This window comes from Pinus tabuliformis, chromosome 5_1 (genome assembly GCF_031772625.1).
Source record: "Pinus tabuliformis cultivar Carrire ecotype Pingquan chromosome 5_1, CPIR1, whole genome shotgun sequence".
In the NCBI taxonomy this organism is placed as follows: domain Eukaryota; kingdom Viridiplantae; phylum Streptophyta; class Pinopsida; order Pinales; family Pinaceae; genus Pinus; species Pinus tabuliformis.
In genome coordinates, this window is record NC_142305.1 from 665,888,488 (window position 1) to 665,960,576 (window position 72,089).

Consider the following 72,089-nt stretch of genomic DNA (forward strand, 5'->3'; position numbering starts at 1 on the left):
TGGGAATTGCCTGAGGACAACAAATTCCCCATGATTGCGAAGGATCTTTCAGAGGAAGCAAAGTACGCTTCACTGTCAGCAACTAAATATGCGCAAAGGATTCGAGACAGCAAAATATTCTGGGTGTTCATGGAGATGAGTATCAGAATGGGGATTAACTGCAAGTAGCTATTATTGCCCATTGTCTATAACAGTCTAAAGAGCTTCACGGAGTTCAAGGCGGACTTCCATTACGTATAGATCTGGGCGTGCAAGGACCCCATGAAGAAATGGAATGAACTCCCCTACCTAGCCACGGATGATGTCATCTTCGTTGTGCTAGAGTCACTCCAACTAGTTTTGCATTGGAATTAGATAAGTCTATTGCATAGAGGAAGAAAGCAGAGGCAAAACTGTAGATGGCGTAGTTGGCAGAAAAGAGAAGGAATGATGCAGCAGTGGCAAAGGCATAGAAGGTACGAGATGCTGCGAAGGCAGTAGTAGAACAAAAATAGGCTACAGAGAAGGAGCACGAGGGCCAGAAGTTGCCTTCGCCTAAATAGGAGCCCTAAATAGAGGAAGGTGGCGTGGACCCACAGACTGCATCCACACAGCTGAAGTGGCAATGCCGGAGAGAGCAGGTGGGGCAGCAAAATAAGTCAAAAGTCTCCAAGACTTATTTCAACCTGATCACCCTCACTTAGGGGGATTTGCATGATATAGGAGAGACAGTGCACGACATCACCGCAGAGGCCCTCCAGCAGTTCGTGGAGGAAAATCAGATGGCGTTGGGGACCCTCTGGACATAGATACAAGAGTTGCAAGTGCGCACTCCTTAGGCTGGTACTCTATCGACCAACCTCGCAGTAGGCACTACCGCGACTGAGGAAATGCTATACGCCCGCACAACCAACACTATAGCGCTGCCAGAGGGGGCACTGGTTACAGAAAATGAGGCCAATAGGCCTATGGTCAGTGTGCTGAGGGGAGTTGGGATCAACATGGCCGTGTTCCCTTGGGAGATGCTCTATTTTCTACAAGACAAAGTGATTGCAGAGCTGTGGGCCAAGGAGAATTGCCTGCTCCAGGTAATGAGCACACAATGAATTAACATAGAACAAATGATTCTGTAGTGCGATGAGGTAGTGGCACAGAACCAGCAAATTGTGTAGGTGGTTGAAGAAGCCTGCTTCATGGTCCCTGAGTTGACCATCCTAGCATAGGCACCAGCAGAGGCACACATTTAGACGCTAGTAGCAGGGCAGCGCGAGGTGAAGGGAGAGATGGCTAAGGTTCAACTAGAGCTAAACCTTCAGATAACTGAGCTACAATTGAAGGTGCAACCTTCAACTCCACTAGAGGTGAGGGAACAACACACCATCTCCATTACAATGGGATTAGAGGAGATCAACAGTACAGTGAAGGACTGCACCAAATTATTTGAAGAGTCTTTCGAAGTTCTCACTACTCTGTAGGAGGACCCAAACATACAGTGCTTAGAAACAGAGGTGCATGAGCTACAACAAAAGTACGATGGCATAAAAGGGACCACGTAGATTGTGGCCCTTACATAGAAGCTCGCGCAGATGAAACAGGCAAAAGTGCTCAAGGAGCAGGTAGATGTGGTGTGACATAAAGAAGCGGTTTTGAAGGTGTGCGTACAACCTTGTATCGATGAGGTATTCATCATTACAGCCTCAATCGACGCCAAGCTCGCACAGATGCAAGGAATGCAGGAAAAAATGCAGGGAAGCAGTGCAGGTACAATGGCCTCTGAACAGTGCATCTAGGAGGTACAGTAGGCAACCGCTCAGTGTGCTGCCAACCTTGCAGCTGTCCGAGCAAAGTTGGGAGGTCTCCGTGTGAAGATCTCCACACCAACAGAGAGACTCGAGGGCGAGTCATGATGTTTGTGTTGGGGGCCTGTTGGGTACGGGATCCCTAAAGGAAATTTTTGGGGCGTAAAGCCCAGATTTTGACTAAATCCAAGGTAAAGACTTCACGTTTTGTGGGCGCAGAGTGCGAGCTTGTAAATGAGTCATAAGGTTGTCCGCCCTCATTTTTGTAATGTAATATCGGCTTTAGACATCTACCCATGGTCCGCGAACCATGGGATTGTATAAATAGAGTGAGGCTCTAAGTTGTAAAGAAGACAAAAGTAAGGAAGAGAATGATGACAGAATAGAAGAATTGAGTCTTATCTAATTGTAGAGCTAGTCTTGGGTCGTAGAGCAGGAGAAGGCTATATAGCTGAGTGAACAGAGGCCTAGTAGTCTGTAGCTGAGTGTGGGGACCCTTGTAGCTAAGTGCGTAGGGAAGGTTGAGTCTGTAACTGATTGAAGCATTAATAAAGAGAAGTTTTATACCATTCCTATGTATTTATTTATTGTTTTGTGCATTGAATGTATTGGGTATAAATTGTAATTTCACTGTTTATATGGTGCGCAAACTTATATAATTGTGTTGATTAAGTGAATATAAGATAAAGTATCTATTTACGCAAAGTTAACTAACAGTTATAAAAGGATAAGTAAGATCTGTGGGGTAACATGGGGAAATAGCGCAAATCGCTACCTTAGCAGTGCGAAAGCACCTCAGCCCCTAGTCAGGGCTACGTGAAGGCGATTATAACAGATCGCAAAGGCCTCACAGGTCAAGGCAGTGCGTGAAGTGACTTGCGTGAAGGTATTCATAGTTAGACTAAATTGACCCCTCAGACATCTCCAGGGTGCGGAAACTCGGTTCCAACATCCCCCCATACTGCTTCAGGTGAGACTTCAGTCCACGCTCTGTGGGCTGATGCTAAAACGGCCAGTAGTGTAGGGATTTGTTTGGCTAATTAACTCCAAACTTGGGTCAGGACCCCTCAAGCCAACATAGGCCCATGTTGACTACTTCTATGAGTATTTAACATCATCTCATTTAATCACAATTGTTACATTATACTAGATACCTTGGGAACCATTTTCATCATTGGTGTTCTCCCTCACATCCATTAACAAGATCCTAAATTCTTGGTAATTAGGTGCCCCCACATGCTCAATAGTAGCTCATTCATTTGCATGTAGTAGTATCATACTATCATGATATGTTGAATACCATATGACTTAAGTCTACCTCGCTCATACATGTTCCCTCACTATTTTTTCAATGGAGAATGTATTATATACTTTGAGGATGAATTCTAGGAACTCCAATTCATGTCCAAAGACTTCCTGCTATATATTATGACATAGATCCACATTATATAATTACAGTGAGTCCTTGATGACATGAGTTCACCTTGTACTATGTTGGAAACCATGCTCTATTCCTCTATACTAATTACGGGTATTCCTAGCTTGGGGATGTATATCATATATATAAGATTATGACTTTTGTAGTTCCTTACATGTTTTGTGTCCTTAAATACCTTCCTTTACCAATCTCACTATATTATATTGTAAGGTATTTAAACCACCAATTTCTCTCTTAACCTCATATATTAGGTGGCATTTGTTATAGCTCAAAATGGCACTTCCCTGAGTCTTATAAAGAAGCATCAAATGAAGAAGGTTGGAGTGTAGAAAAAGCTTCATGGAAGCCCTAGAAAACACCAATTTCTGCTTCTTCAATGCCCCTTGAACACTGGAAAGGAGAGTTCTAGAAATCTAGATGGCTTAGCAAGGAGAGTTGAATGCTCTTATATGTTATAAAACCAGCTCACAAAAAGATAGAAAAGATAGATGAACACCTTTGAAATAAGCCTCTTCGAAGGGAAACCTCCTTTACATTACACAAATGAACAATTCTTGGATGATACAAATGACAAGACCTCCTTTATATATATAGGAGTCTAAGGGGTCAATATAATCAGAGCCGACATAACAATAATAATGTAAGGGAACAATGATAACAATAGTGGGCTTCTATGCGGCACAATAATAACAATATGGGGACTACATGGGCACAACAATATAATAAGGGGTTTGTACTAATAACAATAAGGGGTTAGACTAGTATTATAGGGACCTATCATGCCCCTCTTCTTCAAAAGTGTTGTCCTCAATGCTTGAGTAGTTCTTGCTGCTTCTATATAAAATTCTTGTCCTCCCATGTGGAATCTTCAATGGGTAAGTTCTTCCACTTGATGAGATACTCTGAAATTGATCGATTTCATAGCTGTCGGGTTCTTGTTTCTGTGACTGCTCCATGCTCTAATATGATTTTTCCTTCCTCATCAAGTTCTGGCAATATTGTTTGAACTGGGATCTTCTGCAAATTTTGAATGAGTGGCCACACTTCTTCGTCCTTCTTCCATTCATACCTTGCTTCGTTTATCCAATCTAGTTGTATAATAGAAATGGTGCACAACAATGCATCCACATCCTCATCCTTTCTTGAGAGTGCATCTGCCACAACATTTTGCTTCCCTTTTTTGTAGATGATTCCAAAGTCATAACCCGACATCTTTGTGACCCACTTGTGTTTCTCTTTAAAGGATAATCTTTGTTCTAAAAAGTATTTAATACTATCATGATCCGTTTTTACCTTGAAGTGTCTTCCCATTAGGTAAGGTCACCATTTCTTAAGTGTTTGTAGTATTTCCTACATTTCCTTCTCATAAATAGCTCTCTTGAGGGAAATTTGTTTGTATGTATGTAACCATAAAAATACCCAATCACCTAGATCAAAAATTCTTTCATTGTGATGTTGATATGCATGTTGTTCCATTTGATTTTTCACCAAAGTGGCATTATCCTTTAAAAGTTGGAGAACTTGTTGTTGATGCTCGATGTGATATTTCACTACTTGAATCTTTTTCTTCTTGAGATGTACTTCTACATTGAGAGTTTGAGGAGTGGTAATTTCTTCCAATGCATTACAAGATATGGTCGGATTCATTTCTTGATGCTCTATGTGATCTTTCACTTCTTGAACATTTTTCTTCTTGATATGTCCTTCTATATTGATAGTTTTAGGAGTCGTAATTCCGTTCATTGCATTACAAGATATGGTCAAATTCATTTATTCTTTCTTGATGTGGTATTTCACTTCTTGAACATTTTTCTTCTTGATATGTGCTTCTATCTTAAGAGTTTGAGGAGTAGTAATTATTTCCAATGATTTACAAAATATGGTCAGATTCATTTCTTCTTTCTCTGGGGTTGGTTCCTGGTGTATATAATCTTCTTTTGACATTTCTTGATCCTTTTCTTCCTCCTCTCCACAATCAATGTAAAATAATTTCTTCCTAGAACACTTATGACCTTTAATGTATTTGTTATCACAATTGTAACAAAGCCCTTTTTCTCTTTTTTCTTCCAATTGTTGTGGTGTAACCCTTGTAAGTTGTGGAAGGCTAGGAGAAACAACACTTCCATCTTTATAGTTGTGAGGGGTAGACTTCTTTGTTGCCATAATTTTTCTTTCCACTTTGTAACAAAACCCTTTTCTCTTTTTTCTTCCAATTGTTGTGGTGTTTCTCTAAAGAAGGTGTTTCTCTATATATCCTCATAATGTGCTATCATTTCCTCTATGAAAATTGACCACGTAACAAGTCATTTATGAGAACAAAGCCCTTTATACCATAAAAATTGATCTGGCTCTAAATATGAAGATTCAATACATGCCTTTTGTAATAGTGGTACAACATGTAGATCAAAATATTGCTCAATCTGTAGTATCCAATTTACTGGATCCTTGCAATCAAACTTCCTCAAATCGGCTTTTCTTGATTTTTGGATCTCGATCTTGAAACAACTGTAACTCTGTAATTTCAGATCTCCAAGTTTTGAAATTTCTTCCTACGGTAGTTCTCTACGTTTTCTTTCTAATCCCACAAGCCTAATCAAGATTGGATTTTGCAAGGAAGCGTTATGTCAAATCTCCCATGATGACCTGATTACAGACTAGTTTAGTAGAGAAAAATTGTATAACATTCCACATGTGACTGTTTCAACCTTAGTACCTAAAACTGATGTACAAAAAACTACAGGAAGTCCTCTTTCTAAAACTTCTTACCAAATTTCAATCTGATGCTCAGAGAGAAAGTTATGACAATTTTCCCAAGGTGACCTATTTTGAATGTAATTCGAGGGTCTGCCAAAAATCTAACTTCCTCATATTATATCTCCGAAAATATAGCCATATAGGATCTATAATTTGGAGCCAAGGTTCAGACCGATCGCTTCTCAAATGGGTTTTTTTAGCTTCTGAAAATTTGTAGTGAAAGAGTTATAACAAAAATTCCACGATGAATTTTTTTAGATGAAATTCTAGAGCTTTCCAAAACCCTAACTTCCTCAGACCATATCTCCAAAAATAGCATGAGACAAGATCTGAAATTCGTACCCAAGGTTCAGAGATATTTCGTCTCAAATGGGTTTTTTTTTTAGCTTCTGAAACATCGCAAAAAAAAAGTTATAGAGAAAATGCCACGATGACATGTTTACAGCAGCGAAACCCTAGAATCCAAAGCTCTGATACCAAATGTTATGAAACCAGCTCACAAAAAGATAGAAAAGATAGATGAACGCCTTAGAAATAAGCCTCTTCGAGGGGGAAACCTCCTTTACATTACACAAATGAACAATTCTTGGATGATATAAATGACAAGGCCTCCTTTATATATATAGGAGTCTAAGGGGTCATAATATAATCAGAGCTAACATAACTATAATAATGTAAGGGCATAATAATAACAAGAGTGGGGTTCTATGGGGCACAATAATAACAATATGGGGACTACATGGGCACAACAATATAATATGTAGGTTTTATTAATAACAGTAAGGGGTTAGACTAGTAGTATACGGACCTAACATTATACCTTAATCACAAAGCATTTAAGTGGCCAATATTCCTAAAATCCATGGATAAAGGTTGACAATGTCAGAAATTGATCAAAAAATTCAAGATACATATGAAAGGAAAAAATCACACTTAGTGAAAAAGATATCGATGTTCATCTAATCACTTCATTAAATCATTTATAAAATAAAATCTATCCATGAGGAAAAATAGAGAAGTGAACATAGGTAAATGTTGTTAGATTGAGAAGTCAATTCCACCTTCAGATAAGCCATCACTAGCAATGGGATTGATTGTAAGTTTTGGTGAAAGGAGGAGATGAGGAAAAGGACCTCAAGGAAATCCACTTATGTAACCATCTTTGTATAATACAAAACTCTATCTTCCCCACCATTTATTTGTTATTCATATGGTTTGCGTGCATACATGTTTAGTTTTGATTTTGCTAACACTAACATTATTGTTGGTTGTAGAGTTTTCATAGACTTTGGTTGTCTATTTTGCAACTTATAGGTTCAAGGAGAAAACAATTGGATCTCAAGTAATCCAACCACTAGGAACAATCAATCATATACCTTCCAAGATATGCTATGTCATACATCCATCTACTTGTCTATTTCAACTTTTTTTTGCATGAATGTCAGTAGGGTTAACTAGGTCAAATAACTGTCTGGCATATGTCTTGAGTAGGCCTGTGGAAATTACAACTTTGGAAATAGATGAAATTCTAGCTAAATAGGATTGGCACCAACTTGCCTAGGCATAGGAAAATGTGCATGAAGGTGCACAAGCAATGTTAATTCCTACTTGTGAAGAGTTGTGAGAAGAATTTGGGAAAGGCTATAAGGTACTTGTGACCCCATAAGGTTGACCATATCCACTTGGTCATGGTGGAGATGGATGTGTTTAGTTATAATTGACTAATCCAATCACATTATTCAATGCATAGATTATCCAAGTGTAGACAAGTCACTTGAGCAAGAGTAAGGAGCATTAGGAAGAATCGTATAAATATAACCCAAATGGGCATAGATCAAATCATACTATTGGTATTTTTGAATAACATATTCCTTACTTCTAGGGAGGGTCATAACTATGTTATTGGTGTTGGCATTATTAAAAATGTGTTGTCCTTGATGGAAATCCACTTAATAAAGATGTCAACATGATAATAGAAGGATAAGTATTCAGCTCAATACAAATGTGACAAAAAGATTGGGCAAAGGAATGTTTGTTCAGAGACAGAGGAATGATAAAGATGATGTTTTAATAAGTATACATGGGTCCTGTGAACATAGTCACGTACATACACGAGTATCGTGAAGCAAAGTCGCGTACAGTTTATGCACCATAGTATTCTCAATACTGAGGGTCTTTACCATGGTATTGGCCCATAGTAATGAGCGTGATAATGGATATTTGATCCCGCCAAATAATACCATCAGCATAACTATGTAATTGGCCTAAGGTATTGGCTAAGGCCTAATCTATATAAGGATATGGAGATCAAAATGCCAAGTGTGCATGTATTGCGTTTCTTATGATTGATTTGATCTCAAATAAGTGTTCACCAAGGAGTATGATGATGATCAGATCTATTAGATCTGAAATGATTGTATGATGAATAATGCTTACTATTTGATAGATATGTGATGACGATTTTATGATTTATATCTATTATGGTGTGTGCTAAGATTTGGGTTTGATGGGTGTTTTGATGTGCAGAAAAGGTTTAACTCAGTTATTAAAGATTTGTACACAGGTGTGATTCAGAAACATTGCATACATATGTGGATCTAATTCTAGATAGTCGTGTATACATTCTGTAGAATAGAGATATCTGTATGCAGATGTCAATTATAAAAGGAGTGTACATACACGGAAGTTCTTTATAAGAGTCGCTTATATCGAATAGGGTTTTGTAGTATGAGCTGATGATAATGACTTATCTATTATGTTGTGTTCTTTGTTTTCTATCGATGAAGTCTCTTATAATTATCTGTATTTGGCAACACTGTTTGGCTTGAATTGATTATGAAGTAAAGTATTGACTTGTGATGAAGCTAGATGATAATCCATGTTTGGTTCAGTGATTTATGTTGGCTTCAATATCTACTTGGGTGATTGATTCAATGGTACAATGATGTAGATTCATCTATCAATATTGTTGGAAATAATACTGAGAGGGGGTGGGTGAATCAGTATTAGTTAAATCAATAATATTTTTCTTTTCATACTCGAATTCATATACGCTACTTCAGTGAAGGTAACTAGCGTGTACAAGCAATTGTGTTTAAGGCAACCAGCGTATATCCAGCAAACTTATGATTCAGTTAATTCATCATATGTTGATCTTTAATCAATGCAACAATACTTCATTAACCATATAAATAGTAACCATGTGCTGTAATATCAAAACAAACCATGACACGTAAGAAACACACATAAACACCAAGATTTAAGGTGGAAACCCAGTGCGGGACAAAAACCACCTATTGATATCTTCTTTTTAATATAATAAAAACCTATTTACAATCTTGTACTAGTGCAGACTCATACCAGTACGTAGGTACCCACCTGTAGAAGGCTACAACCTTCTCTCATTCTCCAGCTTCTACTGGAAGGGAGCTACAACCCCCTAGCTCTTACACTAGCTGATCTGTTCACTAGTACGTAGGCGCCGGCCTACTGAAGGCTGCAACCTTCACTCGTTTTCAAAATACTTATGGAAGGGAGCTCCAAACCCTTGGCTCTTGTAATGGCCAATATGTTTACTAGTACGTAGGCACTGGCCTACAAAAGGCTACGACCTTCTCTCTTCCTCCAGGGACCACGTTTCATAAATTTTTAGACTGGATACTCCTGGATCACAACACCACAATCTGAAGGCCATGTTTCATCAAATTTTCATACTCGACTCATCAACAACACTGAAGCTCAAAATCAATCATCACTGCAATACAACCATTGCATTAACTAATCATTGAATACTCAATCGTCAATCTCTGAATCACCCACAACTGAATCAATGAAGGCTTGTCATCGAAACACAATCACCAAAACATAGACTAGAACCCAAAACTCTACAACAACCACTAGAACCAACTACAAATTCAGATATCATATTTCATAATGTATACGCTACTCTGATCAGCTGAACCAACGTGTATATGTGCTTTTACCAAAGCGAACCCGTGTACAGATCAAGCCTCAAGATCCCGATCCATCATCCATCATCATTCACATAGGTGCATCCTTAGTTCAGATCAAGCAAAGCATCACAAACCCATAACCTGCATACTAGATCTCACACTTCATCAGATATTCAATAATTGCCCTCTAGGCCTAATGATATTCTCCTCCTTTTATAGTTTTAGGCCTTTCTCAATACCATGGACCAAAACCACTTGGGACCAATACCTTGGATCAAATACCTAGGGTCAATACCTCGGACCAAATACCTTGGACCAATACCATGGATCAAAATACCATGGACCAAATACCACGAACCAAAAGCTTAGTTTTCCAACATATACCCACTTTTCCTTTTTTGATGTGCGTGTGTACGTATATGCTACTTGTGTTGAGTGAAACTGCGTGTATACACAACTTGGTCAAGATGAACCTGCCTATACCTCTCTTTCTTCATTCTTTCTAGTCTAATCATGTTGCACCATGATCTTCCATCTGAGTGAGTTTCCATCAAGGACAACACTTGTATCATAATGCCAACAATCTCCCCCTTTGGACTTGATGGCAACAACAATACCAAGTCACTCTCCCCTTTTGACATCAAGGGCAATGGGTGGACCAAGATATTCTCCCATTTTGATATACATTATGATGTCCATGCTCCCCTTGAGTACATGCTGAATTATCTTATTGCGCTCCCCCTTTGTACATGCTGAGATACATTATATTTTCAATGCTCCCCCTGAGCATATGCAGAGTCTGCACTTTTTTTTTCTAAAAGAATAACATGACTCTATAACTCAAGTAAGTGAGTATGACCTTCCTATCACAAATGACTCATACATACATCCATCTCCCAACCAAGTGGGGATATACCAAATTTGACTCATTCTACCAACCAAGTGGGGATATACATGATAGAAATTACATCGTCCATCCCATGCAAAGTGGGGATACAAATTACATCATATGACCAAAAAGGACTCATCAAAAGACTACGAGAGACAAATTATTACATCATGGGTCTCATCGCATGATATACATTACATTTATAACAGAGACCAAATATCTAAACAAGGCCATGATAGTCAACATCAATTATCATACACCATGTATGATCTACTCCATAAGTATCTGTCAATAGCATCCAAACCAGCAACCTGTATATGTCCATCATTAGTTCCCAAGATATGACAATGTAAATATCATCAACCCGTGACAAAGTATGTCTGCATATATCAACTCATCCTCTTGATCTCATCAAGATCAACTTGCTTCATTTCCTTAGTAGAAAGAGCCTTATCATAACCTTTCATGAATCAACTAAGCATATGTCTTGTCTCCAAGTGGTGGCATAAAATCATTCGCATCATATCATATGTATGTGAAAACACCATAGACATCATTATCAAGAACCGCATGATCTCTCCACAAGAACCTTCATTATATCATCACTAGGGAACATCCCACATCATCAACCATGATAATCAACATATGTGAGTATCAACCTATCATCATAAAGTAAGAACTCATCATCATTGATTAGGTACCAAAGACTTCTAAACATAATGCCAACAATGCTTTATTAGAAGCATAGCATGTTCTCCCCCTGAACTTGTTCCACCTGTTGATTGTCAGATCTAATCATTGCATATGTCAGGAAGAAGTATCAAGGCATCATCATCAATAAGGTAAACATCAAGTTATGAGATTCAAAATCACTTCTAAATAACATCCACAGACTATAGTCATCTATCATTACGATAGAAAATATAACTGATAATTGTCTGAAACATATCAAATCAGTTTTTCTGGGTCTGTCCCATTGCATTTTTCTTCAAACCACATATATGTGATTGTGTAGCTTCTAACTTGTGTATATACATGACTTGTCTTTATGGAACTTGCGTATGAGAGTTAGAACATTGAGGTTCCACACTTTCAACTCCCTCTGAGCCTGTTATGTCTGTATACTCTACTATGCCACATCTTTCTAACTGTACTTCCTTTTTCTTCCATATTTTCGAGTGTGATGATGTTTTCTCCCTTTCTTATGGTGGCTAAAATTTGCTTATGCATTTCTTTGCTATATGTCCAAACTTGTTACAAGCATAACATCTTACATGTTTCATATTCCTTCTATAACAGTCAATGACTTTGTGACCAAATATTTTGCAAGCAAAACAACATCCTTTAAAGAACTTGGAACGAGATGATCTTTCTGTGTGATGGTCTTGAACCATTCTACTTCTGCATCTCATTGCAACATGCCCAAAATTATGACATATGAAACATTCAACATTATTCATTGGAGAAAATAACCGACTATCACTTTCACAGTTAAGAGTAAGAGATTTTCTTTGAAGATTTTCTTTCCTTGGTTGTTGATGGGGTTGTCCTCTCATCTCCTTGTTGAGCATTTCAGATTTTACATTAGAGTTCCTTGCCTCACCTTGTGAGCTAGATTCACCTTCAACATATTCATGAAAACCAAGACCAATTTTGATGATAGGAGACCTTTGACTACTAAGAATATTATCCAAAATCTTAGTACTGTTTTGAAATCGTAACAATTTATCCTTTTCTTCTAATTTACCCTTTAAGATATTTGCCTCAACCTGATATTGCTCTTCCTTTTCCAGATATTTCTTCTTCAAGATTTCTTCAAACTTTCTTCCTTCTTCCACTTGTTGTCTTAATTTGAGAAGCTCATTTTCTTGTTCTTCATCTTCTTGAGGTAGTTCTTCATTCTGCTTATTTTCAAGATCTTCTTTTAGAGATAGGATCTTAGCTTCAAGACTTACATAGTAACTGGATCTATCTTTAAGTCTCTAGATTGTTATACTTTGATCATTTATTTAATTTCTTAATGATATCACTTCATCCTGCAACTGCTTCCTTACTTTGTTTCTTTCCTCCATCTGAGCTTTTAATCTGGTAACTTCTTCTTTGAAGGCACACTCCCTTTTGTTAAATAGATCTTGTTGATCTTTGATTTTATCTGATGCTTCATTTGCTTGTTCATCTTCAATCTGAGGTGATTCAGAATCTGAATCCTTGCTTCTCCTGCTGTCACTGTTCCTTTGAGCTGTGTTCTTCTTCTAAGGCGCTTTCTTCTTTAGCTTCTTTCCCATTGTTCTACGGATCTCCTTCAAGTGATAAAGCTTCTATCGAAGCACCTACTCTGACACAAATTGTTGGAAATAATACTGGGGGGGGTGAATTAGTATAGTCAAATCAGTAATCTTTTTCTTTTCATACTCAAATTCATATACGCTACTTCACTGAAGGTAACTAACATGTACACGCAATTGTGTTTAAGGAAACCAACGTATATCCAACAAACATATGATTCAGTTAATTCATCATATGTTGATCTTTAATCAGTGCATCAGTAATTCATTAACCATATAAATAGTAATCATGTGCAGTAATATCATAACAAACCATCACACGTAAGAAACAGACATGAACACCAAGATTTAAGGTGGAAACCCAATGCGGGACAAAAACAACCTGCTGCTATCTTCTTTTAATATAAGAAAAACCTGTTTACATTCTTGTACTAGTGCAGACTCATACTAGTACGCAGGAACCCACTTGCAGAAGGCTACAACCTTCTCTCATTCTCCAACTTCTACTGGAAGGGAGCTACAACCCCCTAGCTCTTGTACTAGCCGATCTGTTTGCTAGTATGTAGGCACTGGCCTACTGAGGGCTACAACCTTCACTCATTTTCCAAATACTTCTGGAAGGAAGCTCCAAACCCCTAGCTCTTGTACTAGCCAATACGTTTACCAGTATGTAGGCGCTGGCCTACAGAAGGCTACAACCTTCTCTCTTCTTCCAGGGACCACGTTCCATAAATTTTCATACTGGATACTCCTGGATCACAACACCACAATCTAATGGCCACGTTTCATCAAATTTTCATACTGGACCCTGTTGTGGTAAAACACAACCCCCCCATTTTTGACCTGTTCAACTCAGATAATGGGGACCCTTTCTGTAAAATTTTTTTGGCCAAACACCTTTTTAGGATTTTTTACTCGATTATCTTACGCTTTTGTTAATTTTTCATTTGCTTTGGATTCTTATTTTGATTGCTTTGTTAGAATCGATTTTTTATAAGCTTCCCATTGACGTTTGTTTCGCCTCATTTGGTCAACTGGTTTGAAAATGGTACTCCTTTGAAGTCACATCATTTATCTAGCTTGGGTTAAAAATGCATAAAATGTACAATATTGCATTTTGTAAATAAATTAGCTCAATAATGCATTTATTTTAAAAATTAACACCTAGTTAGTTCTTACTAACATTTTTTTTTTATTTTTTTTACTTATAGAGCCAAATTATTAAGCATCGGGATTTAAGAAATTTACTCCAATTTCCAAATCAATTACTAATCTTAAAAAACTCATAATATCCAAGTGGTTGTAGTTTATTTTTATTCTTTTTATTTATTTTCCAAGTGGCTGTAGTTTAGAAACTAAAATTCATAAAATAAAACCAAAATAAAATTGATATTTCATGTTAAATTTTAAATTAATTAAATTAATTAATAATTAATTTAATTAAAATAAAATTTAATACATTAAATATGAATATAATAAACAATATATAATAAAAATTTTCTGATTACATCATAGATTTTAATCGCATCGGAGGCTTTGATCGCATCAGGACTTTTCAAGTGACACATTTCTAAAAACCCCGAGGGACTCAATCCTCCTGATCTCCCGATTTAAAAAAAATTAAAAAGAAAAAACATATCACATTAACCAACCCTCATTATAAGCTTTAATTACACGAGGAATATCGCATCAGAGCTTTCCAACATAACAAGTTTAACAATCCTCCCGACACCTCCCGATTTGCCGATGCGAAGGGGCATAAGGCACTAACCATAGCTTTCATAACTTTAACTTTGGTTTTGGTTTTGAGTTTAAAAAACTCACTCATACGTATGAGTGAAGATTAGAAGGTAGGTTAGTTTATTTTATTTTTATATTAGATTTAAATATTTATTAATTTAAATAAATTAAAATTAAGATATTATTTAGATTAATATTAATTGGTTATAAATAGTTAATTATATTAATTAGTTTAGTTCATAATTAACAATTAAATTAGAATTAATTATTAGATAATTAGAATTCTAATTTAGGATTTAATTTTTAATTAGAATTTTGATTTTTTAGCCTAGCAACAGAAATTCCAGAATTGTGCTAGAATTGACTCACCAACTTTGGAGGCCCATAGATTGAGTTTTACTTGGCCAAATGAGGCCCAGGACAGCTCATTGGAAAGATAAAATCAAGGAGTATATTTCTGAGGAGGTTTCACTAACAGATTTGGTCATTTATTGGGTCAAAAATCAGGCAGAAGATCAAGCTCCGAATTTTGAAAACAAAATCAATTTTCTGAGTTTTATTTTCATTTTCCCAAGCCTCTTCTAATTGCAGATTCGCTCGTCAATGATATTATTGGCCAATTAAAACATCCCAAGCATCAATAGAAAGCTTACATTTTATTTTCAATTATTTATTTAATTGTATTTGATTGGATTTGTTTTAAACGCCAGCAATGACATTTTGATTTTATTGTTCCATTTTAATTTATTTTGATTTCTTTTTTGCAGGAAAACAGTGGAAGAAATATGGATAAAATTATCTCAGTCAATAAGAATGCTCCATCAATTGAATATTAGAATTTTCGAGCAAATAAAATTGGATTTGGCAGATTTCTTTTCAACAAACTTTCATTTCAAGAATTCCTTTGTAAATATTATAAATAACAGATTGCAGAATATAATAGGAGCCGGCTCTCCTCTGCAATTTTAGACTTCTAAAAACACTACTGTAATAGGAAGTTAGAATTGTAGGAGGGAGGAGAGAAAATCTCAGATCTGGGGATTATTGAGGATTTTTCCTTTGTATCTTGAATTATGTATGAGAGGCAGAGTTTTCACTATTGTGGCTCTTATTTTGAAAGCAGAAGTTCAAGCAATGTAAAGGACTGTTGGAGACAGAGGTCAGAGAAATGGATGCTATAAATTGGTATTTCTAATACTATTGTTTCAACTATCAGTTTCATTTTTATGATAACATGAATGTCTCATTTATTCATGTTTGTGCACTCTTGTCAATATGGGTAATTTGTCTCAATGTTGTTATTATGTATCTCTGTTCTTATGGATTAGATTTTGATTTTTGAGTAACTATTTACTCAGAAATCTGTCTAATAAAACTGATTTATTGAATGGTAATGTGTTGTGAACTATTTCCACATATTATTGTTTAATTATTGGATTTACTGATTTGATAATCAATATCATTTTTGTGAACTACTTCCTGAGTGTTGTTTATTTATTATTTCAGTTAATAGGTCTCAATAGGATGTGTTTTGGTATCCATAATATCAGTTAATTGAACTACTTCATTAACTTGATATTCATTATAAGAAAGACATGTTTAAATCCCAATATTTTAATTATCTTGCTCTTAGTTTGGTTATATCTATATCGGCCTAATTAAGATAGGATTTAGATTAGTTTCTTTTGCTTGCATCATAGAATAAGCTTGCATTTAGAGTAAATTCTACATTCTTTTAAGTCCTCTCCTCAAAGAGGCAAAATTTTAGTTGTGGCTTGGCTGAACCCAAATCAGCTTAAGGGTCATTCTCTTGCCTGATCAACAAGATGAAGTGATCAGATATCCCTGTCTATTGGTAGTTAAAAATACATTATAAACCAATAGCGATAGGGAGAAGGTAACTGGACCTAGTTAAACCAATCGGAGCCACCACACCAAAAGGAAATGGAGCTGCTTTAAGGTCCGGACCAGGTGGTTATCCCCCATTGTTGTTGCATTCATTTTCGAGGCATCAACACTTTTGGCACTGAAAGGAGGGCCTAAGACTTTTTATCTGTTGGAGTCTTTTCAATTTTAACATTTTGTTTAAATCACGATGGCTCCTCTTAAACTTCTAATTTGGAGTTGTATCCATGGACGTGCATCTTCCAATACTCCACCCGAAGTGGTAAGACTCTTGTCTCATGTAAAGTTCAATGATAAGAGGAATTCTTCTGCTTTTAATCATGTCCTTCAATTTATTCAAAATGTTTCAAATTATGATTTTCAAGGAATTGATGAAGGAATTTTATGTAGAATTTTTACTCTCACATTTGCAGCAAAAGCTAGAAACTGGTGTAAAAATATTCAAGTTGTCTCAATTCACAGCTGGGATCAATTTGTTACAATTTTCATTTCTAAATTTGACGGCTATGATTATGAATAGGTATGTGAGCAAATTGAATATCTATGAAGGTTTGAAAATGAATCCGTTAAAGATTTTAATATTCGATTTCACTTGAATTATTTAAGATTTAAAGTTGAACATAAACCTACGGAAGAAGAATCATTAGATTGGTTTGAATATATTTGTTCTCTTCCACCCATTCCCAATCTATATGAAATTAATTCAAGCTTTGTTCCATCCCCTTCTAATATAAATGATAATCCTAATTTGGATGTGCAAATAAATTGTGATGAATTGGTTTCACAAAGCTTGGAAAGTATTTCTAATCAAATGCAAGAAGACAACAACAACAGTTTTGGAGAAAGAGCTGCCTTGAAATTTGAAAGATATTATAGTGAACAGAACGCACAAGAATTCTCAAACAAAGACAGTTTTAAATGCATTGTTTCAGGTTCACATTTTTCCCTTTATCCTGATATTTTTAATAATGGTAATTTTTCCCTTCTTGGTATTAATGATTTTGCAGAAAATACAGAGATTGATCTAAATGAAATACCAATTAATTTTTATCAAGATAGAGAAACAATAATTGATCATTCTTTTTCCATTAATGAACATGAAATTCTTGTTCCTCCTTGTTTGGATATATTGGGTGAGATTGAAGAGAATTCTAGGGAATTTTGTGAAGTCATTTATGATAATTACTTTGACATTGATGATGTTGATTTCTATTCCTCTCAAGAGAATCCTCATGAGAAAATTCAAAGAACATCTGTGAATGAGGAACGTTTCAATTTAGAAATTATTCCAACCTATCATCATTTTAGAGTAGAAAATTATCTTCATGATTTTACCATTCAAGAAAACATTCCAATTTATGATTCATATCATGATCAAGCTCTCATTCCTACTCATAATTATAATTCGTTTTCTAATTCACAAGTTGGAATTCAAAATTACTCAAATTCCATAATTTTGGCCAATCCTTGTGAAAAAGAAATCATTTCAAAACGATCCCAATTGTGCTGTAACATTAGTTGTAAAAATAGTGATTTCATTTTATTTTGGTTTCCTTACTTCTTTTGTTTGAAATCAGATTTTATTTCTAATGTTATTTTTAAGATTTTTGATACTTTACGCTGGCATATTGAACACTTTACTATCAAACATTCAATTGATGCATTGTCCTATTGGAAAATTGAAATTTCATATTATAATCATGAGCATCAAAAGCTATTTCAACTTCAATTTCAATCAATGCTAATGTTTTATCGAAAGCTTTTATCTTCTCAAAGGCAATATCAACAAGAGAATGTATTTTTACAATCTGGCCAGCAATCTAATTTAATTAATAATTTTCCATTTCATTTGAAAGATTTCCATCCATCTTTCATTAATTCATTTGAAAAATATTTGGAAAGTTTTCCTTCACAGAAGATTGTCAATAATTTAATATTTGTACATAACACTAAAAAAAATTTCCAGACCTTTGAATTTAAAAGCTCATCTTCACAATCTGGCTTGTCATCTCTTCTTTTGAATATTTCCCAATCCTTAATAGAAATCCATCCAGATTTCTATGATCCAATTGGTATTCAATTGGAAATGAAATTTCAAGAGAAAGAAATTTTAATTAAGTTCCTAACAATAACTGTACATCTAATTTCAGATTTATTTTCCTCAGTTTAGTTAAATTTATATGTTTATTACTAACACATGAATTGTACATACATACAGGAATTAAAATCAGAAAATGGTTACATTGGAAATATGACTATACCTAGTCATCTTCATGTATATTATTAGAATAGGAGTAGAATTAATTTAGTTAGTTTGTTTTATGTAATTTATTTATTTTTAATAGTTCTGCAGATCAAAAATAAAAGAAGCAATCAGCCCTTCTCATATCATATACATGTTCAGGGAAATATTTACCTCTCATCAGAAAATTTCTAATTCTTTCTTCCCATTTTTTTAAAATCAAAATCTATTGCAACGATATCTCTACTCTGCCTATTTTGAATAATGTCTTGATTAAATTCAATTGAGGTTGCACTTGGAATCAATCACCTCAAAGCCACTTTTCTTCGTTTCGAGATTTCCTTCTAAGATTTTCTTTTGAAATTTATATGATAAAGGTTTTAACGATATAAAAGCTTCATGATCTCATTATTCCATGAAATGTATGATTGTCTATGATAAGCTTAATTCTGACTCAATCGTTATTAGTCAGTTTAACCTTTTGTGGTAATCATATGAAGTTCATATTATCTCCCTCGAAATTTGCTAAGCTGACCTTAAGGATGTCCATTTTGCTGTGTGCACACATTCAAATCTGTTTTAACATTTTTCCACAATTAGTGGCTTTATCCCATTCTGATCTTTAGTTTATTATTTGATGCTGCAATACGCATCATATTTATTTACTAAAGGCATTATTAAACAGTCACTATAACAATACAAATTTCTCTCAAGTTAATTCGAAATGAGCAGAGGTAATAAATTGTTGTTTCAATTCAAAAAGGGAAGACTATTTTCATATTTATTTCTGGTAAATTTTATATTTCCTGAACATGAATAAGTGGATTTTATTTAGGCTGATTACTCACTCCGATTTAGAATAAATGATGAGATAATTTTGAAAAAAGTCAGAATTTTGATAAATCCTAGGAAGGATTTAAAGATTCATGAGGTAAAATCTGCAGACAATTTCTTTCCAGGTACGCATTTACAAGTTTATTCTCATCTATTATTAGTTTATCTTTTTCTTAGTTTATTTTTTATTTTTGTTCTGTTTTATTTGCAGGTTTTCATTTTGTTTTCAAAACTTGAAGTAAGCAGCAAACCCATTTCAAATTTGCAACAGGTTCAGGGAAATTTTATTTTGTGATTCATTAGAATTTGAACATTTTTAACTTTTCTTTCAACCATCAGAAAACCCAATTAAAATTTCAAGTAATATTATATGATTTGACTTAATTTTCATATTGTTGATATTTCAATAAAAATATTTGTAATATTCTCATCCCGCTCATCTTCGTCAATAATTTCATTCCGATATCACATCATCCATATCACAACCATTTGTAGCAAAATATTTCATCGGAAGTAGCTTTTAGCATTTTTGATAACAAATTGTTTAATAAAAGATCTCCGATGTATTACCTCGCTCATATGTCATATCGCATTTTGCATATCGGAGGTTTGCAGTTGAATATACTTCCATCATCATGAATTGCTGATCTCCGATAAACGACTTTACCGATATTGCGATGACCACATAATTCTGGATCCGATATGAAATTCAAATCAAGTTTATAAAATATCGCGTCCATTCAATCGCAATAAAAGTAAGGGCATAATTTTAAAGGGCCGATGTCTTGGATCCGATATGTTATTAAATTTTCATCATAAAATTATCGGGTCCACTCTTCATCGCATATCAGCGTATCGAGAATTGTTACATCATGTGCCTAAGATTGCCGATCGTCGATTAGTTATGTCATTCATCGCATCGCCAATATCGCAATCGCCTCCTCGCATTTTTATTTATGGCCATACCACTATTTCAAATTTGCAATACGCAATGTGCAATGTGCAAAATACAAATCGCGAAATGCGGTGTGCGATCTGCGAATTGCAGCATGACTGTCCCCGATTCGCGGTATAACAGTTCTTCAATAGTGTGATCACTACATCTCATCGCGCATATTTTCTTCGCATAATCTCATATCGGGAATTTGTGATTTCAACCACCGATGCAATAACTTCCAATTCATGCCTTTGAGCCATAAACATTTAATCGATATATGGCATAGCAACAAAGGTGAAGTCTTGTTGATTAAACTTGAAGCATGGTAAAGAAACATATGATGTGAATCATCCGATACGGCAATATGTTATTTTAAAAGTGATCTTCGATGGTAATAAAGCAATTAATGACTAATTTGCAGTATATTTAAATCATTTTTTATTTCTCATATATTTCAGTTTTAAATATATAATTCCATAATTAAAAATGGAATTCAAGAGCTAACTATCTTCATATTTAAATTTTATTATCTTGGATTTGGTCTTGATTCTGGACAATTTATAAAATCATGAAGTTTATATGAAACTTATAATATTTTGAGAAACATTCATCATTGCAAATTCTCATTCTCATTTCTGATGCATTTCTTTTAATTTCAATTCCCTTGAGCACTAAGCATTCCATTTTTACATTTTACTGCTTGCTTTAGTGTAAATAAAATAAATAATGATTTTGGGTTATAAGATTTTGGTTAGTTTGCCTTTTTCATGTTTTAATGTTAACTAAAAAAAGAAGAAGTCAGCTAGTATTGGATAAACTGATACCTTTCAGATAAGATCAAAAGAAATCATCCAATGCTCTTCATAAAAGCTTCCAACCCTCCCCCAGATCATATTTTCGAAAGTCTATACTCTTCTCCTGGCTTTATTTCAATAAGTAGCGATAATCTTCATTGAAACAGCTACACCAGAAAGTTTTTGAACCTTTAAGCTTGTTTCTTTAAGCATTCCTTTTATTAGAAAATGATCAAGATGATGCTTTGAAATAAGAAGATTGATATCAGACAGAAAATTTTCATTGTGGCTGAATTTTATCGTCATTGCTATCCAAAAAGCACTTACAACCCTGCAAGGTATGATTTTTCTAAATCTTGACATAAGAAGGAATGATTACATGATTATTTTCTTTTTCTTCATATTGCTGAAGACATTGGTATAACCATTCTTGTTAGAGTTGGTATTTCAAAACTTGGATTTTCCTTTCTCTTTTCAAGTTCTTCATTTTTGTTTGCTGATTTCTTTTCTCATTTTAGCATAAGAATTCTTTTCTTTTGGTTTTCAGTTTTGATTTTGGTGACTTTGCCATGATTTATATGGAAGGCCTACTTGTTACCTAACAATGGTCGGCATGCATGGGGAAAAATTGTTAATAGTAACCTATTAGTCTTTTTAAAAAAAAATCTCTTAGTAAAGTTTGATTTTCTTATTATAAAGGTAGATATACTTAAGGAATAGATTACCAATCAAGAGAAGTTGGCAAAGTATCATAAAATCTGGAAAAAATTCTTTTTCATCGAAATTATAATTATTTTGAGATTTCAAAATTTTATTAGGATCTTTCAAAGTTCTATTATCAGTCAAGAAAAGTTATTTTTAACCAAGTAAAGACACTTTACAGCAAAGCACCTTTAACTCCGAAATTGTCATTCTTAACTCTTCAGGAGTCAATGATTCTCCCTATCCCAGAAAGTCTTATTTTTCTAGAGTGTGATCCAGAAATATATTTAAACTTAAAAGATAAGAGGTCTCATCATGAGCCTGCTTACCATGTTCATAGGGGAAAAATAGGCTGACATTACCAACACTGCTAAACAAACCAGGGTAATGACTTATATTGCCAACAATTATAAGACAAGGGTCTCATCACGAGCCAGCTTATTCAGTCCAATAATAAACAGTGAATGGCATTGTCAACTATCTAGCCACCAAACCAGGACAATGGATTTTAAGATTTATAACAAAAAAAATATAATAATAATAATAAACATATATATATATATATGGATTTATCTCTAGGTAAATAATTTTTAATGGGATGAGATTCTGAATCATTGATGATTAAAAGGTAACCCTGTCGAAACTATAGATGTTTGCTGGTAGCAATGGCTCTACCTGTGACAAATGAGTATATTTTAAAAGCTAAGCTGTAAAGTCACCCCTGCTTTATCTGTTTAACTAATTAATGACTGATATAGAATATTGAAATATTTTAATTTATGAGAAATTTTGAGAAAAATTACAGTTAGATGATCCTTGCTTTTATTCAGACTAATGAACCTAGTCAAGCATTTCAAGTATAATTCTCTCTTCTTTAATTATTTTTACTTTGATTTTAGGAAAATCTTATTCATATCAAACAAAGATAACTGGTTCTTCTCCCGTGTGTCGCCATTGTTGTGGTAAAAACACAACCCCTCCCCCATTTTTGACTTGTTCAACTTAGATAATGGGGACCCTTTCTATAAAAAAAAATTCGTTAAACACCTTTTTTGGATTTTTTACTCGATTATCTTACGCTTTTGTTAATTTTTCATTTGCTTTGGATTCTTGTTTTGATTGCTTTGTTAGAATCGATTTTTTATAAGCTTCCCATTGACGCTTGTTTCACCTCATTTGGTCAACTGGTTTGAAAATGGTACTCCTTTGAAGTCTCATCATTTATCTACCCTGGGTTAAAAATGCATAAAATGTACAATATTGCATTTTGTAAATAAATTAGCTCAATCATGCATTTATTTTAAAAATTAACACCTAGTTATTTCTTACTAACATTTTTTTCATTTTTTTTTATTTATACAACCAAATTATTAAGCATTGGGATTTAAGAAACTTACTCCAATTTCCAAATCAATTACTAATCTTAAAAAACCCATAATATCCAAGTGGCTGTAGTTTATTTTTATTCTTTTTATTTATTTTCCAAGTGGCTGTAGTTTAGAAACTAAAATTCATAAAATAAAACCAAAATAAAATTGATATTTAATGTTAAATTTTAAATTAATTAAATTAATTAATAATTAATTTAATTAAAATAAAATTTAATACATAAAATATGAATATAATAAAAAATATATAATAAAAATTTTCCGATCGCATTGGAGATTTTAATCGCATCAGAGGCTTTGATCGCATCGGGAGTTTTCAAGTGACACATTTCTAAAAACCCCGATGGACTCAATCCTCCCGATCTCTCGATTTCAAAAAAAAAACAAAACAAAACAAAAACATATCGCATTAACCAACCCTCATTATAAGCTTTAATTACACGAGGAATATCGCATCGAAGCTTTTCAACATAACAAGTTTAACAATCCTCCCGACACCTCCTGATCTGCCGATGCGAAGGGGCATAAGGCACTAACCATAGTTTTCATAACTTTAACTTTGGTTTTGGTTTTGAGTTTAAAAAACTCACTCATACGTATGAGTGAAGATTAGAAGGTAGGTTAGTTTATTTTATTTTTATATTAGTTTTAAATATTTGTTAATTTAAATAATAATTTTTAAATTAATTAATATATGTAATATAATTAATTTAAATAAATTAAAATTAAGATATTATTTAAATTAATATTAATTGGTTATAAATAGTTAATTATATTAATTAGTTAAATTAATTAATAATAATTTATTTATTAATTAGTTTCGTTCATAATTAACAATTAAATTAGAATTAATTATTAGATAATTAAAATTCTAATTTAGGATTTAATTTTTAAATTAAATTTTGAATTTTTAGCCTAGCAACAGAAATTCCAGAATTGTGCCAAAATTGACTCGCCAACTTTAGAGGCCCATAGATTGTGTTTTACTTTGCCAAATGAGGCCCATGACAGCTCATTGGAAAGATAAAATCAAGGAGTATAGTTCTGAGGAGGTTTCACTAACAGATTTGGTCATTTATTGGGTCGAAAATCAGGCAGAAGATCAAGCTTCGAATTTTGAAAACAAAATCAATTTTCTGAGTTTTATTTTCATTTGCCCAAGCCTCTTCTAATTGCAGATTCGCTCGTCAATGATATTCTTGGCCAATTAAAACATCCCAAGCACCAATAGAAAAATTACATTTTATTTTCAATTATTTATTTAATTGTGTTTGATTGGATTTGTTTTAAATGCCAGTAATGACATTTTGATTTTATTGTTGCAGTTTAATTTATTTTGATTTTTTTTTTGTAGGAAAACAGTGGAAGAAATATGGAGAAAAGGATCTCAGTCAATAAGAATGCTTCAGCAATTGAAGATTAGAATTTTTGAGCAAATAAAATTGGATTTGATAGATTTCTCTTCAACAAACTTTCCTCTCAAGAATTCCTTTGTAAATATTATAAATAACAGATTGCAGAATGTAATAGGGGGTGGCTCTCCTCTGCAATTTTATACTTCTAAAAACACTACTGTAATAGGAATTTATAATTGTAGGAGGGAGGAGAGAAAATCTCAGATCTGGGAATTATTGAGGATTTTTCCTTCGTATCTTGAATTATGTATGAGAGGTAGAGTTTGCACTATTGTGGCTCTTATTTTGAAAGAAGAAGTTCAAGCAATGTAAGGGACTGTTGGAGACAGAGGTCAGAGAAATGGATGCAATAAATTGGTATTTCTAATACTACTGTTTCAAATATCAGTCTCATTTTTATGGTAACAGGAATTTATCATTTTATTCATGTTTGTGCACTCTTGTCAATATGGGTAATTTGTCTCAATGTTGTTATTGTATATCTCTGTTCTTATGGATTAAATTCTAATTTCTGAGTAACTATTTACTTAGAAATCTGTCTTATAAAACTGATTTATTGAATGGTAATGTGTTGTAAACTATTTCCACATATTATTGTTTAATTATTGGATTTACTGATTTGATAATCAATATTATTTTTGTGAACTACTTCCTGAGTGTTGTTGGTTTATTATTTCAGTTAATAGGTCTCAATAGGTTGTGTTTTGGTATCCATAATGTCAGTTAATTGAACTACATTAACTTGATATTCATTATAAGAAAGACATGTTTAAATCCCAATATTTTAATTATCTTGCTCTTAGTTGGGTTACATGTATATCGGCATAATTAAGATAGGATTTAGATTAGTTTATTTTGCTTGCATCATAGAATAAGCTTGCATTTAGAGTAAATTCTACATTCTTTTAAGTCCTCTCCTCAAAGAGGCAAAATTTTAGTTGTGGCTTGGCTGAACCCAAATCAGCTTAAGGGTCATTCTCTTACCTGATCAACAAGAAGAAGTGATCTGATATCCCTGTCTATTGGTAGTTAAAGATACATTATAAACCAATAGCGATAGGGAGAAGGTAACTAGACCTAGTTAAACCAGTCGGAGCCACCACACCAAACGGAAAAGGAGCTGCTTTAAGGTCCGGACTGGGTGGTTATCCCCCATTGTTGTTGCAGCGATTTTTGAGGCATCAACAGACCCATCAACAAAATTGAAGCTCAAAATCAATCACCACTGCAATACAACCATTGCATTAAATAATCATTAAATACTCAATCATCAATCTCTGAATCACCCACAACTAAATCACTATAGGCTTGTCATCAAAACACAGTCACCAAAACACAGAGTAGAACCCAGAACTCTGCAACAACCACTGGAACCAACTGCAATTTTAGATATCATATTTCATAATGTATACGCTACTCTGAGGAGCCAAACCAGCATGTATACACACTTTTACCAAAGTGAACCCGCATAAAGATCAAGCCTTAAGATCCCGATCCATCATCCATCATCATTCACATAGGTGCATCCTTAGTTTAGATCAAGCAAAGCATCACAAACCCATAACCTGCATACTAGTTCTCACACTTCATCAGATATTCAATACTTTCCCTCTAGACCTAATGATCTTCTCCTCCTTTTATAATTTTAGTCCTTTCTCAATACCATGGACCAAAACAACTTAGGACCAATACCTTGGACCAAATACCTAGGGTCAATACCTCGAACCAAATACCTTGGGACAATACCATGGATCAAAATACCATGGACCAAATACCATGACCCAAAAGCTTAGTTTTCCAACATATACATGCTTTTCCTTTTGTGAACATGCGTGTGTACGTATACACTACTTATGTTCAGTGAAACTGCGTGTATATGCAACTTGGTCAAGATGAACCTACGTATACCTCTCTTTCTTCATTATTTGTAGTCTGATCATGCTGCACCGTGATCTTCCATCTAAGTGAGTTGCCATCAAGGACAACACCTGTATCATAATTCCAACAAATAATTTGAGATCTGTATGCGATTATGCTTTAGGGGAAACATGTACATATGTAGGTATTAGTAAGAATAGTAGCGTATAAATTATGACGTTTTTAGATAGAGTTTGCAGTGACAAAATATGGTTTCAGTGATGAACAATGTGTGTTCTAGTATTGTGATGAATGGGCATATAGTGATATAAGTTTGTCTAATTGTTTAAACAATTTATTTCTATGGTTGACCTAGTGATATAGTTGGTTCAGTGATTAAGTGACTTGGTACAGTGTCGGTTTTAGTATTATTGTTTGATATTTGGGATGGATCTAATTTGAAACATTATAAAAAATGATCCACAAAGAACAAAGGATAAGGGGATTGTAGGTCCCTTCCAGTAGAAGATGGAAAATGAGAGAAGGTTGTAGCCTTATGGAGGTGGGTTCCTGTGTACTGGTATAGGTTTGTGCTAGTACAAGTTTGTAAGAAAAGTCTCTTTATAATAAAATAAGAAGACATAGACGAAAGCAGTGGTGGTTTTTTCCCACATTGGGTTTCCACCAAAAAAATCCTGGTGTTCATGTGTTTCTTGTGTGTAACGACTTACTATGTTCTTACTACACGTGGTTACTATTTAATTAATGTTTAATGAAGTACCAATATATTGGTTCAAGTTAAACATATGATGAATTAACTGGAAAATTCAATGAATTGGATATACATTACTGTCTTCATCACAGTCACGTACATACATAGGTTTACTTCATAACATTCACATAAATAAATCTGAATAAGAAAAGAACAGTTTAAGTAGTTTAAAATATTGATTCACCCCCCCTCCCCTCGGAGTATTTTCCTAACAATTGGTATAATAGAAAGTCCTTTAGAAGAAGTTTGAACGCTTGAAGGAAGATTCATCAAAATGGGAAACCTAGAGGGAGCAACATATATGAGGCCACCATTTTTTAATGGATTCAATCTGGCTTTCTATAAATTCAAAACAAGAGCTTACTTATAGTCACTTGGAGTGGATTTTTAGGGAATCGTTGAAGGAGGCTATCAATATCCATCCTTCTTTCCCACAGATGAAGAAAAAAAGAAAAATTATGAGACCAATGCAAAAGCAGTCAATGCTCTATTAGGAAGCTTGGAAAAATCAAAATTTGTCAAAGTCATGCAACTGAATACTGCAAAGGATATATGGGACAAGATCATCCAAAGTTATGAAGGAAACAAAAAGGTAAGAAGTGCCAAACTTGAAACTCTTAGAATTCAATATGAAACTCCAAAATTCATAATGATGAAAGTATTGCAAATTTCATTCTTAGGGCAGATGAAATCGTTAATTCAATGAGAAATATTAGTCACAAAATAAAAGAATCATCACTGGTTGAGAAAATATTAAGATCTCTAACCCAAAAATTCGATTTGAAAGTATTTTCCACTGAAGAAATGAAATATTTGAAGAACCTTACTATTGAACATCTTCATGGGATTTTAACAGCCTATGAAATGAGAAAAGGGGGTCCTGCAAATACCATAGAAGTTGCATTCAAAGCCACTTCTAAAGGAAAGGAAAAGGAGGAGCTCAAGGAATCAGGGCATGTAGCAGATGAAGAAGAGGAAAAATTCATAAAGAAACTACAAGTAGGCACTGGCAGATTCATAGGTAAGCTTCCTTTCAAATGTTTTTCTTATGGAAGAGTTGGTCACTACGCTCTTAAATTCCCTTATAAAGAAAACCATGAGAAAGGAAAAAATTTAGCAAAATTAAATTTTAGAGGAAGGTTTGAAAACACGAGGATCTTCTACACACATGAAGATAGTGATGGTCTTTCAAATGGTGAAGAAGGTGAGTCTGATCAAGAATACCAATTACTTATGACATTTGAAGATAAATGTATTTATCAATCTGATGGTGTCCTTATGGATTCCCTAGAAGAAAAGGATAATATCATAGAATAAATAACTCTACTTAAAATTCAATTTAGAAGAAGCTAAATTAGCAAAAGATTCTCTGAATAAACAAATCCTAGAAAAGGAGAGGCATAATTGGAAAATTTAGAACTAGAAGTTGTAAGTCTAAGGAAGGAACTTGAGAAAGAAAAAATTCTAAACCTTATATTTGCTGAAGGATATGACACCTTAGAAGAAATCATCAAAGTACAATGCTCTCCTCTTATAAAAAATAAGTCTCAAATACAATGGATAATCATCAAAGACTGTTAAATCTTCTGAAATAGGTACATGAAGCTATCACAATGCAGTAAAAGGAAGCAGACAACAAAATTTCGGCTCTCGGCAAAGGAATAAGGGATCAAATTCTTCTCAGGTGAACCACCCTTATCAAAATAAAAGGGAAAGATACACAAGAAGTTACTACACTCCGAGGACATTTTACTTTAATGGTCAATGCTTCACTTGTCATAATTTTGGTCATAAGGCTGCTCAGTGTGTTGCTTATAAAACTATCATGATTAGAGAAGCTAGAAAACAAAAGAATGAGACTGGGTTAAAGAAATACTCTTAAAATACCTTCTCACCTCTTCAAGATGAATCTAAATGTTCCTTTTGCAATAAATTTGGGCATAGAGAAACTGAATGCATAAGAAAAATATGATCTACTCTTCAAAATGAACAAAAAGCAACAACATCTAAGGTATGGAAAAAGAAAACCATATAATCTGAGAATTGTGGTTTAGCTTTATATGCAGGAGATCAAGAAAATATGTGGTACATTGACAGTGGATGTTCAAAACATATGACAGGTGATAAAGATAATTTTATGTCCTTTAATGAAATAAAGAAAGAAAATAATGTAACATTTGGAAATAATTCACCTGCTCCTATCAAAGGAAAAAGAACTATTTTGTTGAAAGAAAAGGTTAAAGTTGGAAATGTTTTGTTTGTTGATGGATTAAAACATAACTCATTGAGTGTTAGTAAGATGTGTGAGCAAGGGTATGAGGTGGTTTTTAGATCAAAGAATTGTGTGGTACGAAATCTTGATACAAGTAAGATCATAATAAAGGGAACAAGAACTCTACGTAATGTCTATGTCTTGGAAGGTGGATTTGAAAATTGTTACTTGAGAAAATTAGAAGAAATTTGGCTCTGGCACAGAAGATTGGGACACCTTGGCTTCATTCAACTACATAAGTAAAGAAAAATGGGAGAAATTTGTGACTTGCCTTACATCTCTCTACCAGAAAATACGATATGAAAATCATGTCAATTCGGCAAGAAAACTAGGGTGCAGTTTAATGCCAAAGAAGGTACTTCAAGTAAGCCACTTGAAAATTTTCATAATAATTTGTGTGGTCCTATGAGAAAGAAGTCTCCTCAGGGGGGGGAACAATACTTCATATTATTCATTGATGATTTTACTCTTATGTGTTGGATTGGCTTATTAAGCATAAAGATGAAGCATTTGATAAATTTAAAGTCTTCAAAGATCTAGTAGAAAATGAGTTAGATTTGAAAATAAAATTTCTTAGATATGATAGAAGAGGAGAATTTATATCAGATGAGTTTTTCTACTTTTGTGAACAACATGGAATCAATAGGTAGTTTTTTATAGATAAAACTCCTCAACAAAATGAAGTAGAAGAAAGAATGAATAGAATAATCCAACAAATTCTGTGTGCCATGCTTGATGAGTGTAGAACACATCATACCTTTTGGGGGGAAGCAGCACATACAACAGTAAATATCCTCAACAAAGCTCATGTTCAGGTAAACAATGACAAAACTCCTCATCAACTATGGTTTGGTAAACCACCAACTGTCAAACATTTTAGAGTATTTGGAAGCAAGTGGTACATAAAGAATAACGAAGCTAGAGATGATGAAGGAATTCTCATTGGATATTCCTCTAGAAGCAAATGATATAAATTCTAAAATAAAATACTTCAAAAGATTGTTGAATGTGATTGATGAAGCATCCACTGGTACCAAAAGGGAAGCACCAATAGATGACGAAGATACTCCTACAACAAGCCAAAAGGATGTTGGAGAAGGAACCAATGAAGCATCAAAAGAAGGAATTGACAGTGCAGAAGCATCAGAAAATACTCCATAATGGTATGTTAAGAAAAATAATCGAGAATCTCAAATTCTAGGTGATAAGGAAGATGGAGTACAAACTAGAAGAACTCTTGCTGGAACTTGTAGTTATCTAGCCTTATTATCCATAATTGAACCACAAAATGTAAATCAAGCCAACAAAGCTAAATGTTGGGTTAAGGCTATGGATGAAGAACTTTACCAAATAGAAAAGAACCATACATTGGAATTAGTACCAAGACCTCATGATAAAAATGTTATTGGGACAAAATGGTTATTCAAAAATAAACTAAATGAAAATGGAGAGGTAATTAGAAACAAAGAAAGACTTTTATGCAAAGGCTATGCCCAAAAAGAAAGAATAGAATTTGAAGAAACATTTGCATTTGTAGCCAGGCTTGAAGCCATAAGAAAGTTCCTTGAATTTTCAAGCTTTCATAACTTTAAAGTATATCAAATGGATGTTAAATATGCGTTTCTGAATGGGGGCCTAGAAGAAGAAGTTTATAATGAGCAACCTGAATGGTTCGTTCTAAGAAATGATAAAAAACTTGTTTGCAAACTCAAGAAGGAATTATACAAGCTAAAACAAGCTTCTCTTGCATGGTATTATCGCCTTGAAAAATATATTCAACAACAAGGTTTCACTAAGAGACCCACAAATAGAAATCTATATATAAATATGGATGATGATAAACTTTTAATAGTTTATTTTTACGAATATGACATCATATTTGGAAGCAATGAAGATTCTATGAGTCAAACATTTTCCTCAGTCATGCAACAAGAATTTGAAATGCCATTACTTGGCGAACTAACATACTTTCTTGGTATTCAGGTTCAACAGGTAAATAATGGAATCTTTCCCTCGCAGGATAAGTACCTTAAGAATATTTTAAAGAAGTATGGAATGGAAGACTGCAAACATGTATGCACACTAATGGTAACAGGTTGTAACCTTAGTTCACATGATGATTCTCCTTCACTAAATCAACCAAAATACACATCTATGATTGGGAGCTTGCTCTACCTTACAAGGAAAAGACCAGACATCGTGCATGAAGTTTGGATTGTTGGATGGTTTCAAGCAAATCCTAAAGAAACTCATCCGCATGCAATCAAGAGAATATTCAAGTACCTACAAGGAACTCAAGATTATGGTCTATGGTATCCCAAAAATGCATATTTTTCTCTTCATGCTTAAACATATGCAGATTGGGAAAATAATGTTGATGATCAGAAATGTACTAGTGGAGGAGCATTCTATTTGGGACCCCACTTGGTATCATGGTTCAAAAAAAAAAGCTCCATTTCTTTATCTACTATTGAGGAAGAATATGTTGCTACTACATATTTCTATACTCAACTTCTATGGATGATGAAAACATTACAATATATTCAAATCACTTGTCCTCAACCTATACCTATTTTGTATGATAATACTAGTGCCATAAGTATTTTTAAAAATCCTATCATGCACTCAAAAACCAAGCATATTCCAATCAAATATCACTTTTTGAGAGAATAGGTACATGAAGAAAAGGTCAAATGGGAGCATGTTCCCTCAAAGGAACAAGTTGCAAATATGTTTACAAAGCCTCTTCCACATGATTCCTTTGAATACATTAGAAAGAAACTAGGAGTGGTCTCTTCTTTATCACTTCATTAATTATTCTGATACATCTTTCATATTCAGGGGGAGCTATGCTTATGAAAAAATCAAATTTTTTTCTTTCTGTACGTGGATATTATGAAGGACAATCACGTATATACACAAGTTCTAATCTAAACAGTTATGCATGTTTCTCAAGGATGAAGAAATATTGGGATAGAATCAAGGAAAGGCTATGTTATGCTTCAAACAGTTATTATTTTTCATTCTGGTCCTGATGTTGATTGGTGCTACTTAGAAGTGGTGTTGTCTGATGATGGTTTATGAGTTGTTGTAATATGACATTGATCCTTTGATGAAATTATTGATTGATGAAGACACTTTGATGGTGTAATTTAATGTGATTAGATCTAATGGTGAACAATTGGTACAGGTTCAAGGGGAGCTATGCTTCTAATAGTGCATTGGTATATATCATGGATGATGTTTCTAAAGACACATATGTTATTGAAGTGTTTATTGTCACACTTAATACTTATGGTGTAGATCTTATGTGGTGTATGATAATTATTTATGACTATCATGGTCTTATTGAGGTGTTTTGTTTTTATTATAAATGCCATATATGTATCTTGATGTAAAGGTCATGTAAAGATCTATGTTATAAATCATTGTAAAATTCAATCATGTATGGACTATTATGGTCAATTCCTGAAATCCCATCATTTTGGGCATAATTTTGAGTCAATTATGTAGCCCCACCATGTTGGGTGATCAATGTAAACATGATTCGTTGGTGATAGGAAATTTCATGTCTATTTGAGTCATAGAGTCATGTACTTCTTTGTATATCTTCAGAAAATTTAGCATGTGCTCAGGGGGAGCATGGTTAGTATTCAATGTTCATACTGAGAAGATCAGATCTACAACACTCATGTAAACAAAGGGAGAGAAGCCTTCATTCAGCATTGATCAACCCTTTCCCTTGATGTCAAAGGGGGAGAGAAGCTTGGTGTTTGGAAAATGCTTAGTGAGTTGGGAAAGAAACTTGGTATATCTACATATGTGTTTACAGGTATCTACAGGTGGTGGTGACCAAATACCAAACTAGTTTTCATCAAGTCCAAAGGGGGAGTTTTTTGAAATTATGACAAATGTGTTGTCCTTGATGGAATCCTAATTAATAAATATGTCAACATGGTAATAGCAGGAAAAATATTTAGATGAGTACATATGTGACAAAAAGATTGGACAAAGGAATATTTGTTCAAAGATAGAGGAATGATAAAGTTAATGTTTCAAGAAGTATGCATGGGTCCTGTGAACAAAGGCCACGTACATAAGTAGGTATGGTGAAGCAAAGTCATGTACAGTTTCCACACCATAGTATTCTCAATACCAGGGGTCTTTATGATGGTATTGGCCCATAGTAATGAGCGTGACAATGGATATTTGATCCCGTCAAAGAATACCATTGGCATATCTAAAAAATTTGCCTAACATATTGGCTATGGCCTAAGCTATTGAAGGTTATGGAGTCAAAGTGCCAGGTTTGCATGTATTGGGTTTTTAATGATTTGTTTGATTTGAAATAAGTGTGCACTAAGGAGTAGATCAGATCTATTAGATCTGAAATGACTATATGATGAATAATATTCTTATGGTTTGATATATTTGTGATGATGATTTTATGATGTATATCTATTATGGTGTGTATGAATATTTGGGTTTGACAGGTGTTTTGATCTGCAGCAAAGGCTTGACTCAGTAATTACATATTGTTACATAGGTGTGCTTCATAAAAATCACTTACATATGCATATCTGATTATGGATAGTCATGTATACATTCTACAGAATAAACATATTTGTACACGAATGTTGACTATAAAGGAGCATACATACAAGGAAGTTCTTTATAAGATTCACGTATATCGACTAAGGTTTTGTGGTATGAGCTGATGATAATGACTGGTCTATTGTGTTTTTTATTGTCTGTCGATGAAATCTCTTATAATTATCTATATTTGACATTACTATTTGGCTTGAATTTATTATGAAGTAAAGTATATACTTACAATGATGTTGCTAGATGATAATCTATATTTGGTTCAGTGATTTATGTTGGCTTTAGTATCTTCTTCGGTGATTTATTCAATGGTATAGTGATACAGATTCAACTATAAATACTTGAGATATGTACGTGAGTATGCTTTAGGGGAAACATGTACATACGTAGGAATGAGTAAGAATAGTAGCATATAAATTCTGATGTGTTTAGACAGAGTTTGCAGTGAAAAAATTGGTTTCAATGATGAACAATGTGTGGTATGGTATTATAATGAATGGGCATAGAGTGATATAAGTTGTTCTAGTTGTTTGAACAAGTTATTTATATGTTTTACTTGGTGATATAGTTGGTTCAATGATAAGTGACTTGGTACAGTGTTGGTTTCAGTATTGTTGTCTAATATTTGGAACGGATCTAGTTTGAAACATTCTAAAAAGTAATCCACAAAAAATAGAGGATAAGGGGGTTGTAGCTCCCTTCAAGTAGAAGATGGAAAATGAGAGAAGGTTGTAGCCTTCTACAGGTGGGTGCCTGTGTACTGGTATGAGTTTGTGTTAGTACAAGTTTTTAAGAAATTTCTCTTCATAATAAAAGAACAAGACATAGACAACAGTAGAGGTGGTTTTCTACCACATTGGGTTTCCACCTAAAAATTATGGTGTCATGATTTGCTTGTGTGTGATAACTTACTTTGTTCTTACTACACATGGTTACTATTTAATTAATGTTTAATGAAGTGCTAATATATTGGTTCAAGTTAAACAGATGATGAATTAACTAAAAAAATTAGTGAACTGGATATACACTACTTGTCTTTATCACAGTCATGCACATACACAGGTTTACTTCACAACAATCGTGTACAGAAATATGAATAATAAAAGAAAATTTTGAGTAGTTTAAAATACTAATTCACCTCCTACGCACCCCCCCCCCCCCAATATTTTTATAACACTTGATGATGGGAGGAAGGAGTGATTTTAGAAACTATTCCATAAAGAAGTTGTCATAAATTTCCACTGACTTGCAAAAGATAGACCATCTACAACACTCCTATATATGATCAATTTTGTGAGTGGTAGTAGTTTCATGGAAATTGCTCAAAATATATATTCCAACATGATGAATAAGTAATTAGAAGTCGGATAGAAAAATATTTTCAATATATGTGAATGTATGATGGGTATTACGAGGCTGAACAAAATACCATCAAGCAACAATACTAGTGAGTGTGCACTAGAACAATTGTAGATGGATAAAGTATTCTAAATAGATTTCAATGAGAACCACATGTGGAATGAAAAAATATGGTTAAATGGAACCTCTCTATATTTACCCTAAAAATTGGGGTTATCTAAGGGAATTTGGGTTGGAATGAGGGGAAAATAGGATCATGATGAAGGGAATTTTCAATGGTATTTCTCAAATTGAGGTACTTTAAACTAGCCGTAAATGGAAGAAAGGGTTGGGTAATGTTTCTCCCTATATATTTTCTAGCATTAGCTCTCAAATTGAGGCTTACATTGGCATCAAAATTGTTTCCAAGGTTGACTCTATCCATGGTATATCTATGCTAAGCTAAACTAGAGGAAGGATAACTAGAAGGAACAATACCCCTTAAAGGTAAGGGGGAACAAGAATATGAAGAAATAGGGCCCAAAGGTGGGCTAGGGAGGTGAACCCTAACTCATTGAGAAGGTGTGATAATGCATACAATTATAAATTAAAGGTGAAGAACTCTCAAATATCCATTATTGTCTCCTAGTATGGGCTATGGTGAAGGGATACAAGGATCACATTGATATGTGAAGTTTAATCTATAAAACTAGAGTGGTGAGATAGTGCATAAATTAGACAAAGATCACACAAAATAATCACTATGTGCATATGTGGTTCTATAAGTTGTTTTATGTGAAACAATGTAACGATAACCTAATCCAAGAAAACCCCATTCTATCAAAATAAAAATGTTATAGCCAACAATATAAAGTGCACCTCAAACATGTCCTAGATTATGGCTCAAGTGGTATTCCAAATAACCTAGGCATCATGTAATCATGTCTAGTAATACTAAGTGAATCTATGAAATAAATATTTATAATTATAAGGGGTAATCACACCATAATGACCACAAGAAATGTTTCTTAGGTGTAGTTTCTTCTCATAAAAACCACTTATAACGTAGTTTCCCTATGAATATTGGCTACTAGGATACATTCATCCACTATGGATACGATAATATTAGATTCTAGGTATTAATCATGGACTTAGATTCCTAACCATGATTTGAGAGCCTCAAGTGGAACTACCAAATCATAGGTATAAAACTTACCTCCTTCATGGATTTCTTCCTACTACTATTTTTCAAACTCTCACTAGTTGAAAGTTATTCATAAAGGATTAGATCCAAAGGAAACTAATAGGAAAGCCAACGACTATCAACTTAGTTGCCTTGTTGATTCACTGCTAGGTCAATATTTAATGTCCTAAGCCTAAGGTTAAAATCCCTACAATTGTCAAATTATACCAAGGTTATAAGAAAAAGAGTGATGACGATACCTAGTTCAAGCTTATATATAAAAATAATGTACCCACCCCCAAAGAAATGGTAAGAGATTGTCTAAGTAGTTGGGAAATATATTGGAGTGTTGCACAGATTGGATTTCCTAAATAAAAGAGAAATAACTTCAAAACAACAAAATTTAAGTATCATGAACAAATCAAAACAAACATTACAACATGATAGTCAACATAAGTTCAATGTAAGACTAATACTACAAATATTATGTTAACCATCAAGTATCCAAATGATATTACTCATTATATATCACCAAAATAATATTTTCATTCTATATGTGTGTGATTCTTCATTCACAACTTTTAATTCTTACATGAGATGATGCAACCTTTCCTTAGAGGTGCAAAAGGGTTGAGAAACTTTTGAGTAGGGTGTGCAAAGTGCTGCTATGATCCTGTAGTGTTACGTTACCAATGTTTTTTAGCATGTGTACAAGTGGAAAAAATACCTTGAAAGGATTTGTCAAGATTGTAAATATGTTATGTGGAAAATAATCCTCTAGCTTGTAAATTGCATCCCATTTCCTACAATATGGATGAACTTCACATTTTGTGATGATGTTAGGTCCCTATAATACTAGTGATTACCCCATTATTATTGTAGTTGTATCCCTTATTAATATTGTTGTGCCCATATTGTCCCCATATTGTCCCCATATTGTTATTACTGTGCCCCATAGAATCCCTCTATTGTTATTTTTGTGCCTTTATATTAATATTGTTAGGTTGACTAGGTTATAGTGTGACTCCTTAGACTCCTATATATAGAAAGGAGGTTTTTTCATTTGAATCATAAATGAATCATTCATTTGTGTAATGTAAAGGAGGTTGCCGCCTCGAAGAGGCTGAATTCTAAGGCATTGATCTATCTTTTCTATCTTTTTGTGAACTGGTTTCATAACATTTTGTATCAGAGCTTTGGATTCTAGGGTTTTGTTGCTCCAAATAGGTCATCATGGCATTTTCACTATAAATTTTTTTCTGTGATGTTTCAGAAGCGAAAAAAAAAATTGAGACAAAATCGTGCTAAACCTTAAGTCTAAATTTCATAGCTTTTTGCGCTATATTTGCGGAGATATGATCTGAGGAAGTTGGTCTTTTTGCAGACTCCTGAATTACATTTCAAACAGGTGACCTGGGGAAAATCATCATAACTTTCTCTTTGAGAATCAGATTGAAATTTCGTAAAAAGGTACAGAAATAGGATGGATTGTAGTTTCTTGTATATATTTTTCAGAGCCAAAGGTCGAAACGGGGACACATGGCATGTCATACAAATTCACTCTACTGAACTAGTCTATAATCAGGTCACTGTGGGATATTTGGCATAACTCTTCCTTGGAGAATCTAATTTGGATCAGACTAGTGGCATTGGAAAGAGGACATAGAGGGCTACTGTAGGTCACAATTTCAGAACTGGATGATTTGAAATTACAGAGATACATCAGAGGCAATATCGAGCTCCTACAAAGTGAAAAAAAGGGTCTAGATTTTTTTAGATTTTTGCTTAAGCTTGGTTTGAAAAATTATTTTGAAGGAATTCAAAGGGCATAATAGAGCATTATTATCGGTAACTGATGCCCCAAGGAAAGAAAATGCAAACACCTAGTAAGCAACCTGAAAGCTCTAGCATGACTTATGAAGAAGAGGAAAAAATGCAACATGATATATCAAAATTATGAGACTAAGTGCAACAAATGTCACTCGCACAAAAAGTAACAAAATCTAAGATGGATGGTTTAAAGAAAGATGTAGAAGCTAAGATGAATGATTTGGAAGCTAAGATTTATGATTTGAAGATAGATTTGAAGACAGATTTGAAGACAAGCATGGCAGATTTGAAGACAAATTTGACAAATTTTCTACAAGAAATACTTACTAATGGTGAAGGGTTAGTAAAGGAAACTCATGATGTGAACAAAAGAAATGTTAATCATGATTTCATAGACTCTAATGTTGGATCGAAGACCCACCATATTCCAAAAATCGAAATGAGGAAGTTTGGTGGCAAGGATCCCACAACATGGATATTACAGATGGAGCAATTTTTCGATCTCAATAATGTGCAAAACACACAAAAGGTACGTATTGCAACTTTATTTTTGGAACCAAATCAGTTTGTATGGTATCAATGGCTTTGCTCTCGTAAACAAATTATCACTTGGGGAATTTTTACGGAAGAATTGACAACACATTATGAGGATACAAAAAGCAACACTTTTTCTAGCCAATTGATAAGTCTCAAACAAAAGGGTTCAATAATGGAGCACATTGAGGAGTTCCAAAAATTGAACATAAGGGTAAAAAATATTCTAGAGGAGCATAGGATTGATGTGTTCATAGGGACTTTAAAGGATAATATCCAACATGATGTTCACCTTTGGGAACCTAATTCATTAGAGAAGGCATTCAGGTTAGCAAGAAAAATGGAAAGCAAAATTATGGCAACCAAGAAGCATACCACTCACAACTATAAAGATGGAAGTGTTGTTGCCCCTAGTCTTCCATAACCTATAAGGTTGACACCACAACAATTGGAAGAAAAAAGAGAAAATGGCTTTGTTATATTTTTTATAACAAATACACTAAAGGTCATAAGTGTGCTGAGAAGAAATTATTCTACATAGAATGTCAAAAAAGGTCAAAAGAAGAGGATATACTCCAGGAACAAAGCCTAGATAAAGAAGAAATGAATCCAATGATATCTTGTAATGCATTGGCTGGAATTACCACTCCTCAAACCATCAAGATAGAAGGACAAATCAAGAAGAAAAAGGTAATAGTGTTGATTGATTCAAGAAGTACCCACAATTTTATTCATCGTAAGATAGAAAAAGAATTGAATTGCTTCCTATATCTAGCACCAGAGTGTCAAGTGATGGTTGCAAATGGAGGAGCAATAAATAGCTTTGGAAAGTGCCATAATATCAAGCTATCCATGGGAGAATATGTATTTACTAGCCCAATGCTTTCCATTCCAATGGGAGGTGCTAATGTTGTACTAGGAGTCTAATGGCTAAAATCCTTGAGTACAATAGCTTTTAATTTTCAAGAAATTTTCATGAAATTTTCTGTGGAAGGAAAGGAAGTTGAGTTAAGGGGTATTGTAGGGAAACCAAGAAAGATAATCAGCTCTAACGATATGACAAAGCTTCTAAAAAAGGAACAAATAGGTGTAATTGCACAATTATGTTCGCTAGATGTTTCCACATCCGAATCATCTATTTCTCCAGATCTCCAAAAAGTCTTGGACAATCATTCCAAGGTATTTGAGACTACCAAAGGTCTCTCACCTATTCATGATCATGATCATGCTATTCATCTGATTCTAGGAAGTGTTCCTCCAAACATCAAGCTGTACAAATATCCCTATTCCCAAAAGAGTGAAATTGAACGTATGGTTGCAAAAATGCTAGAGGCTGGTATAATTCAACCTAGTCAAAGTTCTTTCTCTACTCCAGTAGTATTGGTGCACAAGAAGGATGGATCATGGCACATGTGTACGGATTATAGGGACCTCAACAAGCTCACTATTAAAGATAAGTTTCCCATTCCTGCCATTGATGAATTACTAGATGAATTTCATGGATCAATTTACTTCACCAAGTTGGATCTTCATTTAGGACATCATCAAATCAGAATGAAGACTGAAGACATTCTGAAAACAACATTTAGAACTCATGAGGGTCATTATGAATTTTTGGTCATGCCTTTTGGCCTTACCAATGCACCTTCTACATTTCAAGGTTTGATGAATTCCATTTTCAAACGCTTCCTTAGAAAATTTGTGTTAGTATTTTTTGATGATATACTAATCTAAAGCAAGTCTTGGAAGGATCATGTTGAACATGTTGACAGGGTGCTACAACTATTGGAGGAGAAACAATTATATGCAAAAAGATCCAAATGTTTCTTTGGAGTACAAGAGGTGCAATATCTAGGTCATATTGTATCTCATGAAGGAGTTAAGGTAGACCCTAAAAAAAGTAAAGCCATTAAGGAATGGGAAATCCCCACATCCATAAAGCATCTGTGAGGATTTCTTGGGTTGACAGGGTATTATCACAAGTTTGTTAAGAATTATGGGAGAATAGCAGCACCTCTAACAAAATTATTAAAGAAAGATGCATTTTCATGGACTCCAGAAGCAACAAAGGCCTTCGAACATCTTAAAGAGGAAATGTGCCAAGCACCGGTCTTAGCTACACTGGACTTCACAAAAACCTTTATTGTGGAAGGTGATACTTCAACAAATAAAATTGGTGTTGTTTTAATGCAAGATGAAAGACCCATTTCTTTTGAAAGTCATCAAATCAAGGGAAAGTTTTTACACAAAGCTATTTATGAGAAAGAAATGTTGGCAATACTACATGCACTTAAGAAATGGTGACCCTACCTAATGGGAAGACACTTCAAGGTAAAAACGGATCATGATAGCCTTAAATACTTTTTAGAACAAAGATTATCCTCTGAAGAGCAACAAAAGTGGGTCACAAAGATGTTGGGTTATGACTTTGAAATCATCTACAATAAAGGGAAGCAAAATGTGGTGGCAGATGCACTCTCAAGAAAGGATGAGGATGTGGAAGCATGTTGTGTGCCATTTCTATTATCCAACCAGATTGGATAAACGAAGCAAGGGATGAATGGAAGAATGATGAAGAAGTGTGGGCACTTATTTCAAAGTTACAACAAGATTCCAGTACATCTGATACATTTAGCTGGAAAAATGATTCGTTATGGTACAAAGATCGCTTATGCCTTTGTAAGAACTCCCAACTCAAACAAAAGATTCTTATGGAATTGCACACTTCTCCCTTAGGAGGGCACTCAAGATTTTTAAAAAATTACCACAAGGTTAAGAAGAAATTTTTTTGGGATGGCCTTAAATAAGATATTCAAAAGTTTGTGGTGGAATATTTGGTTTGCCAACAAAATAAAGTTGAAACAATTAAGACCCTAGGTCTATTACAACGTGTTATGAAACCAGCTCAAGAAAAAGATAGAAAAGATAGATCAACGCCTTAAAATTTAGCCTCTTTGAGGGGTCAACCTCCTTTACATTACATAAATGAACAATTCTTGGATGATTCAAATGACAAAACCTCCTTTCTATATATAGGAGTCTAAGGAGTCACAATATAACCCATCCGACCTAACAATAATAATATAAAGCCACAAAAATAACAATAGAGGGATTCTATGGGTCACAGTAATAACAATATGGGGACAATAGGGGCAGAACAATATTAATAAGAGGTACAACTACAATAGTAATGGGGTAATCACTAGTATTATAGGGACCCAACATGCCCCTCTCCTTCAAAAAAAGTGTTGTCCTCAATGCTTGAGTAGTTCTGGATGCTTCTGTATAAAATTCTCATCTTCCCATGTGGAATCTTCAGCGGATAAGTTCTTCCACTTGATAAGATACTCCAAAATTGATCGATTTTGTAGCTGTCGAGTTATTGTTTCTGTGACTGCTTCCAGTTCCAATATAATTTTTCCTTCCTCATCAAGTTCTTGCAGTATTGTTTGAACTGGGAGCTTGTTGCCTATAACCTTCTTTAAACATGAAACATGGAAAACTGGGTGCAATCGAGAAGCTGTAGGAAGCTCCAATTTGTATGCCATAGTACCAATCTTTTGCAACACCTTGTATAGACCATAATACTTTAGTGATAATTTATTATCCTTCTTAGCTTGCTTGAGGGACATTTGCTTATATGGTTGTAGCCGTAGGAATACCCAATCACCTACATCAAAACTTCTTTCGCTGCGATGTTGATTTTCCTGTTGTTTCATTCTATTCTGTGCCAACACGAGGTTATCCTTTAAGAGTTGGAGAACTTGTTGTTGATGTTTGATGTGATGTTCCACTGCTTGAACCTTAGAATTTTCTCTTAAATATGATGTGATGGATGGTGTCTGATACCCATAAAGTGCCATAAATGGGGTCATTTTTGTTGTTGTATGGAAGGAAGTGTTATACCACCATTCAGCCAAAGGCAACAATTTGAACCATTGTGTCTATTTATCAGATACAAAGCAACAAATATATCCTTCCAAACATTTCTTTACTATCTCAGTTTGCCCATCAGATTGAGGATGATAAGATGAGCTATGAGCTAACTGAGTACCAAGACAAGAAAATAATTTTGTCCAAAAAATTCCAGTGAAAATGGGATCTCTATTACTTACAATAATCTTTGGGTTTCCATGTAGTTTTTGAATTGTTTCCATAAATGTAGTAGAAACTGTACTGGCTTTAAATGGATGTGATAATGCACAAAAGTGTGCATACTTGGTAAGTCTGTCAACTACCACCATGATGACACTCTTTCCCTCAGACTTGGGTAAACCTGTGTTAAAATCCATTGAAACCTCCTCCCAATGTTGGCTTGGAATGGATAAAGGTTGTAATAGACCCGGTGTCTTAATTGTTTCAACTTTATTTTGTTGGCAAACCAAACATTCCACCAAAAAATTTTGAATATCTAATTTAAGGCCATCCCAAAAAAATTCCTTCTTAACCCTGTGGTAAGTTTTTAAAAATCCTGAGTGCCCTCCTAAGGGAGAAGTGTGCAATTCCATAAGAATATTTTGTTTAGTTGGGAATTCTTACAGAGGTATAAGCGATCTTTGTACCATAAGAAATCATTTTGCCAGCTAAATGTATCAGACGTACTGGAATCTTGTTGTAACATTCGAATAAGTGCCCACACTTCTTCATCATTCTTCCATTCATCCCTTGCTTCGTTTATCCAATATGGTTGGATAATAGAAATGGCGCACAACAATGCTTCCACATCCTCATCCTTTCTTGAGAGTGCATCTGCCACCAGATTTTGCTTCCCTTTTTTGTAGATGATTTCAAAGTCATAACCCAACATCTTTGTGACCCACTTTTGTTGCTCTTCAGAGGATAATCTTTGTTCTAAAAAGTATTTAAGGCTATCATGATCCGTTTTTACCTTAAAGTGTCTTCCCATTAGGTAGGTTCACCATTTCTTAAGTGCATGGAGTATTGCCTACATTTCCTTCTCATAAATGGCTTTGTGTAAAAACTTTCCCTTGATTGGATGACTTTCAAAAGAAATGGGACTTTCATCTTGCATTAAAACAACACCAATTCCATTTCCTGAAGCATCACATTCCACAATAAAGGTTTTTGTGAAGTCAGGTGCAGCTAACATGGTGCTTGGCACATTGCTTCTTTAAGATGTTCGAAGGCCTTTGTTGCTTCTAGAGTCCATCAAAATGCATCTTTCTTCAATAATGTTGTTAGAGGTGCTACTATTCTCCCATAATCATTAACAAACTTGTGATAATACCCTGTCAACCCAAGAAATCCTCGCAGATGCTTTATGGATGTGGGGATTTTCCATTCCTTAATGGCTTTAATTTCACTAGGGTCTACCTTAACTCCTTCATGAGATACAATATGACCCAAATATTCCACCTCTTGTACTCCAAAGAAACATTTGGATCTTTTTGCATATAATTGTTTCTCCTCCAATAGTTGTAGCAACCTGTCAACATGTTCAACATGATCCTTCCAAGACTTGTTGTAGATTAGTATATCATCAAAAAATACTAACACAAATTTTCTAAGGAATGGTTTGAAAATTGAATTCATCAAACCTTGAAATGTTGAAGGTGCATTGGTAAGGCCAAAAGGCATGACCAAAAATTCATAATGACCCTCATGAGTTCTAAATGATGTTTTCGGGATGTCTTCTATCTTCATTCTGATTTGATGATATCATGAATGAAGATCCAACTTGGTGAAGTAAATTGATCCATGCAGTTCATCTAGTAATTCATCAATGATAGGAATGGGAAACTTATCTTTAATAGTGAGCTTGTTGAGCTCCCTATAATCCAAACACATGTGCCATGATCCATCCTTCTTGTGCACCAATATTATTGGAGCATAGAAAGAACTTTGACTTGGTTGAATTATACCAACCTCTAGCATTTCTGCAACCATACGTTCAATTTCACTCTTTTGGGCATAGGGATATCTGTACGGACTGATGTTTGGAGGAACACTTCCTGGAATCAGATCAATAGCATGATCATGATCACGAATAGGTGGGAGACCTTTGGGAGTCTCAAATACCTTGGAATGATTGTCCAAAACTTTTTGGAGATCTGGAGAAATAGATTATTCCAATGTGGAAACATCTAGCGAACATAATTATGCAATTACACCTCTTTGTTCCTTTTTAGAAGCTTTGTCATGCCGTTAGAGCTGATTATCTTTCTCGTTTCCCTGCAATACCCTTTAATTCAACTTCCTTTCCTTCCACACAAAATTTCATGAAAAGTTCTTGAAAATTAAAACCTATTGTACCCAAGGATTGTAGCCATTAGTGTTATATACCTAGGGGGAATACTATGGGGTACCAAGGGAGGTACCCAAGGTAATAATCTAATAATGGGATGGGCCATAGTAATAAATAAGGTGGTTAACCCATGTCATGTAAGGAACCACAAGTAGTTAATAATAATGTAATGGGCCCATGGTATTAGTTGATGGTATGAGGGAACCATGGTAATGACCCATGGTATTGTATGTATGAGGCCTATATAGAAGCTAGAGACTCCATTTGGGAGAGATTGAAGGAATATTGTATGAACAGGCATATGGCTTGTGGAGTGTTCTCCTTCCTTAAGGAGTGAATGTATGGTGTTGCCCTACCTTAAGGGTTTGATAATAAGGAATCATTTCATATTATTTCTGGGTTTATTTGCATTGTCTTATATTTTCATATCAGATCTATAATATTTCTGGGTTAGATCTACAACAATTGGTATCAGAGCACTTTCTTGGGCAAACAGTGGAGAATTTTTTTTTTTTTTTGCAGGGTTTCGGGGGCGGCGACTTTGCAGGTCAGATATGTACATTTTGGTGCAAGATCTGCAAAATATAATTATAGATCTGTATTATTTGCGAAAAAATAGCCAATTTCAAAAAAAAAATCGGTTGAATCGGAGTCCAAATGAAGGAGATATCGCTGATTTAAAAATCAGTGGGATTGTAGACAATTTTCAGGGCAGCGAGTTTGCGGCGCAGATCTAGACGTCTTGGTATAAGATCTGAAAAATATAATTGCAGATCTAGATTCTTTGGGAAAAAATACCCAATTTCAAAAAAAAATCAGTCGAATTGGAGTCCGGATGAGGGAGATATCGCTGATTTAAAATCAGCTCTTTTTTGCAGAAATTTTGGTGACGGCGGGAGAGTAGCAGCACAGATCTGAAATTCCAAGTGCCTGGATCAAGATTTATACCACATGGACAGATGCAGAATGATTGTTCCATTTCTAAAAACAGGTTATGATAGAGATTCTGAACAATATTGACGAAACTGTGACAATTTCAAATTTTTGCCAAAGTAAGTGATTTTTTTTCAAACCCTCTTCATGGAATATTTTGCTGGAAAAGATGATAGCCCTACTATTGAAGAATTCATACAAAGCCTAAAGAAAATATTTAAAGAGGAGACATGGAAGTTTATGGTACCACTTTTTTTGACAGAAGAGGCCGCCATATGGTGGAACTCACTGGGCTATATAGCCTTGACCAAAATCTCGAATGAAGAAATGGAAAAACTCCTTATGGACAAATGGTCTCAGACTAGAAAACAAGATAAGGGGAAACATGTGGGGTTATTTCCTACTGGTATATCCTTATTGCAGGTTCATGGATTGATTCAGAAAGAGAAGATCATTGTTTCTATAAATCCTAGTTGCAAGCATAATTTCATCCATGTTAATTTGGCAAAAAAATTGCAAGTTCCTACCAAAAACATTAAAAACACACAGGTGGAGGATGAGGATGTTCAAGTGTATAAGGATTTGAAGATTTCTATGGATAAGTATGTGTTGCATGGTGATTTTTATACTTCAGAGATGGATAATGTGGATGTTGTTTTGGGATATCCTTGGATGGAATCCGTGGGTACTATTAATATTAATGTGCAGAAGAAATTCCTGAAGCTCTGGTATAAAAAGAAGAAAATTACAGTGCATGATATTTCCATTAAGACCCAAGCAGAGACTATGGAGGCAAAAGCACAAAGCTCTAGTGACACTTACACATCTGATGATGAGCCAGTGATGATCGACAATCAAACACAAACAGAGGCGGAAGCAGAAAAGGTAACAGGTGCTGACACATCTTATGAGGGTTCAGTGGTTGAAGTCATATTGGAAAAGAAGACACTACAACAGGCACCACAGCAGGGTGAATTAAAGCAAAAGACATTGTGGGTTAAAACTTCAACATATCATCACCCACATCATCCTGCAAGACAACCATCAAGATGGAAACCAAGTAGTCACATGACGGATAACGAGGAGAGAAGATCCACCCACTACACATCAACACAGAAGAGCTACCACAGTCAACTTCTAGCTCAAGCGAGCAAGGCACCAACGAGATTGAGGGTTCACCTTTCTCTTGGATGGCTAGATGCACGTGCATGGTATCAGTGGACTACTCTTTTGAGTAGATCTTACTATTTATGTTCTTCCCATGTTTCGGGGACGAAACATGCTTAGGGAGGTGGAATGTTATATACCTAGGGGGGATAATATGGGGTACCAAGGGAGGTACCCAAGGTAATAATGTAATAATGGGATGGGCCATAGTAATAAATAAGGTGGTTAACCCATGTCATGTAAGGGACCACAAGTAGTTAATAATAATGTAATGGGCCCATGGTATTAGTTGATGGTATGAGGGAACCATGGTAATGACCCATGGTATTGTATGTATGAGGCCTATATAGAGGCTAGAGACTCCACTTGGGAGAGAGTGAAGGAATATTGTATGAACAGGCATATGGCTTGTGGAGTGTTCTCCTTCCTTAAGGAGTGAATGTATGGTGTTGCCCTACCTTAAGGGTTTGATAATAAGGAATCATTTCATATTATTTCTGGGTTTATTTGCATTGTCTTATATTTTCATATCAGATCTATAATATTTCTGGGTTAGATCTACAACAATTGGTATCGGAGCACTTTCTTGGGCAAACCTGACTCTGATACCAATTGTTGTAGATCTGATCCAAAAATATAAGAGAATACAAATAAACCCAGAAATAAGATAGAAATAGATAGAAATGCTTCACTTTATTGATCAAACCCTTAAGGTAGGGCAACACCATACATTCACTCCTTAAGGAAGGAGAACAATCCACAAGACATATGTATGTTTATACAATAATCCTTCATTATCCTCCAAGTGGAGTCTCTAGCCTCTATATAGGCCTCATACATCCAATACCATGGGTCATTACCATGGTTCCCTCATACCATCAAACTAATACCATGGGCCCATTACATTATTATTAACTACTTGTGGTCCCTTACATGACATGGGTTAACCACCTTATTTATTACTATGGCCCATCCCATTATTACATTATTACCTTGGGTACCTCCCTTGGTACCCCATATTATCCCCCCTAGGTATATAACAATTAGACTCCTAGTACAACATTAACACCTCCCATTAGAATGGAAAGCATTGGGCTAGTCAATACATGTTCTCCCATGGATAGCTTGATATTATGGCACTTTCCAGAGCAATTTATTGTTCCTCCATTTGCAACCATCACTTGACACTCTGGTGCTGGATATAAGAAGCAATTCAATTCTTTTGCTACCTTACAATGAATAAAATTGTGGGTACTTCCTGAATCAATCAACACTATTAGCTTTTTCTTCTTGATTTGTCCTTCTATATTGATGTTTTGAGGAGTGGTAATTCCCGACAATTCATTACAAGATATGGTCGGATTCATTTCTTCTTTATCTAGGCTTTGTTCCTGGAGTATATCCTCTTCTTTTGACCTTTCTTGCTCCTTTTCTTCTTCTTCTTCACAATCTATGTAGAATAATTTCTTCTCAGCACACTTATGACCTTTAGTGTATTTGCTATCACAACTGTAACAAAGCCCTTTTGCTCTTTTTTCTTCCAATTTTTGTGGTTTCAACCTTATAGGTTGTGGAAGACTAGGGGCAACAACACTTCCATATTTATAGTTGTGAGTGGTATGTTTCTTGGTTGCCATAATTTTGCTTTCCATTTTTCTTGCTAACCTGAATGCCTTCTCTAATGAATCAGGTTCCCAAAGGTGAACATCATATTGGATATTATCTTTTAAAGTCCCTATGAACACATCAATCCTATGCTCCTCTGGAATATTTTTTACCCTTATGTTCAATTTTTGGAACTCCTCAATGTGCTCCATTATTGAACCCTTTTGTTTGATACTTATCAATTGGCTAAAAAAAGTGTTGCTTTTTGTATCCTCATAATGTGCTATCAATTCTTCCGTAAAAATTGCCCAAGTGATAATTTGTTTACGAGAGCAAAGTCATTGATACCATACAAACTGATTTGGCTCCAAATATAAAGTTGCAATACGTACCTTTTGTGTGTTTTGCACATTATTGAGATCGAAAAATTGCTCCATCTATAATATCCATGTTGCGGGATCCTTGCCATCAAACTTCTTCATATCAATTTTTGGAATATGGTGTGTCTTCGATCCCACATTAGAGTCTATGAAATCATGATTAACATTTCTTTTGTAAGCATCATGAATTTCCTTTACTACCTTTTCACCATTAGTAAGTATTTCTTGTAGAAAATTTGTCAAATCTGTCTTCAAATCTGCCATGTCTCTCTTGAAATCTATCTTCAAATTATCCATCTTAGCTTCCATGCCCTTTATCTTAGCTTCTATTAGCTTTTGTGAGAGTGACATTTGTTGCACCTGGTCTTGTAATTTTGATATATCATGTAGCATTTCTTGCTCTTCTTCATGAGTCATGCTAGAGCTTTCAGATTGCTTACTAGGTGTTGGCATTTTCTTTCCTTGGGGCATCAGTTACCAATAATAGTGCTTTACTACGCCCTTTGAATTCCTTCAAAATAAATTTTTAAACCAAACTTAAGCAAAAATTTAAAAAAATCTACACATGTTTTTTCACTTGGTAGGAGCTCGATATTTCCTCTGATGTATCTCTATACTATCAAATCATCTAGTTCTGAAATTGTGACCTACAGTAGCCCTCTATGTCCTCTTTCCAATGCCACTAGTGTGATCCAAATTGCATTCTCCAAGGAAGAGTTATGTGAAATCTCTGACAGTGACCTGATTATAGACTAGTTCAGTAGAGCGAACTTGTACGATGTGCCACGAGTCACTATTTTGACCTTTGGCTCTAAAAAATATATACAAGAAACTATAGTCCGTTTTCTTTCTGTACCTTCTTACGAAATTTCAACTAGATTCTCAGAGAGAAAGTTATGATGATTTTCCCCAGGTCACCTGTTTGGAATGTAATTCAGGAGTCTGCAAGAAGACCAAATTCCTCAAATCATATCTCCGTAAATGTAGTGAAAAAAGCTCTAAAATTCGGACCCAAGGTTCAACACGATGTCTTCTCAAATGGGTTTTTTTTTAGCTTTTGAAACATCGCAAAAAAAAATTATAGTGAAAATTCCACAATAACCTGTTTGGAGCAGCGAAACCCTAGAATCCAAAGCTTTGATACCAAATGTTATGAAACCAGCTCAAGCAAAAGATAGAAAAGATAAATCAACGCCTTAAAATTTAGCCTCTTTGAGGGGGCAACCTTCTTTACATTACATAAATGAACAATTCTTGGATAATTCAAATGACAAAATCTCCTTTCTATATATAGGAGTTTAAGGAGTCACAATATAACCCAGCCAACCTAACAATAATAATATAAAACCACAAAAATAACAATAGAGGGATTATATTGGGCAAAGTAATAACATTATGGGGACAATAGGGGTAGAAAAATATTAATAAGGGGTACAACTACAATAGTAATGGGGTAATCACTAGTATTATGGGGAACCAACACAACGTTTATCCATTCCAAGCCAACATTGGGAGGAGGTTTCAATGGATTTTATCACAGGTTTACCCAAGTCTGAGGGAAAGAGTGTCATCATGGTGGTAATTGATAGACTTACCAAGTATGCACACTTTTGTGCATTATCACATCCATTTAAAGCCAGTACAATTTCTACTGCATTTATGGAAACAATTCAAAAGCTACATGGAAACCCAAAGATTATTGTAAGTGATAGAGATCCCATTTTCATTGGAAATTTTTGGACAAAATTATTTTCTTGTCTCAGTACTCAGTTAGCTCATAGCTCATCTTATCATCCTCAATCTGATGGGCAAACTGAGATAGTAAACAAATATTTGGAAGGATATCTTCGTTGCTTTGTATCTGATAAACAGACAAAATGGGTCAAATGGTTGCCTATGGATGAATGGTGGTATAACACTTCCTTCCATACAGCAACAAAAATGACCCAATTTATGGAACTTTATGGATATCAGCCACCATCCATCACATTATATTTAAGAGAAAATTCTAAGGGTCAAGCAGTGGAACATCACATCGAGCATCAACAAGAAGTCCTCCAACCCTTAAAGGATAACCTCATGTTGGCGCAAAATAGAATGAAACAACAGGCAGATCAACATCACAGTGAAAGAAGTTTTGATGTAGGTGATTGGGTATTCCTACAGCTACAACCATATAAACAAATTTCCCTCAAGAAAGCTAAGAAGGATAATAAATTATCACCAAATTATTATGGTCCATACAAGGTGTTGCAAAAGATTGGTACTATGGCATACAAATTGAAGCTTCATGCAGCTTCTCGAGTGCACCCAGTTTTCCATGTTTCATGTTTAAAGAAGGTTATAGGCAACAAACTCCCAGTTCAAACAATATTGCCAGAACTTGACGAGGAAGGAAAAATTATATTGGAACTGGAAGCAGTCACAGAAACAAGAACTCGACAGCTACGAAATCAATCAATTTCGGAGTATCTCATCAAGTGGAAGAACTTATCCAGTGAAGATTCCACATGGGAGGATGAGAATTTTATACAGAAACATCTAGAACTACTCAAGCATTGAGTACAACACTTTTTTGAAGGAGAGGGGCATGGTAGGTCCCTATAATACTAGTGAGTACCCCATTACTATTTTAGTTGTATCCCTTAGGAATTGAAAAGAAGGAAGCATCATGAAAATTAGGTTTCACCCCTACTTAACCAATTTATATTAATTTTCTCAATGGATACTTCCAAAAATAATGTATCAATGTTCAAGGGTGATGTATTTTATGTGCATGACAATGATATATTGCTAGAAATGGTTTGACCATTCAATTTTATAAATACAATGGTGTGAACAATGACTCAAATGCCAAACATAATGAGCTCAAAAAAATCTGTTATGGACTAAGGTTTTCAGCCTTAGCTTGTGTGAAACTAAGAGAGAAGGATTGGAAATAACATTATGTCACCATAGAGGGAGACCCAAACATATCAAACTATAGATCAAGGCACATATAAACAATTAAAAGAATGAAGTTCCATAATTTTTGTAAGCACAGGGTTTCAAGGGACATTGATGAGACTATTATCATTGGTAGAGATTTGATATCAAGAAGACATGAGTGAAGTGCAGAGAAAGTTACCAAGGGAAAGTATATTAGAGTTCAACACCACTCTCACCTTATATTGGATAATGAATTTTAATTGTGATGTACTAAAACATACCTATAGTATCGATTTCAATATGGATTAGCCTAGTGATGATCTATAAATCATATAAAGAGGAATGGCATGGAGGAAAATATTGCTTAATGAGATAGCATGGTTATGATTTCAATCAAAATTAGGATAAATACACATCAAGCCTTAAATAAATAAATAAATAACAATGAAAACTAAGCCCTAAATTTACCACCCATGGTAACAACAAACCAATAAATATTTAAGATAGCTTTGAGAGGAATTTAGACCCAAACTCTAAATCATGAATATCGGTGAATCAGTAGTTTAGACTAGTGATCTATATGCAAATCAAAGAATTCAATGCTTATAAATTAATAATAAAATAGAGGAATGGATAGAAACATCCTTTTCCCACTTTTATTTCTATTATATTCTATAACTGGAACAAAATTGACCAAATTCACTAAATGCAACCAATCATAAAGAGTTCTAATAGTAGAGAAGTGTATTAAAATTTATGAGAGGATGACCAATTTTATATTTTTTTATTTAAATTTTTTTAATCAGATGTAGGAGGACAAACATTAACTAGGGATAACTAGAATAAACAAAGAAATAATTTAGTATTGAGGAATTTTTTTCAATTTTCTTAGGGTTATTTTGTGGATAGCGGAGATCAATGCTTGGGCTTGTTGTCGATCTTCATAATTTGTACTTGAGTCATGAGTTGATGTAAATATTGATGTACTTATCAAAATAAAAACAAAAGAAAATTATTTGTAAAAGAAAATTTATTATTATTGAAATGGGCTTCTTTCCCATCATGTTGTGGTCCTAAGTAAAAGCACCCATTGAGTGTTCTAGGGGTCTTGTTGACAAGTCAAAAGGTCAAATTCATGATGTACTAGCCCCATGAGGGCTCATGTAAAAAAGAAGAAAATTTATTATTGTAAAGTGTGATGTCTAGAAGCCTCTAAGGGATCAGTCAATTAACCCTCTTCATCTCGGCCCAAAGAGGCCTAATTCGCTCTTGTGAAAGGCTATATAAAGAAGAGTCCCACCACATTTTTGAGATGTCGATTAAGTGAAGTATCTTTGTTTTCTAGTAAATTATGGACAAGGAAGAAATAATGAGAGTGAAGTTCTCTTAGAGTTTAGTTAATTCCTTTGGATATTGAACTGATTAAGGAAGAAAATGTATGTCCCCATTGCCCACACAAGTGAGTTTAGGAGGAGAAACTAGGGTTTCATCAATATTTTTTTGCAGAAAAGTTGTTTAAGGTTTTTTTTGGCTTATCCCTTGAAATGTTTGGTCAAGGTCAAGGTCAAGGTCAAGAAGTCTTCATTGAAATTCTATAAGAAGATATTTTTGTGGGTTTTTTCTTGCTAGGAAAGGTTTTGGCCATGGTTAGAAATCTACATCTTGTGTTTTTGTGTTTTCATTTTGATATTATTATTTGTATTTGTCTTGATGATGAAAATAAATAAATAATAATGCTAATACTCTAATATAGCTCACAAGAAAATGTCAAGAATTACAGAGAAATAAAATTAATAATCACCCCAACTAACCGCCCTATATTTCTGAACATGGTATCAGAGCTAGGAATTTTATAAGAGGGAATAAAGAAGATGAAGTTAGGCTTTAATCCATCTCAATCAATTCATCGACCTTAGGATGAATTTGCGAAGCCATCAAGTTCAGTTTTCTGGGAATTTCGTCAAGCCCTAATTGCAAAAAAAAAGTTACATTACACAGTGTCAGAGAGAGGTTGTTTGAGGGAATAATAGTTTTGTTCAAGGAGATCTGAAGGAATCAACCTAAAACACTATAAAATCTTCACTCTTTAGCAAGAAGAATGCAGCCTTTTGATTCCTTTTAGCACTCCTTCTAGCCATAAACTTTGCAAATAGGCCGCAGACCTAATATATAACAATGAGGGCATAAGGAGGACATTCTTAGAAAAGAGAAAGGGTTTTTTTTACAAGCCAAAGGGAGGCTACAATCTCTAGAATTAGAGAAAAGATATGAAAAAGACCACAAGGTCTGAAATCACCTTATTTCCTGAGCAAAATTCATATCTATGATATGTACTCTTTGGAAATTATTGATAAAAAAAATTGATGGGAAAATTACTATAAAGAAAAGGGAAATATCCTTTGTATGGTCTAAGATGTTTGTGGCATCACTTCGTGTATGAAAGGAGCAGAACCTTATATCATTAGCTCAAAATTCTGAAGTATAGCTTTGTGGTATTCCTCTTATACATAAGTGTCCTCATGGAGTCAAAATTATGAGCTTCAATATTATCGCCTTACTCCTATGCATATGAAGTTTTGATCAAGGGTTATTGTAAGCATAAAGACGTATGTAAAAAGTGCCAAACATTGGCACAATAAATATCATTCTAAGTGCAATAATCCTTGAGCACGTTAATTACTTGAAAGCTACAGTTATTCTTGAGACAAGGAGCTAAGATCTCCTGTAGAATTGGCTATTAGGTTTTTAGTACTAGACATTCGAAAGTTAAAAAGGAAATCTAGGTCAAATTATATGAAAGACAATCTAGGCCCTTTGAAAAGGTGTGTTCATCTAAACATCAGTCACCATTATTCAATAAGAGTATATGTTTACCTGTGGAGATAGTATAAGTCTATGTGGTATGAGGTTCATAATTTGTGCCTTCTACTGTGACATGATCAATATATATATATATATACACACACACACAGTTTGAGATATCAGTTGAGCCGACTTGTGGATATTTTGCAGAAGTTACAATATTGAAATAATTGTTGAATAAGGGTTTATATTGAAACCCTTGTACTAATGTATAGACATCAGTGAAAATGCTACATTTGGTCACATTAGGAATCTATAGGAAAAAGGTGAAGTCGCATCGTTGTGACAATAACACTATAAGTGCTAGGAAGTTTTGAATTATTGACAGTCAACACTCTATCAAAATTATTGGGCATAAATTATTGCATCTGTAGCAGTCAATATTTCAAAGTGGATTCAAAAGAAGAGAAGTTTTTTGGTATTGAAGGAACCAGCAGTCCAGGGTCAGTTAGTAGGGTAAAAATATTGGGATACGTTTCTCTTTGAATGAAGGTTCTAATTGCCTCGATTTTGTTCCATCATGGGAAAGGGTTATCATTTCTAACAACAAAATAAGCTTCATTGACTGAAATATTGGAAACTTCAATAAATCCTTGAGTAAATGATATGTCGTTGCAGAAAACTTAGTGCATCACTAATAAACATGCATAAGAGAAATTGTATATTGTTCCTGAAGTAGGAAAAAAAAATCCATAGTAGGATACCTTGAGTTGATGCATACCTTGAAGAAAAATAGTGAAGAAATCATGGCATCTGAAATTGTAGGCCCCTACAGGTATGTAATCATGAGGTATGTATGGCATAATTTTTGTTAGGGGTCCATCATGAACTATTGTGGTGTGTGTGGTACTAGGTTTTTTTTTAACCATTAATATAGATATTTTTATCTAAAAACCTTCATTGGCATAAATAAATAGCCTATTCATGTGGAAACATTAACTATGTTCCCTCAATGAAACCCTAATCCTCAGTCTTTAGGGTTTGTGTACAATATAGGGTTCATGTCTAGTAGGCATGGATAAGAATCATAAGTAATATATGAAACTCTTGGTCTATGGTTGACACTTGAAAAACTTACGAATTCAACCTCTAAGTATCATGGTAATCCTATATTCACATATTGGCATCATGTTTTCGTTATTGTATACTTATCTTGGGTGTACTTGTCAATGAATGTGCAAGTATAGGAAGTAAAGTAAGAAGGATGAGTTGATCCTCTATTTTGGTAACCATGATGGAAGGAGGGAGCTATAAGGACCATTGGATCCTTGGCCACTTTTATGTATAAATATATATTCATGGTATAATCATTGGATTATGGATTCCTGAAAAGGATTAGTAGCATTGTATGGTAGAATTCATAAACCTGATATAGTAGTTAGCCAACTGATATAAATATTTTGCTACAAGCAGATAATAAGGATCATTTTTGGATCCTCCTTTTTAATATCATGAAGTGTCTTCTTCAGCTTGGAGGAATCACCATGATGATGGTTATATGTTTTTGGAGCAAGCCTCTTAAGGGTTTGTTGGTTAAGTTGGAGCATGAATGAATCTCATTCTAGAAATGAGGATCAACTGAGATGTTTTGCATTCAAGGCTCTAATAAAGATTGAAGGAATACCATGATGTATTATTAGGGTATTATAAATCCTTCTACATGAAGAAGATTCACTTTAAGAATGATATGATTGGGGTTTTTCCTTGGTATTTGGTCCAAGGAGCTAATGTGCACCACAATGACAGATATGATAACAAGTTTCCATCATGATGGTCATGTCACTTTTCGGATGTTTAACATGGATCCATGTTTGAGCTCAATAATGATAAGATCATGATGAAGATAATGATATAACAAAGGGCCATCATAAAAAGGTAACTTTAATTTGACGTTCATTTTGAAATTTGAACTCGTCTAATTGAATTGAAATAGGGCTACCAAAAGAGGGTTGTAGAATGTCACATATAACCGGTATGATTGGGTGGAAGATCCTGAAAGAAACATGATACAAAAGAGGTAATTGTATAAAGGATAACCAGATGTGGAATAAAATCTCACTTTCTAAAAGAAGAAAAATATGACATGATTATTGGTTCAACAATATGGTTTGTTGAAGGGCAGTGATGAAGAAGATCGAATATGCCCTATGAAGAAGTTATGAAGAAGATAGGCTCCATGATGATGAAGTTGTATATAGATGGCCCTATAATATTCAAAGAAATCTCACATGTGTGATGATAATAAATCCCTAAGAGTTACTATCATAGTAAATGATGATTGACACTTATCCCTAGTTGAGAGGGAACTCCTCCCTAGCTGGGAAGGAGTGAATAATATAGTTCATTGCTTCATGAGTCATGCACTAGACCGGGACTAACAACTGTAAGTTTTAGTGAAGGCCATGAGGAGAGAATGGCATCCGAAGGATTGGGTAAGCATATGAGATGGATACTCCTTGAGGATTTGGAATCCTAGATAGGAAGTATTTTTATGATCGATACTCGTTGAGGATGGGGTAGGGCATCCAATAGGTAAGAGTAGTCAAAGAGGAAATTCCTTGAGGCTATGTAAATCAAAGATAGGAAAATTCCTATAAGGACTTACCTTGTGAACATCTAGATGGGGTATGTGCCTTAAAAGGTAGTGTGGTGTCCCACATAAAATCTCCCAACATTGTGCTATGATCTATTGAGAGATAGAGCATGTTAGTCAAGGCCTTGCTATGTTGACAATGCTGGTTGTATATTGATCATAATGTTGATGCTTAAGATGGTTTACCAATTTGACTCTTTTTATGATAATAATTCAATGGAATTACTTTCCTTGTACCTATGGTCAATTATGAATACCTCCCTAGTTAATAGGGAGTTTTGAAATGTAACTAGTGTCAGTCTTCATAATTTGTACTTGAGTCATGACTTGATGTAATTATTGATGTACTTGTCAAAAGAAAAAGAAAAAGAAATTACTTGTAAAATAAAATTTATTATGATTTAAATGGTTTTCTTTCCCATAATGTCGTGGTACTAGGTCAAAGAACCCATTGAGTTCCCTAGAGGTCTTGTTGACAAGTAAAAATGTCAAAGTCATGATGTACTAGCCCCTAGAGGGATTTTGTAACAAAGAAGAAAAAATATTATTGTAAAGTGTGATATCTAGAAGCCTTTAAGGGATGAGTCATCCAACCCTCTTCATGTCATCCCAAAGAGGCCTAATTCGCTCTTTTGAAAGGAACAATGTAAACTTTGAAATGGGAACTATAAACTCAAAACGGGAACTCTGGCCAAAAAACCCCAAAAAAACATCAAAATCAGTGCTAAAAACGAAAAGTGTGTATACTGGAACGCTGTTTTTTTTTTTAGGTGTCAATTTTGATCGTGTTTTAAAAATGGGAGTGACTACGAAATTTACTATGAAATTTTCGTGCAAAATATAGCTTCAAAATGAAAGTGATGATACTAGAATAATGATTTTTTTTTTAGGGTCAATTTTCAAACTTTTTAAAAAATGCTAATAAAACCAATTTTTTATGTCTCAAACAAAGTTAATTTTTAAGGAAAAAACACATTAATGTTTCTGGTAGAATATCATTTTTCTTTCCTAAGTATAAATTTAACATGTTTTCAACCACAACATGCTAGATACAAAAGAAATTGAAAATTTTTCAACTATAAAATTAAAAAACCATGACATTATGAACAAATTATATCACTAAATGAATTCAAAAGTCTTTATTTGTATACTGAATAAAACAGACATTATATTTCTAATTTGATATTGCATTGTAGATATTTAAACAATAAAATTTATCATACTTAAGACATAATCCAACAACATAAAAATGCTTCATAGCTTCTCATTTAACAACATATGGAAAACATTAATTTTATTTGAAGATATGATGCATACATCAATTATATAAACTGTCTTAAACAATTATTCAAAATCACTCATATTTTCTTGCACACCATTAGAATTCACATCTTCAGATGAGTGACTGGATGCTGACGAAGATGTTCCATATTCTTCTCTTTCATCAACTCGTGCCCCATCTGAGTCCACATGCATGCCCAACATTCCAGGTTTCAAAAGTCTTCTAGATCTACGACTGGTTTCTGCAGACTCCCATGTCAACACTGTTTCTTTTGGTAACAACCTTTTCAGAATCTCTGTCGTCTTGAAGCGAAGAGTTCCTCTCTTTGTTAAATTGAAGTCATAAACAAGTATGTCAACATCCTCCAATTGTAATATGTCTATGCGGTGACGATTTATATTTGTACCCTTTCTTTTTCTTTTTCCACCATTTTTTTTGTCAACTACCATCTCTGGCTTATACAAACCATTGAATGGGTGTGTATTTGTGGCATACCAATGTACTTCAACACCTGTAACATCCTCATTTTCTATAAAGACCTTTATAACTTTAGCAACCCAAAATGGATAGCCATTGGGATCTCCATCTACTAGCACTGCAATCATGCAACCCTCCTTAATATCATGTACTGAACCCCTATAAAGGTCTTCCATGGCTTCACGTTGTGCATGAGATCTTCTGGAACCAATACACATCTCTCTTTCCCTTGCCTATGAAGAATTAATAATACCTTGAGTTTGTTGTTGTTCAACAATTTTTACTTCCTCTTGTTCATTCGACACATTTTGTGGCCAAATAAATGGATTTTTCAAAGGTATATCTTCATTGGTTGTTGTTGAAATGATATCACTTTGATTATTGGAAAATGACTCCCACCAAATTGAATCAGCAATGTCAAAGTACTCATATGTATATCTAATACATTTTTTAATTTCTTCTAGGCAATCAGAATAATTTATATGTATATTATGTCTGCGTGCATTCTGAACTTCACCAACTGATTGTAATAACAATATTTTTGATGCAAATATTGGACGATCTGGAATGAACTTCAAAAATTGCAAACCTGATGACGATGCCCATTCTGTAGTAGTTGAAAACTTTTTGCCCCATATTAGTGTTTTCCCATCAATTTTTTTTATACGAAATTGATGTTGGAAGCTAATATCATTAAGTTGTTCAATGCATTTCCCCTCACCATATGATCCTAGAATAAACCTTCACATGTCAACAGTTTCTTCCAACACTTTAAAAGCAGGCTCTGGCGTGTATGATTTCTTAATACATTCAATTAGTGATGGCAAGCTCCCAACTTCCTTCCTCCTCAATGTGACTGAAAAACGACTGAACATATGATCAATATGGTCATGAGTGTGCCCAACAAGAAGGAAACCAACCTTTACCTTTTGAAAAATTCTCAATTCAACAAGCATGTTCAGATACCCAAAAACAACCTAATTTTTGTTTTCACGGCAAGTGTTGTCCAATTGTAGATACAAAACTTTAGGAAGATTACTATACCAATGAGAAATCACATCATGAATTATGGTTATGGTCAGATTTGCATCACTATGAATATTTGGAGCTGTGAAGTACACCCTTGGCAACATTTTCCCATTGAAGACCATACAACCGACCAAGTGAAACTGAATAAAATTTTCCTCTTGTAAATTTTTGGGTGTGCGAACAAAATGTGGTAAAAGTGTTTTTTTCTGGTCCATACCATCAATTATCAAACCCAAATATTTATTTGGATTATCATAACACTTCTTTCGATGCTTGTACAACTTATTCCTTTCATTTGTTTGTTGTTCGCGATGCTCCTGAAGTTCTTTGACAATTAAATCTACACAACATAAAAGAAATTCATTAAGAAATATGTTTTCATAGTTGATGACTATACAATTTTAAAAGTAAAAGTTATGAACGCTTACCTCTTTCGGAGCGTTCACATTTGTCCCTTTTTTATTTAAGAGAAGCACATGTACTTCAAATCCCCATCCTTGTCTTCTTAGGAATATGAACATTATTGAATTCTTTCTTCCATATCTTCACAAAATATTGATATGTAATAAATTGACCCTGTCCCTCAGCACTTTCTGCATATTCTTTGTATAAGTTGTAGATTTCTCGTCTTGAAAAATTATCTGGAATATGTATTGTCTCTCTATTTGGCATATTCTCTCCATGCTTTGAAAAGAAATCTTTCATCCATGACATTGCAGTATTTGATAATGGCCCAAACTGTCTTTTATAACGTACTTCTGAATAAAATGTGGGATCCTTTTCCAAATTTTCTTGAATTCTCGAGAGACGAAAATTCCCAATTGAATGAAACATTTTGAAAGCTTTTCTACACAATAATAAATTCCTAATATGATAATCATAACCTGACAATGTAGATTGCATGCAGCCAACTAAATATGAGTTTTGCATGCTTTTATTCATTGACAAATATCTCTTCCTACTTTTTAATGCAAATGTGAAATCCATATGTTTCAAGCAATTTTTTTGGCAACATTCACTTGAAATGAGAGCGTTGATAGAACTTCTTCTCGTCAGATATTCTGCTCTACCCCTTGTATAAATAGAATAGCTTGCATTGATACGAAAAGGTCTGCTCCTACTCCTCGATACAATATTTCTTGGCAACATCTCCATCATTGGATCATCATTTTTATAAGGATTTTCATCATCATTAAGAGGAATGCTATCCACACTATGATCAGCTCTGATTTTCAAATTTTGACTGAGAGGATACCCTTCATCTTCCCCTTCTTCAGTGCTACTGTCATAGTCCTTAGAATTCAGACTAAATGGAAAATCTGACTCGATGTTTAATGGATATTCTTCCTCATGTACATTGTCAGTGCTACTCTCATAGTCCATAGAATTAGGACTACGTTGAAAATGTGGTTGTTTACTTATTGAAGATGCTACATCATGTCCTTTGTCACTGCTACCTTTATACTGATTAGAATTAGGACTAACTGCATCATCCTGTTCTTCATCACTGCTGCTCTCATAGCCCTTAGAATCAGGACTAAAAGGACATTGTGATACTCCAATCTTTTAAAAATCATCATCCCGCGCTTCATCACTGCTGCTCTCATAGTCCTTAGAATCAGGACTAAGAGGACATTGTGATACTCCAATCTTTTGAAAATCATCATCCCGTGCTTCATCACCGCTGCTCTCATAGTCCTTAGAATTAGGACTAAGTGGACACTTTGACACTCCATTCTTTTGAAATTCATTATCACACTCATCATCACTGCTGCTCTCATAGTCCTTAGAATTAGGACTAAGTGGACACTTTGACACTCCATTCTTTTGAAATTCATTATCACACTCATCATCACTGCTGCTCTCATAGTCCTTAGAATTAGGACTAAGTGGACACTTTGACACTCCATTCTTTTGAAATTCATTATCACACTCTTCATCACTGCTGCTCTCGTAGTCCTTAGAATTAGGACTAAGTGGACACTTTGACACTCCATTTTTTTGAAATTCATTATCACACTTTTCATCACTACTGCTCTCATAGTCCTTAGAATTAGGACTAAGTGGACACTGTGACACTCCATTATTTTGAAATTCGCCATCATGCACGTCAAAACAGCTGCTCTCATAGTCCTCAGAATTAGGACTAAGTGGACACCGTGACACTCCATTCTTTTGAACTTCACCATCACACTCTTCAAAACTGCTACTCTCATAGTCCTCAAAATTAGGACTAAGTGGACATCGTGACACTCCATTCTTTTGAACTTCACCATCATGCTCTTCATCACCGCTGCTTTCATAGTCCTTAGAATTAGGACTAAGTGGAATCTATCACTCTTTATTAATTTGAAATTCTCCATCCCCTCTTTCATCAGTGCTGCTCTCGTAGTCTTTAGAATCGGGACTACATGGAAGAATTGACTTTCTATTCATAGTGGAAGAATTCCCGCTATATTCATCAATATGAATAGATTTGTTACGCGATGAAGATGTTGATGGTGTATAAATCGAAACCTCACCATCAGAACAATCCATCCCTTTCAAATAGAAGATGTTGAATGATACAAATGGAGTCTCCTAAGAATATTATATAGCTTAAAGAATGAAATATTCCCTCCAAAATTATTCCCTCCAAAAATTTTCGCGAAAATATTTCCCTCCAAAAGTTTGTTAGATTTATTTACCTTTATTATTTTATTCTACAATTGATTGAAAAACATAAACTAATTTTTTTTATGAAATCAATCACTGAAATTCAAATTGTAAACTACAACTTGTATATTAATTATTCTAATAGTTAAAGTATATAATATTTACTAAACAACTAATTTTTTTTTTTAATTTTTATATTGTATTCTAAAACAAATTAATCCCACATTCAATCCATTGTAAAATAACTCTACAATATTCGCTCTATAATAATTTAAAACAAAGTATCCCACATTAATCGTACAGAAAAACATCTTCGTAATTTCACTTATATATTAAATTTCGTTATCACTATTACTCACCTCACATCCAGGTTTTCTGAAGTTCGTTGAAAGACTTGTGAATTTGTGGAGCAGCTATATTGCTATCAACAACATATTCAACGAAGAATTATTGCAATTGAAAGGTAAGTTCAATTTTTTTTCAAAATTTTCATATTAAATTAATTTAACGAAGAAGATTTTTTTTTTAAATTAATAATTTTTCCAAGCCAAAATAACAATTATGTCAATCGTGAGCATGGTGGGTCCATGCACCAGCCCTTGCCACCCCCAACTCACCCACCCATGCACCCCCTTCTGTTATAGACATTTTTGTGCCTCGCGTCAAGGAGCAGGAAATGTCGATAATTACAGGGATCCTCAGTCCCTAAACATGTTGTTCTTACCCCTAAAAGAACAAGGTCATCAATCAACAGCACTTCCAATTAGTTCTCCACCTGAAAACACTTCAGAACAGGCTTATTTTGGATCATGTCAGCTGCTTAACTGAGCTTCTGCGCTGTATTGCAACTATCCCACTCTGTACCTGCGCTGGAAGTCAAAAACAATGAAGGCTACCTGCGCTGGGCGAGATTGGCCAAGTGGCACAGTCCTCCTGCAAGGTGTCAATTGCCCAGGAAGCTTCCAAACTGACACTTGGGTCATGAGATTCGCCCTGTGATGAGTAAGAGGTACTTGATCACCATGTGTAAGCAAGGATCTCCAAGTGGACACAGGAACTGAAGATTAACTGGAGATGGAGAGGACACAAGGCAGCTTCATGTCAGTCTCAAGCTGACTCATCCTTTTCTCTTCTCTCCTATATATAGAGCTCTTCTATGAGGTCTATGGGGGCTGGAATTTTGGTATAAGCAAGGAGGTGTTGTTGGTATACTGCCAGGATTATTGGGTGATTGTTTTACTAGAGGTGAAGAAGAGAGTTCTTGCTGCCGAGGAGGTGCTGCTGGATTGGGGCCAACATCATTGGTTGTAACTTCCTCTGGAACCCTGTTACTTTCTATCAATAAAGTTTGCATGTTCTTCTATATACTTGTTTTACATAGATGCTTTTGTGTTTACATGTATATTTGATGCAACCTAATCCATGCTTCAATTATGATTGCTTGTATCTCGTAGTTTGCTCCCTTTTGTTGTGCAGATTCTGTGTGTAGCTGGATCGGCTTGGAGAGTAAAGAGCTGGGAACGGGATACAAAGCGAGAAGGACAAGGATCGACTAAGCGCAAGACACCAGGTTGGTTGATCCTCTTTCTATTCTCTCTGTGCTTTCATAAAGATGAACATGAAAACTTTGTCATTCAGTTGTTGCTAAAGTCTGTCACCTTTAGAAAGGGTTAGTGTCATCCGCATCGGATACTTTTCCCCACAACAAACTGGCGACTCCGCTGGGGAGATCCTAGTATCTTGTTGTTGTAGTATTTTGCTATTCATTTCTTGAAGAAAGGAGTACCGAATCGAAAAGCTTTTGACTCTATCAAAAGCGAAGTAGAGGGTTTTTGCTACTCTTGCTCCTTTGCTGAGCAAATTCAAGATTTAAAGAGCTAATCTACAGATGAATCCTTACTCTTTGTGATAGATCTTTATCCTCTTGATCATCCCTTAGCCTGTACTTAACCCATAGCATTTTATTTCAGTCAAAACAGTACATTTTTGAGCTTTTTATGACCCGGAATTCTTAGCAGACGTAACTCTCGTAAGTCAGTGCAGGCTGTCCACAGGCAGTCTGCATTACAGCGCAGGTGCTCCCTTCGGGAACTGCGCTGAGAGTGAAACTGGCAGACCAGTGCCTACGCTGGTCCAGTTGGCCTTAGTCTAGCTCAGCTCTTCCTTTGTGTCTTGGCCCTGTTTGCACTTGTTTTTTGGCTGATTGCTTGCTGGTTATTGTATTTGCTGTAGACCTTATCTCCTTGACATTATTCCGCCTCAGTTGTGTGATGAAATTGTAAACGTTCTTTCAGTATTTCTTGTTTCAGTTACAATTTCCCATTGTGAAAAGCGAACCTAGTAGCTGTGGCCTCTTAGATTGCGATATTATGAGTTAGTGTTATTACTGTTCATAGCTGTTTAAGTTGGTTTGTTTTCACTTTATGGTTTTAATTCATATATTTTTGGTGTAAAACAAGTACCTGTAAAGCGTCTTTTCATTTAGACAATACTTGTTTGTTTACGCTTCAAATTGAATTCGAAAGTCATACAACAGTTTTCCTTTTGTTAAGCATCAACATTAAAGGAAAAGAAAAGAAATACATGCATCTTGCATTTGCATTTTTGATAAGTTTGGGTGTCTGATCTAGGAGAAAGTGCATTAGTTTGTGCTTTGTGCTCTGTGTGGAAAGATATTGTTTTTCTCTCCCCTCAGTAGTTAGGATTTTCAAAGCTAAAAGGATTGTGAAAGCTTGCTTATCATTTTAGCTGCATTTAGGAATTTGTACCAATACATCTCGTGGTGAACCTGAAAGACAAACTGATAAACAAGATCAACTTAAAATATATTGAATGAATCTAAAAACGCATTGTAACATAACGCTCATAATAGAGGTCTAGGTAGAGACGTGTTCCGGCGTCGTTAAACGTAGTGACTGTCGATCTCTACGAAGGTGGGTGATTCCTCCTGAGGGACGATAGCACTAATACGGATTTGAGCTCCCGCGTACCGTCGCGTATATTGGGAGACCCCTATAGGCAATTATCCTTTATCCTTAGGAAGCCGTGTCGACCGCCCTACTGATCGCAATGCAGTGAACACAGCATTCACGAAGATCGACCACCCGTACCGTAAAACGTATTCTGTGGTTTCGCGAAAGGTTTGGCACACCCTCTGCCTAGATCTCCAGAGCAGTTTCTTTTGGCTCTTTTCAAACTCTATAATTGAAAAGGTCCAACCGAGCATTTGTCACTTCGGGCTCGTTAATACATCGAAGGCGACTAGAGTCATCTTTAGCTTTTTCTCGACTCTTAAAACATGAAAAAGCAAAGTTGTGTCTAAAAGCGTCTAATAAAATTCATTCAATACGGAAACATAATTCCCCTTTTTGTATTTTAGTTGATCAAGTAATCCGCAATCGTGGAGGAAAGTCAATTAAAACCCCGTCGTTCAGGGAGGCTTGCAGGTCGACCATCTTTGTCTCCGGAACCGAAAGTAGTACGAGCAAAGCGATCTCGCTGGACCAGGTCAAAATCTCCTTTTAAAGTTAGAACGGAAGTTCCAACAACATCTGAGATTCTGGTCACTCCCAATATTTCTGGAATCTCTGCCTCTATTGAAGAAGTTCAACGGCAACAGAAGGACAATTGTATTGATCCTAGTCTGAAAACAAGTACTTGTTTAACTGAACCAGTTCCATTTGAAACCGGTCCACAGAGTCTTGTTGTTCAAACAACTGTCGCTGTCGAAACAACCCCTTCTTCGGCACCAGAAATCTATTACGGACCTGACGGTCTGCCTCTTCCTCCTGGTCTGATCGCAATAGAAGAAATCGTAGAGGACCAGCAAGCGAATACTCCAATTCATTTTGGAGTAGGTTCCACTCTTTTTCCTTCTGCATCAGAAGTTTGTCTATCGCCACAAGAAGTTCCTGAAGAATCGTTAGGAAGTTTATTGGATAGACTTAAAATGTCTGAACAACCGTCGACATCTAGAACTGTGCCAAACGACACGGCGACAGCAGAAGCTCCTGCTGCCATTCCAACGATGTTTGCCGGCATACCATCTGTCCCAACTAGTTCTCATCAACTAGAAGGAGTCCACCCAGGGACTATTATGACAACTTGGTCTGTTCCAGTTTGCTCTTCCGGTATAATACCCGGTAATTCTTATGTTGAAACTAGACAAATTGATCCCTTTGGGAATCATTTTGGGCCATCCAGTCCTCAAAGGCCATCTATACCATTGAGCTCCGGATTGTTACCGTATGGGGGGCAATATGCCCTTTCACTTCCTCTTTCGGGAGGATACCCATATGGCAGTTTTCAACCACATTCAGGTTTGACTGAAGTAACGACGAGTGGTTGGGTACCTATGTTACCCCAACAACCAAGAGTTGTATATTCTATGCAACAAAGTGTACCTATGTCTCATATCCCGACGACGCCAGCAATTGTAACCGTGTCGCAAGTTCAATCGATGCCTGTTGTATGTCAACCCCAAGTTGTAATGCAACAGCCAATTGACCCTGCAACACAACCACAATCGCCGACTGCCGGGACGACACAGATACAAACGGGGACCATAACCCCGCATCTTGGGCCGTCAGTTAGTGTTGCACAACAAAACATGGCTTCACAACCATGGATGGTGCAATACCAACAACCTCAGTTTCAACAGGTATACCAGGGATCTGAGCAACAGATCTTTGCGAATAGTGGGCAACCCTATATTCAGAACGGGTTAAACCAACCACTTTACAGTGGCCAAGCCCACCAACCATATCAGTCATATCAACATCAGTTGCATTATACTGGTATGCAAAGACCTACTGCTCAGGCGATTCAATCGTACCCTGGGTACGCCTCGCCAAACCTGAATCAGCAGTTGCCATTCGTGGCGACTTTAGAATTACCAGATTTACATCGATTGACGAACGATCCAATCGCCTATGCCCATTGGTGGCCAGCGATTCCTCACAAACTTCCTTCGGACATTCCTAAATTCAATGGAAATCCGGGCGAAGACCCGTCGAATCATGTGATGACATTCCATCTGTGGTGTTCGTCGAATACCTTGAATGATGATTCAATAAGGCTTCGTCTTTTCCAGAGGACATTGACTGGTCCGGCGGCCAAATGGTATATTGAATTACCTAGAGCCTCTTTCGACAATTTTAGTTCCCTAGCCACGACTTTCTTGACACACTTTCAGTTACCTATAAGGTACGAAACTGGAACAGAAATCTTAACTAATTTCAAGCAGACAACCGCCACACATATATCTGATCATATACATGAGTGGCGTCGTCGTCGCAGAATGGTAAAGACCTATGTTCCAGATCAGCTATTAGCTGAGTGGTTTATAAAGTCGCTTCTGCCGGCAATTACAAAAGATGTGGCCAAGGGGGGCGTCGTAACAGAGGAGCAGGTTATTGCTCGTGCTCAGTATTTGGACTTAGTGTATACTCAGTCGGGCACGCTCTATGATAAGATACCTGATGCCCCCAGACCGGAATTTTCAATCCCTCCTCCTCCCGGATCGAATAGTGACTCTCATGCCGGTGATGGCGTGATTGGAACTGCAAACACTAAGTCGACAAGGGATTCGAATAAGAAAGCCCGTAAGACTTCGAATCAAAAAGCAAATCAAGAGATTCTTGCTTCGGAGGTAAATGCTGTATCTACAGATAAAAACAAAAACTCCAATCAACCAGGAAGCAAGAAGAAACAAAACAAAGGGAAGAAGAAGAAACAAGGTGGATCATCCCCTCAAAAAACTTCTTCAAACCCTCCTGGGCAAAAGAAACAATTTCCTCCATGTCAAATATGTGATGAAAATCATTCAACAAAGAACTGTCCGTTCAAAGCTGGGTTGAAGAGGTTCCTGAAAAGTTCCCAAACTTCAGCTGTGTTGACTGATCCGTTTCCTGCCCCAGGTCAGAATATGGTTGATAGTGGAAATGCTTCCCCGTCACAAGTGCTTATGCTGTCGGTTTCTAAGCAAAGTGATGCTTTGATATCGACTAGGAATAAAGATTATGGAAATCCGCCGGTGTCGAACGACAAAGGGAAAGATCAACCCAGTAGTTCGACAACAACTTCGGCAGAAGTTGTACCCCCCCTCACGCATGAATTAACAATAAAGCCACCTAAGGGAGTAGTCCACAAGTCGACATTCAACCCTCGCGCCAGAGCGGCGCAACACTATAATGTAGTGGAGGATTTGGCCCAATCGCCATCTGCTATGTCGACTCTTGAGGTACTACAAAATTGCCCATCCCAAAGACAGGCATTGTTATCAGCAATTGGTGGAGTGGATCCTAAAGATTCCAATCTTGTATCCTTTGATCACAAAGGATATGATCCTCAGTTACCAGCGAAATTAGCTTTCCTTATTCAAGTGAAAGCACTCAACAAAACTGTTCATAGAACGATTATTGATGAGGGCGCATCGACATGTATCATGTCGATGAGTTGCTGGAAAACTCTTGGATCTCCAACATTGTCGCGATCTTCGACGACATTGAAAGCATTTGACGGTAGGACGTACACTCCGTACGGAATCCTAAATAACTTTAAGGTTGAACTAGGAGGAAAAACAGTAGAGATTGATGTTGAAGTCATTGATGGCAATCTTGACTATAACATTCTACTGGGAAGACCATGGATATATGCCATGGCAGCTGTAGTGTCGACATATTTTAGGAAGATCGCATTCCCGTTTGAAGGAGGGATTACGATCGTCGACCAACAGAATTTCCTCCCTAATGGTTCACAAGTTACTGGAAGCATTCCCCTGATCCATGGGAGTGACCATTCAATAAAAGATATAGGAGTAGGCTTGCTAAAAGATCCCACCATGATGGGAACTTTCGCGTTGCCACCTCCGTTCCATGAAGGGAATATCCCGTTTGTAGCAACATGCAACATGGTATCTTCGTCGAAGGTCGCAGAAGACAAAGTCGTCATGGATCATCAAATGGTTTTGCCCCCTAGCCCTATTGAAATATTGTAGCAATCAATGTTTCAGGCATGGGAGGCGAGCCCAAAAGAACGCTCGTCAAGCGTTTGGGTAGATAGGTCCGAAGAATATGGTACCCCATTAGATCCATGGTCAAAAGTTCATGGGACTGACGAAGGAATCTTGCAATCAATGATGATTAAGGGGGCACCATGGAATGATAACCACCATCGTTCCCTTCTTCCAGAGTGTGAAGAAGAAACTCATCACGACCTATACCACCCTTCAGTGTTTGAATTCCTAACAAATACTGTAAATACGGTGGATTCAGAAAGAAACCTATCCAATATTGAAGAGACCATAGCCATAAATATCTCGACAAAATCTGATGTTGTTGAGAATATTCATGTCGGCAAAAGTTGTTCCCCTTCAGAACTAGAAATATATAGTGCTCTCTTTCGCGAATTTAGAGATGTCTTTGCATGGTCATATGATGAAATGCCAGGCATTGACTCGAGCATAGTTGAACATGAAATTAAAATGTATCCTGATGTCAAACCAGTAAGACAACGGCTTCGGCAGGTACATCCGAAGAAATCCGCTGCCATTAAGGCGGAAGTTGAAAAACTCCTCCATGCTGGATTCATCTACCCGGTTCCTCTAACCGATTGGGTATCGAATATTGTCCCTGTTATGAAAAAACAAGGGACGATAAGAGTGTGCGTCGACTATAGGGATGTAAACAAAGCTTGTCCAAAGGACAACTACCCTACACCCTTCATCGACCAGATAATTGATGAATGCGCCGGATGTGAAATCTTTTCATTTATGGATGGATTTTCCGGGTATAATCAAATAAATATCCGCCCACAGGACCAGTCTAAGACTGCATTCATCTGTCCGTGGGGCACATTCGCTTATCGAAAATTACCCTTTGGTTTAAAGAACGCAGGGGCGACGTTTCAGAGGGCAATGAATTATGCCTTCCATGACATCAAGAACATCGTTCAACCTTACCTCGACGATCTTCCGGCTCATTCGCGGAAGCGGACTGATCATCCGCGGCATTTGAGAGCAATATTTCTACGTTGCCGACATTACAAGATAAGACTCAATCCGCATAAGTGTGTGTTTTGCGTCGGCTCTGGTCGCTTACTTGGATTTGTAGTTTCTAAGGACGGGATTCGTCTCGACCCCTGTAAGGTTCAGGCAATCATTAATTTGCCTCCACCTTCAAATTTCCTTCAGATTCAGAAACTCCAAGGGAAAGCAAACTTTCTGAGGAGGTTCATTCCTAATTACGCAGAACTTGCCAAAGGTTATACTCGTCTTTTGAAAAAGGATGTGCCTTTTGTCTGGGACCAGGTTGCGCAAGCTTCCTTTGACGCTCTGAAAGATTGTCTAGTAAGAGCATCATTAATGTACGCCCCGGACTATCAAAGAGATTTTAACCTGTACATTGCTGCAGCAGATACGACCATTGCGATGGTCTTAGTGCAAGAAGTCGATGGAATTGAACATCCTA